Source organism: Nicotiana tomentosiformis, chromosome 5 (genome assembly GCF_000390325.3).
Source record: "Nicotiana tomentosiformis chromosome 5, ASM39032v3, whole genome shotgun sequence".
NCBI lineage: Eukaryota > Viridiplantae > Streptophyta > Magnoliopsida > Solanales > Solanaceae > Nicotiana > Nicotiana tomentosiformis.
The window spans coordinates 83694115-83766203 of NC_090816.1; the positions used below are offsets into that span (position 1 = coordinate 83694115).

At 39.9% G+C, this 72089-nt stretch overlaps 1 protein-coding gene across 1 annotated transcript; it reads left to right on the top strand.

The window, feature by feature from the left end:
* The first annotated feature begins 27596 nt into the window (after positions 1 to 27596).
* Positions 27597 to 33134, top strand: LOC104085335 (DEAD-box ATP-dependent RNA helicase 7-like). The gene is made up of 14 exons (XM_009589344.4): positions 27597 to 28214; positions 29026 to 29160; positions 29263 to 29403; positions 29483 to 29594; positions 29786 to 29856; positions 30096 to 30250; positions 30344 to 30455; positions 30703 to 30804; positions 30886 to 30946; positions 31036 to 31204; positions 31279 to 31375; positions 31453 to 31547; positions 32135 to 32268; positions 32665 to 33134. Exons 1-14 carry the CDS (start codon positions 27711 to 27713, stop codon positions 32853 to 32855), a joined length of 2079 nt encoding a protein of 692 aa, XP_009587639.1. The 5' UTR covers positions 27597 to 27710; the 3' UTR covers positions 32856 to 33134.
* Positions 33135 to 72089: the final 38955 nt, after the last annotated feature.

Genomic DNA, 72089 nt, shown 5'->3' on the forward strand with positions numbered 1-72089 from the left:
TACCCCGAACACGTGTCACTCCACGATTTAGCAATAATTTTGCCTGTTCTCGAGCTAATCATGGCCACGATTTTAGCCGCCTATTTCTTTACTTATACGCCTCATTCTTCTTCTTTTACACTTCATAGTTCTACAAACTCTCTTAACTTCTTTACATTCAAATCTTTATTGCTTTCACTCTTCTTTAATCTTATTCTTCAAAGAACTCTTATTACCTTCTACTGATCATGGCTTCTTTTTCCAAGAACAAAGTTTCTCTCAAAAAAACATCGTCGATGATGACCCCCCTACGGTTAGCACCTTCATTCCCAGAAGACACAACACAGTCAAAGACTTCAAAGAGAAGTTTCCTTCTACAAGTTCTTGTACATGGGTTGTTGGCGTATATCCTTCTTCCATCTGTTCTTCCATCATCCCTGTTGTGAAGAAGTATTGTTATTTCCATGATCTGAACATCATCGATATCGAACTGGTTGAGCGAGTAACCTCTTCTAAGAAGGGTTTCTTGTATGTTTATACGTATCCATTTACTTTGGGTGCATTTCCTTTGAGCGGAGGAATTGACCCCGTGATTCTTGAGTTGTGCCATAAATACCAGATTTCCTTGGCACATATGGGTCCTTCAGTGTGGCGAATAGTGGCCTGTCTACAGCGGTTGTGCCAGGAGACGAAGTAAGAGCTCACTTTGGCTCGCATGATGAACCTTTATGTCCCCAAGATTTTCCGTGTGCGAGTAATAAACTTTAGCAAATGTGGCCACCATACTTTGTTCACCAGCATGGATGATGACAATGACCGTGGATGGATGGACCGGTTCGTTGTTGTTGCCAATAGGGATTTCATCCCGTCCACAACTCCATCTTTCCATAGGTCATGGACTCGTACACATAAGTTCAAAGCCTGTTTTTTCTCTGAAAAAGGTTGTTTCATGTTGTTACTGATCCTTATCTTTTCACTCTATCAGCAACTCAGTGGACACCACCAAGGGTTGAAGGCTTGGATCAGTGGGTTCAGAAGATTCTGGACATTACCACGCTAAAACCCGCCAGTGGAAAGAACTGACCCCCAAGTACAGGTGGAAGGGCAAAAATCATGGTAAGTTGACTCGCGAAACTAATCTTGTCTTCATCTCATTTTTGTGTATAAGAAAATTGGTTAACTTTTTCCATTGAATTCAGGTCTTCCGTAGGGCTCTGTTACCGTCCCCGAGGAGGATGTTTTGGCTGACCCCGTAAAGGCTGGGAGGTTGCTAAAGGAGGCCTTCACCCGACCAGGCGCCATTGGATCCGCTTCTAATGCAATTGCTTCCTCTTGGTGTCCCCGGTCGGAGAGCAAGCAACCAAAAAGGCAGCGCTCTTCCTCGGCCGAGGGAAAAAATGAAAAGGTGAAGAAAGTTGTACCCGAGCCAGCCGCTGTCACTATGGGGATTGATGATACGGGGAAGCAAGTGATGAAGGGGCTTCCCCACAAAGGAGACAACGATCTTAATCAGCTCAACAGAATACTCAATCTGAAGATATTATAACCCCAACCGAGGACGATGCCCAAGTGCTCTAGGGAGAGTATGACTTAGTGGAGAAGGTCAATTCTCCCTTTCCAGTCCTAGTTGTTGCTCCCGGTACTATGAGGCTGAGTACTGGGCCTCTTCCGTCTTTTGTTGGTGAGCAACCTACAACTGGCATTGCCTTTGCCGCAGCTGATTCTTAACCCACAACACCATCAGCTTTATATCCTTCCACACCGGTCATACCTTCGTCACCAGCAACTGCCACATCACCCCCACCGGTCGCGGACACTCGAAAGGATGATATCCCTCCTCCCCAGTCCCTAGATCATGGGAATTATGGGCACAACTATTTCCCCCCCCCCCTATAGATCCCCAGAGGAGGAGGAGTGTCTCCCTCTTGGTATCTACCGAGTGCCATCTATTGTCCCAGCCGGTGGAATTCGCCAACTACCTGAAGCCGCTAGCTTCAGAGAAAGACAAGAAGAAAATACACTCTCTTTCGAGGGAGTGTATGATACATAAATCCATTTACAACGTAGAAGCGGTATGGTAGTCGTTCTCTTTACTATCTGTTTTCTCTTGATTTTTTATGACAGGATTTCTTACTTTGGTTTTTGCTTTGCATGCCAACTTCCTTGCTTCCAAGGTTCTTCAGAAGTTTATCCTCGATAAAGAAAAGCTTACATCCGATCAGGATCAACTGTTGGCCGAGAGGGACCAAGTTGTTGCTCGACTCCTGGCACTAGAAGTACAAGTTGTTGAAGCCGGTGAGTTGGAGGCTTAGTTGCAGCAGAGCGGGCAGGAAGTGATGGCCCTTAGTCAAAACTCCTCTTAATTAAGTGTACAATTTCAAGAAGCCAAGGCTAAATGGTCTAAGATCCAAAATACTGTACTTGCTGCTGCCGAGCGCGAGGCTGTCTTGACTGAGAGATTGAATAACTTGGAGGAAGCCTTAGACTCCAAACCTGAAGAGGCTACTACTGCTGAGAAGAATCATACTTAGATGGAGGAGAAGTCTAAGAGGGTCATGGAACACAATAAGGTTCATATAACCACTATCCGTGACCTTGATCTCAGCCTTAGGGCCACGATATCCAAGCGGGATGGCCTTTCGACCGAGGTTGATCATCTTAAATCGGAACTCCAATGCCAACCGGATTCCCTCACCATTGAGAAAACATACTCTATGTATAGCATGAGGAGAAAAACCTTGAAAGAGGCCAAAGCGGGCATCATTGATTTTGATGCCGAAATCGCCAAGGCCCGAAAGCTAGAGTCAATTGCTCGAAGGCGTCTCTCAGCTCAGCCCGATGCAACTGCCTCTGCTGGTTCCAGTTCCGAGTTCTCGGGAACCGAGGAGGAAATTGGAGAGGATAATGATGAAGGCCAAGATCCCGAGCTGACATCAGATCCTCCTACTTCTCCTGGGGGCGCAGATGCTTCTCTTCCCCCAAGTTCTGGGGGTGCCATAGTTCATTTTTTTGCTTTATTTTCCCTTTGTTGTTTTCTTTTCGTATTTTTGTACTTTTGATGTTGGCACGTTTGTTAAATAAAAGTGCTTTTCGTTTAAGCATTGCACAAAGTTTACTTTTTTGCATCGAATTATGCAAGGCTTCGGGTGCATTTTTCCCCGATAGCATTTGGGTTCCGGGCATAAACTCTTGCGGAACCAACCCTTTACTGTGAGGGTTTCTTAAGAAATGGACCTCATATGTTTACGGTGCTCTTGAAGAGGACGTATCCTATTCATTCCGGCATTAGCATTTGAAGTACTTGATTAACTTTCAAATGATAAAATTAATTCATTATTTGGACAAGAAACAAGATAAAAATAAAAGGACTTTATTTTATTCCTTCTATCTTCAAAAGTACATAAGCATTCGTTTTGCTGAAAATGAAATTTTCATTACTTGTGGCTAATTTGTACAACTTGTTTCTACGGGGTTGGTTGTGCAGTCCCCGGTCCCGATAAAACATTTTTATTCCCAATATTTGTAGTCCCGGTTTCTGTGGCAATCGGGTGGCCATATTCTCATATCATCCCCCCTCCCCCCCCCGGTGTTTGAATGCGAAAAATGCGAATTGGAACACTGGAAGTCTTGCTCTTTTAAGGATTCCACTAGTGAATGGTTGGATAATCTTTGGTCCGATAGAAAGCTTCGTTTCCCATTAGAAACTTTGCTACCAAGCCAAAGATTATCTAATCACCCACAGTGGCTTGTAAGGAAGGAGCGCTCGTGAATGATCGAATAGCCTTTGGTCCGATAACAAGCTTTGTTTCCCATTAGGAACTTTGCTATCGAGCCAAAGACTATCTAACCACCCCCACAATGGTTTGTCATTTCCATGCCTTGTCATTTAAAGGTCATATTTCTGCTGATGGTTTTTCCTTCGTAGTATGCTTTCTGTTCTTTGTTTCTGTGCCACTATCCTTATGTGCGCCAAATCCCTGCATTCTTCAAGTAGCTCTAATTTGACTAGCAACACTTCGTTGTTTGTTTCTTCGTCCGCCCGAAAATATCTCATGGTAGGTTATTCTACTTCCATAGGGATCAGGGCTTCTGCTCCGTATATGAGAGAGAAATGTTTCTATCTCGTGCTTGACTTGGTCTTTGTCCGGTATACCCATAGCACTCCCGTTACTCTTCGGTCCATTTGCCTTTGGCTGCTTCCAATCTCTTTTTAAGGTTTTGAATAACCACCTTGTTTGTCGACTCCGCTTGGACATTTGTGCTCGGATGGTATGGTGAAGACGCGATTCTTTTGATTTTCAAATTCTCAAAGCATTTTGTGACCTTTGTGCCTATGAATTGTGGCTTGTTGTCGCAGGCTATCTCCTTTGGTATTCTGAACCTGCAAATTATGTTCTCCCACAGGAAATCGACCACTTCTCACTCGCCGATTTTCTAGTAAGGGCCTGCTTCAACCCACTTAGAGAAGTAATCAGTTAAAATCAAAAGAAACCTAGCCTTACCAGAAGCCGGTGGCAGCGGACCAACTATTTCCATCCCCCATTTCATAAATGGCCATGAGGATGATACTGAGTGTTGTATTTCTGCCGGTTGGTGCACTAGCGGCGCATGGCGTTGACACTTGTCGTATTTCTGAACGAATGTTTTAGCATCTTGTTCCATCCGGGGCCAGTAGTATCATGCCTTAACTAATTTTAACACCAATGAATTTGCACCTGAATGGTTTCCATAGATTCCTTCGTGAACCTCTCTCATGACATAATTAGCCTCGGAGGCTCCTAAACACTGAGCCAATGGGCCTTGGAATGTCTTTCTGTATAACTATCCTCCTAGAAGCTATAACGAGCTGCTTTGGTGCGGAGTAACTGGGATGCCTTCGAGTCTTCGGGTAGTTTTCCGTGCTCAAGGTAGTCGATGATTTTGTTTCTTCAGTCCCAGACCAAGTTGGTCGCATTTACTTCATAATAACCGACCACATCTAATACCGAATGCATGAGTTGTACGACCGTACCGGAATCTGATCCCTTCATTTACGTGGACGAGCCCAGATTGGCCAGTGTATCTGCTTCTACATTTTCTTCTCTCGGGATGTGGGTGATTGACCATTCCTTGAACCGTGTGAGTAGAGCTTGAACTTTCACCACATATTGTTGCATGAATTCCTCTTTGGTGTCGAAGATCTCGTATACCTGATTTACCACCAGTTGGGAATCGCTTTTGATTTCAATGACCTCAGAGTCTAATCCCCAGGCCAGTTCAAGTCCTGCAATCAAAGCCTCATACTCGGCTTCATTATTAGTCAAGGGAACAATTTTTATGGCTTTCCTCAAGGTTTCTCCCAAGGGCATAATTAATTCTACCCCGAGCTCGGACCCTTTCACGTTGGAAGCTCCGTCCGTGAACAAGGTCCAAACTCCCGATGTCATTTTCGACACCATCACCGCTTCTTTGGTGGCCAAAGGCAACAATCTGGGTCTGAAATCGGCCACAAGGTTGGCCAAAACTTATGATTTGATCGCAGTCCTGGATTTATACTCGATGTCAAATTCACTCATATGGATTTCCCACTCGAACAATCGACCTAACAATTTAGGTTTGTGAAGGATATTCCGCAGGGGAAAATTTGTCACCACGGCTATCGGGTGGCATTGAAAATAAGGCCTAAGCTTTCGAGCGGTGACTACGAGAGCTAAGGTAAATTTTTTTAAATGCGGGTAACGAGTTTTCGCACCTCTTAAAATTTTTCTAACATAATAGATAGGAGATTGCCTACCTTCATTTTCTCGGACTAGAACGGCACTTACCGCTACCTCCGAGACCGCTAAGTAAATCAGTAACCGTTCACCTTCCTCTGGTTTTGATAATAACGGAGGGATCGATAAATATTATTTCAGGTCTTTTAGGGTCTGTTGGCATTCCTGTGTCCATTCAAAGTTCTTCTTCTTCTCAGAAGTGAGAAGAAGTGATGGCATTTTTCCGAAGACCAAAAAATAAACCTGCTTAGAGCGGTCAGTCTTCTAGTTAACCTTTGGACTTCTTTTACATTTTTTAGTTGGTCGGGAATGTCCTCGTTGGCTTTAATTTTATCGGGATTGACTTCAATCCCCCTTTGTGACACCAGAAAATCCAAAATTTTACCAGAGCTGACTCTGAATGCACACTTGTTGGGGTTAAGCTCCATGTTATGCTTCCTTAGGATGTCAAAGGTTTCTTGAAGGTGTTTCAGATGGTCACCTACATTCAAAGACTTAACCAGCATATTATCTATGTAAACTTCCATTGTTTTCCCTATTTGCTTTTCGAACATTTTGTTCACGAGCCTCTGATAAGTGGCTCTAGCATTCTTAAGCTCGAAAGGCATCACATTATAGCAATATGTGCCAAAGTTTGTTATGAACGAAGTCTTTTCCTGATCCTCCGGGTTCATTTTGATTTGGTTGTACCTGGAATAGGCATCGAGAAAACTCATCAACTTGTGCCTGCCCATCACATCAATCATTTGATCAATGTTTGGCAAGGGGAACGAGTCATTTGGGCATGCCTTATTCAGATCTTTATAATCTATGCACATGCAAAATTTATTATTCTTTTTTGGAACTACTACTGTGTTAGCTAGCCAGTCGATATACTTTACCTCCCTGATTGAACCGATATCAAGCAATCGGGTTACCTCTTCTTTGACAAACCTATTTCTGACTTCCACAATAGGGCGCTTCTTTTGCCTTACCGGATGGATATTGGGTCCGGGCTTAACTTGTGTATGGCCACCTCTAGCGGTATACATGTCATATCCGCATGCAACTTGTTAGAGTTCTTCCTTCATGGATTTGGTTGCGTATGTTTCTTTCGATACCTAGAAATACCTTGGTACCTGATAGGATTCTATCGGCTCCTCCCCATTGTCGATTTTGTCGGGAACGGACGTCAGTCCATATAATTGCTATGCCACATGTTCCTTCCCTTTACTGCTAGAAACCGAGATTATGTTCATCTCCCTTGTCATCGGTTGATCTCCTCTTATTTGTTTAATTCCCTCTGGAGTTGGGAATTTTAGAAATTGATGGTATGTTGATGGAATAGCCTTCATCTCGTGTAGCCATGGTCTTCCAAGAATAATATTGTAGCCCATGTCACCGTCTACTACTTCAAACAAAGTAGTCTTCATGATCCCTTCAGCATTTGTGGGCAGCAGGATCTCCCCTCGGGTTGTCACACTTGCTAAGTTGAACCCAACGAGGAGCTTTGTGGCTGCAATGATGTTTCCGGTTAGCTTGGCTTGTTCCAGCACTCTCTATTGAATGATATTGGCTGAACTTCCTGGGTCTACCAAAACACATTTAATTTTAAAATCTAAAACATGAAGATAAAGTACCAGGGCATCGTTGTGCGATAGTAGGAGTCCATCGGCGTCCTCCTCTATGAAGGTGATATCGTCCTCGGCAACTTATATGAGTCTCTTGCTATGAGTCACCAATACCTTTGTCGTTTTTGTTGCTGAAAAGAATATACCATTAATCTCGTTTCCCAAAAAAATCATGTTAATCGTAGTCGAGGAGGATCTTCTCCTATCTTCGAGGGATCTGCGTTATCCCGATTGCAGCCGTAGTTATTTTTAGCCCAGTCGCTTAAGAACTCTCTGAGATGGTTTTTCAGCACCGTCGCCACCTCCTCACGTATATGTCGGCAGTCCCTAGTTTGGTGGTCGTTAGTCCCATAATACTCACACCATAGATTAGGATCCCTCTAACTAGGATCAGATCTCAATGGCCTCGGGAACCGTGATTCCTTAATGTTCCTCATCGCCGATACTCCACCACGTTGACATTGAAATTATACTCGGACAGCATGGGTTAGGTGGAATCCCGGGAGCCCAGTATCTCTTTTTCCAGATTTGTTATTCAAGCCACGGTCAGTTCTCCTATTGCTAGCAAACCTGTCCACCGACTAGAAACCTCTGTCGCATCCTTCGGCCCTTTCGTAGGGCAAAACTCGGCCCTTAGAAGATCGTCGATCTGCGTCAAAATCATCCTTTGACTTATCTTTGTTCTCTTCTCGATCCCGACCCTTGGTTGATGTAGGGAAACCGAGTTGGTCGTCTTCTATTCTTATCTTTAATTCATAGTGGTTGTGGACATCTGCCCATGTAGTTGCCTGGAACTCAAGCAGGATTTCTTTCAGTTTTCGGGAAGTGTCGGAGCTCCTCGGGTTCAACCTCTTAGTAAATGTCTCGGCTTCCTATTCATCTGGCACGGCCAGTAGCAGCATCCTTTCCTTCTGAAACCTGTTCACAAACTCTCATAGCAATTTGGAATCTCCTTGCGCAATTCTGAAAATGTCATCATTTCGGGGTTGTAGCTTCCTGGCCCCGGCATGGGCCTTGATGAAAGAATTTGCATGCATATCAAAGGAATCTATTGAGTGCTTGAGTAAAAGTGAATACCATGTTAAGGCCCCCTTCGTGAGGGTTTCCCCGAACTTCTTCAGCAGGACTGACTCAATCTCGTGCGGAGCTAAGTCATTTCCTATCACCGATGTTGTGTAGGTGGTGATATGCTCTTGAGGATCAGAAGTCCCATCATATTTTGGTACGTCTGGCATTTTGAACCGCTTCAGGATTAAGTCTGGTGTCGCGCTCAGTTTGAACGATAACTGGGTGTATTTCTTTGACTCTGGTCCCTTCAACACTGGCGGTGCGCCCGAAATTCGGTCCATTCGGGTATTTATTTCCCTCAAAAACTACATGAGCTCAGATTTAAAGGGATCATTCCAGTTGTTGTTACCAGATCCGTTGCCACTCCCCCGGCCCCGTCGAAGCCGACCTCACCCCTCAGGGTGTTGTTATCAACCCTTTGCGTTGTTTGATTTGTGGGAGCACCGGGAGAAACTGGACCTCTTCCATTTGCGTTGTTAGAAGTACCCGACAATGCTTGCCTCAATTCTGTCATGGCATGGTCTTTCCGTGAGAGATGGCCCATGATGGCCTTTTGTTGTTCTCTCAATATCCTTACCATTTCTGCAACGTGCTCGTATTCAGCATCATCAGGAGTCGCCTCACGTACATGATGTGGATATTGCTCGCCATGGACAGGCGTGGCTACGTCCTCCTCGTTGCGGGTGTCACTAATCGAGTCTTCGCGCTAAGGCATATTTCCTTATGCCTCAATGTTGTGTGAGATATTGACATCGTTATCTGGCATATTTTACGATTTTTTGCTAAGAAACAAAGAATCAAACATACTAGTAATAGATGCAAGGATCAACTTAATTACGCAACTATCTAGGTTCCACAGTGGGCACCAAACAGTTTATACGTAAAATAATACAGTTGAATTTATAACGTGATTTATAGACAAGCAAATTGATTTGATCCCAAAATGATAAATAAATTAAATAAAATGCAAGACTTAGCATTAAAATCGAGATAAGACAGCAAACAACTTGGTTCCGGGAGCAGGGCTTCCGAAGACAACAATAAGAATATTGATAGACAGAAAATAAGGTATTATTAAGCTTAGAATAATGTGTAGCATAAGTTTGTCAGAATTTTTCCTTGTTTTATAATGGATGTTGAAGTCACTATTTATAACTACACCTAGGGAACAAGGTCCTAGGATCAAACCTCTCTTAAATGACAATACTGGGGGCCACTTATGAATATATAATGATAGGCTATGAATGTCAAAATTCTCTATAACGGATTGTATATTTAATACTGAGGAATATTCATCATTGAATGTCAACGGGTGGAAAATATTCATTTGTCCTCGTTAGCAATGTTCCCTTCGGGATCTGCTCGGTGCCAATCGAAGTTGTTGTCCTCGGTCTTGGCTTCCACTTGCTTCGTCTTCCGTGTGTATCCGGTTTCACGTGTCGCTCTATTATTCAAATATTTAATATGAATCGTTTTCACCCTATATATATATATATATATATATATATATATATATATATATATATATATATATATATATATATATATATATATATATATAATCAATTAATTTTGACCTTGTATATACAATGTAATTTCTAGAGAACCCCTTTTCCAGAGCTATGGATTCATTTGAACCCATAGCTTTTGCCTATACCCTATATTTTTGCTCAAAAAATTATTAAATATGTACGAATAATAAATTTTAAATTCATTAAATTAGATGGGTTGTGGTAGAACTGTGAATCTGAACCCATAATATTAAAATCCTAGATCCGCATTGTTGGGATCGAAAATAATAAGGCGTCATACGGAAGCTAACAATGCAAACCTTGGTGATGACAAATCAGACATAAAAGAAATTATACTAAAGAAAATATATTAATATGATTTGGTCAAGTGACCTACATATATATGGTTTATTAATATAAAAGAGAAACAAACTTATCAAGAATAAATTCTCCCCCTAAAAAAACTCTCTTAATGACTATATTGTGGATGCTATTTTTGTTTAGTGTGTGAAGGAGGGATCCTCAATTTATAGAGTTTCATAACTTTTCCTACAAGAAAGGGATCTGTTAAATATGAAAAATATCTATATTTTCCTTTAAGAAAAAGTAAATATCAATTATTGTTACGCCCCGTTTTATCGCGAAAGCGGGTTTCGACGTGCGACAACTCTTTTAAAGGAGGTATTAAAAGAGGAGAGTTACCACCTAACAATTTTGAGGTGCATTAGGGCATCTATTTGCAAATAATTCTGTTTTAACTAGTCTGTGTTATCAAAGATCGGGTAAGGGCTCAAATTACCTCGAAGAGAAGGTGTCAGGCACTCTTTGAGGTCTATAACTGTGGGTCCCGACCGAAATTATGCTACGTGGGATTATTGGATTATAATTGTCCTATGTGATCATGTAAGTGAAGGAAGACGGGGAATTAAGTGCTCAACAAGTGTAAAGAAGATTTCACATGTAAAGAAATTAGACTATATATAGATGATCAATACAAGTCTTTGGAGGTTACAAGATACAGCCTAATTGCTCTAAGTTCAAAGAAACAAAGGCGCGAGAAACAAACATATAAAAGGGAGGTCCTAAGTTTTTTCGCCTAAATGATCACCCCGTGCAACATAAATAATACTTCGCAATTCCCTTAGAGTAGGGTTGCTTATATTATTCAGCGGGATAGGCTATCATCTCCTGCTACCCAATTACTATGATAAAGTTATTTACCTAAAGCACTTTAGTTCAATTCTAAATCGTGTCCTATGCGTGCACTACCTGTCCCATGCCTATAGTCCATGAGGCTTTGGACCTACTATTTGGGTGGTTCTAGACTTTACTTAGGGTGCTCAAAATGATAAAACTAGGCGCACATTCAAAATAAGCAGGACTGCACATAAAGACAATGAATGGCTCAAGTTAGCCTCCACACATAAGCAACAAAAGCACGCAAACGGATTTCAGATTCTACAATAGGCAATTTTTTAGCATCAAGATATATGGGAGTTGTTTAAAACCCTATAGGCATGGATTCTATGTGACCACGCCGTTTAAGAACACCTCATGGCATTGCTGTTATCTGTATTATCTCTAAGTGATTTACGCAATGGGGCAGTGAAGCCATTTGAAAACTCAGAATTACTCGTGTTTGATCTTATTGACATGCTTTCTAAGCGAGTAGCAGTGTCCTATAGGCAGGTTCTCTAATAGTGGGTATTTAAACGCAGATTTATCATGTTTATTCCTATAGACATGTTATCTAGGCGGCAGTGTGATAGGAACAACAAAAATAGCCAATTAGTTAATCAATTATGGTCCTACAGACATGGTATCTAAATGCGTATTATCAAAGACATATATTAATATGATCTTATAGGCATGCTATCTAATAATCACATTGCAATTGCACAAATTGAGCAAATAGTTATTTATATTTGATTCCTATAGGCATGCCATCTGATAGTGCATAGAAGTAGACATATGAACAAGTAAGGTACTTAAACTCTTACAAACATGCTTCTGGTAATGTGCAGGCATTAGACAGGTTGAGTAGGTGAAGTGTTTGAGTTCCTATAGGCATGATTTCTATTAGTGTGCGGAATTAAAGCACGTCAAACAATTAGCAAACAAAGCAATTAAGCCCTATGGATAGGTTTTCTACCCATTCATGCAAGAATTAGAATACCCCAGCCCCCATTTTCACTAATTTCCCCATCATTCAGTTTTACAAGTTATTACAGACCATATTGAGTGATTACAGGCCCAAATACAAATATAGAATAACCTAGTAACACATCTGGGCTTTCAAATAGGCTTAGAACTTCATGCGGACAGTAGGCCCAAACTCCAGGTGCAGACAGTATACTTCAAACCCCCAATACCAAAGGCAGGCCCAGCACACCAGGCCCAAATGATTCAAGTAAGCTGATGGATGCCAGATTTAACCATACATAACTACTCATAGAATAACTTAAACACCTAGTTCTTACAATTGAAATAGCTGCAGTTTCAACCAATAAACAGAGCCATGCTAAGTTGAAAGACATCAAAGAGACACATGAGCAAGTAATTCCAGTAAAACAAGATTAACAATGACAGGATAGGATATCACAAGCTAGCTAACTACTGCAAATAGGGTCTCAAAATAGAACCAACCTAAAGACTTCATATGACAACCTAGTAGAATCATAGACAAGAAGAAGGTAGAGTACAATCTTCCTATGAGGATTTTACACAGTATACTAGTAGCACGGTTTGGTGAAACGTACTTAGTTGAACATGAAACTTAACATGAGGGACATTAATTATAGCACAAAGATTCTAAAGAACTCATAGTAGGTGAGAGAATATGTTGATTCTAGGTTAACAAAACAAGCAGACATTAGGACTCGTGGAAATATCAACCCTAGGTTAACAAGATATGTAATTATCAAGCTTAGTGCCAGTTAGTCATATGCAAGAAGAGGCTAAACATTGAGGTTTACCCTAGAAAGTCTTGGGCAATACTTAGAAATATAGAATTGAGAAAGTCAAAGAACACATATTAGAGTTACAAAAAACATGTCCTACTTGTCTTAGAGGTTCACGCAGTAATGATATTCAGAAATTGCATGATCATTGAGGAAGTTAATAGGCTACACATGAATGGCCTAGTACAAGCAATGCATACGAACACATTCAGGGCAATGAGTTAGTTCCTCACAAGAGAAAACACAGAAAATAGTGAGACATGCTTAAGAAATCCATAATCCGGGTTACCAAATTAGGCAAGTTCTAGTGTTAAGAAGTTCAAAATCACAAACTAATTTTAAGGAAAATAGGGTTGTAAACAGAGATAGCATGGCGACATATTGGTTCACTAATAGTTCATGAACACAAACAAAATATGAAACTGCGAAGGCCAAAGGACTTCCAGTTACTAATTGACAAACAAGTAAACAAGAAGAACAATTTCAGCAATATCTCAATCGTCAATGGCAAGATAAGCAGTAGAACCCCAGAATCTCAGTGCGTCAGAGTTCCCAAGGGTTTCAGAAGAACCCCGGGCAGTGCTCACACTGAGAAAGTTCCAATAATTTAATTTTGGTGACCTTGGCTTCCAGCCGACCAAAAGATTAAGTTTCAGAGTAGTATAGGACAAGCGAGAGTAAAAGAATAGCAATAGTTTTTCTTGTCTTAGGGAAAACGGGGAAGGGGTTTATATAATGACAGATTAGGACAAACAAATAAGAAAAATAATCAATTAAACCTAAATAAGGAAAGAAAAGATAACATGCAATCCCCAACAGAGCCGGTAAAGGGGTGAAAGAAATTTCAAACCCTAGTTGAGTCCAACGGCCATGAATCAGACCAGAAATGTAGGAATCGTTCATTGTAGAGTATACATAGATGAAACATCGGTCAGATCTTCACAAAATTAGAGCCAATTAGGCCCGTCTTAAAAGGTAGTATTTACCAAAGTTAGGTAAATACTAAGTAACACCACGAACGTATGAGTAGTAGCGGAATAAGGCAAGCGAAGCACGAAAGGATTCCATATTATGGCCGAATTTGGAGAGGATTTAGGGATACAACGGCTAGGGTTTGCGAAGAGAAGAGGGGAGTAGAGAGAGCATAGAGGCGGCTAAACATGGGAAATGGTCTCTAGGGTTAGGGTGAGGGGTTATAAGGAGAAGGGAAGGGTTTATTAGGAGCCGTTAATCATTTGAGATCAACGGCCGAGATTAGAGGGTGCTAGGGTTGGGTAAAGCGGGTCGTTGATGGGGCAGACCTGTTGGGTTGTTTGGTTTTGGGCTTCTGGGGGTCAATTGGGACGGGCTAAATGTTTTGGGCTTCGAAATTGTCCGAAAATTGGCCTATTTTGGGCCAACTCTTGAAACCCCCAAAATTAATTAAAAATAAATTATTAAAACGTCTATAAATGGTAAAAATATTATTTATGCTATAAAAAATACTTGAAAATAATAACTCAACATTGTAAAAATATAAAATACTACTTTGGCATAAATAATATAATAAACGAAATTATTTATAGAATATAGGCCATTATTGCAAAAATATTGATAAAATAGGAAAAATACAAATATAATTATGTAAAAAAATATAAAATATTATAAAATGCATAAGGGTATAGAATGATAAATTTTTATGATTAAATAACCTTAAAAATAATTTAAAGAGATAATTAATAAATATTTGAACAAATTAAATGCGAAAAAAAACAATTTTAAAGATTTAAAAATTATAGAAAATGTTTATATAACCCTTGTAAATTGGGTAATAATGCAAATGATATTTTGAAAGTATATGAAATACTTTTTAAAAATATAAAGGCAAAATTGGGTATCAACAATTATGGTAAACTCTTTTACCTTCCTTCAAGAAAAGGTAAAATCTAATATGGTAAGAAAATCATGACAAAATCCTAACACGCATATGCCATCGCACCCCTGGATTTTCCCCTGGAATGAATACACTAGCGTTGTGGGCGGATACCAACAGATTCGACAGGACATATAGTTAATTGTACCAAAATGACCGACTCAGTTCAAACTACAAGTCCTATCAAGATCTGATTACTTGTAAAATTACTTATGATGGGTTCATCCCATGTGAAAGAAAGACAACTTTCTTTGGCATGTCAAGCCAACTAAATGAATAGTAAGGAAGATTTTACGGCGGATCATTTCTTAGTTTCACAATGTAATATTTGACTTTTGCCATTAACATGACATCATTGATGACATCAATGAAGCAATTCTAAGCACTATAAATAGGTGTTGGCTCTCAGCTGAAAGATACACAAAACGAAGAGAGAGAGAGTGATTTACAGAGTAAGAAGCAAAATATTCTGTAAGGAAAAATATAGAGTTTGAGCGGTATTTGTAGTGAGGTGAAAAAATCAAAAGAGGGTTATTTGTTTTGGGTGTGTAGTGGTATTGGAGTATTTTACTCGATACTACAAATTGTAAAATCCTTGCTATAGTGAAATCAGTTGCTCCTCTCGGGCCGTGATTTTTCCCTTATTCAGAAGGGTTTTCTACATAAAAGTTTCGGTGTCCTTGTCTCTCTTAATATTACCGTTGGTTACTGTATTTTAATAATTCGTATTTATTACAGTCATATACCGTGAATATTATTTCTGTGAGGGTTAATTTTTCCAACAACTTAGGCTAAAGGGCACAACAGAAATGTCACTGGCAATAGAAAAACATGCAAGGAGACAACTCAAAGAAGTGCGAGAACAATAGTAAAGAGAAAGCTTCTACCATAAACGGCCATCGGCTAACATATTCAACTGCCTCATCAATGTGATTGGAGAGAGAAATGAATTTGAAGGAACTTATATTGTTAGAGTTGAATGTCGATGATTTATCCGCGTATTCGGTTGGAATGATCAGTCAAGCAAGCAAGTTAAAAACAGTAAGGCAACCTTTTGGCACATACCAAATCACAGACTTAACTGCTTAGTGATGTATCGAATTTTGAAGTAGAAATTAAGTTAGCTTTAGTAAAATATAACTGAAATGAGTGAAAAACATTTAAGCAATAAGTGAATTTTATGAAATTATTGTTTTTCATTTTCTAGAAGAAAAAAATTAAAAAGAAGCCAAAAGAATACCATGGGAAAATTCCAAGAATATGAACAAATATTGACATTTGACATAATATAAAATTCAAATATTATTGACTGTTATATCTTAAATGAACAACCAAATGTAAGATTAAGAGTTTGTTTATTACGAAGGAAAATATATTTCTTAGTTTATGGTGTTTGAAATTAAGCAACAAATATTATTCCAAGAGTATTTATATATATATATAATCTATGTAAAACACTGTGAGAGTTGGGTGGGTCAAGAACAAGGGCGAGGGGCGAGGCGTAAGGTTGACAAGTGGGCCGGTCCAGGCCCGGGACCGTGGGCCAAACGGGTTAAACAGGCCAGGACCGTTTGGACCGATTTTAGTGGGCCTGGGCCGGTCCTATGCTTTGGGCCCGCCAGGCCCGGGACCATTTGGCCCGTCCGGGACCGGACCAGTTCCTTAGCGGGCCAAACGGTCCCAACGGCTATTTTTATTTTATTTATTTTTTTTTAAAATATAGCCGTTGGGCTGTCAGAAATAGTCGTTGGCTATTTATAAAATAGCCATTTAACCCCCCAACTTTGTTTTAATCCCAAACTTTTTATAATTACACTTTTTTCCTATTTTCAACTATAAATACCCCCTCATTCTTACATTTTTTCTTACAAAATCATCAATCTATCACAATCTCTCTCTAATTTTCTTCTATAATTGCTATTATTGCTTACTTTATTGTTACAATTTGTGAAACAATTGTGAAGTTGGTGAATTGAAGTCTTCAACGATAATCAATTTTCAACAAGTTGTTCGTCAATTCGGTAAACTAAGTGTCTCATTTCACTCTGAGTTCCTTCCGGACCCGAACCAACTAACCTGATATAACATAATATAGCTGAATAAGACGAAAAGAAGTAGAAATGGGGAAAACGAGGCTATAACTCTCGAAACGACCGGCCGGGTCGTTACAAAGATAGAGTGAGATATCTTCGCCTGAAAGCTTTGACCGAGGAGAAAAGTATACCTACTCCTATTCAGGTTGACCCTAGTACCGGTTCAAATCAATTTCAACTGGGAATTAACACTGTTACCGGTAGTATTTTATATTATGATCCAAAAAAAGATCGGGAAGAATTGGCAAAAATATAACTGTTATATGTCTACCCTATAGTTTCCTTTCTGACCCTAACTTTGTGCATTATATTAGAAATATTTTTAATCCTACTTATAAAGGTTTTTCTCGCACAACCGTAAAAAGCGATATTTATAAATATAAACATGAATATGAACAATATTTGCGCTATTTATTTACTCATATAAATTATCGTGTTGCTATTACAACTGATATTGGTAGAAGTGGTAACGACTGTGATTACCTTACTATTACCAGTCATTGGATTGATGAGGATTGGATAATGCAAAAGTGCATTATTTCTTATAGAATAATTAATTCACGTCACACAGAGCAGTTTATTGCTAGCACAGTTACAAATATTTGTAGATATTTTTGCATTAGTGATAAAATAATGTCAATTTCAATGGATAATGCTACTAGTAACACAAATGCTATAGCCTTGCTTACCACTACGCTAGATCCTGCATTTAGTGATATTTTTCATGTTAGATGTATTTGTCATATTTACCATTTAATTGTAGGTGATGGTATGAAAATTTTAAATATTGAAATTGAAAAGGTTAAAATGGCTCTTAACTGGCTTTTTTATTCAAACCGTAGAAGTAGACTTAGAGAATATTTTAAAAGATGCGATGAATTTGGCCTAAGAGAAAGAAAGGTTCCTAAACCTTGTCCAACTAGATGGAATTACATGTATGAAAGTTTGGTTGTTGCATATGAATATAGAAACCCCATAAACTCAACATTTAATGCACATGTAAGTGATGATGATGAGCACCTTACAAATGGGGATTGGGCTAATGTTAAAATACTTGTAGATTTTTTAGAAAAATTTCATATTGCTACAAATGAATTTTCTGGGTAATATTATCCTACTATTTCTAACTGTTTAGTTTATATTGCAGAACTTGCAAATTTGTTTGCTCATTTTTCAGAGGGTGGGGAAATTTATAAACTTGCTATTGATTCTATGAGAAAAAAGTTTTAAAAATATTTTTCCCTATTCCCCCTATTTATGGTGTTTCTGCTTTGTTAAATCCTTGTATGAAATTAGGAGGTCCTCATTTTTGGTATGAAACTGTTTATAATGGTTTAGCACTTAAAGATAGGAATTGTCTCAACTTCCGGAAACAATAGCCTCAATTAGAATAAATGCTCAAACTATTTTTAATACTTATCAAGTTGCATTAAATCATGCTAGACCAAATGTTCCAACTCATTCTTCTTCTCATTCTCAATCATCTAAAAGAACTGCGAGAGTAAGAGCACTTAGTGCTTGGGCGGGGTTTAGGGGTTCTCAAGGTTCTAGTAGTAGTGATTTTTCACAACTAAATGAGCTTGAAGTTTATTTGTCGCAGGGAATTGAGGAAGTGAATCCTGACGGTTCCTTTAATCTTTTGGAATGGTGGAAGGACAAATAAAAACACTTTCTGGTTCTTTCAAGGATGGCCCGAGACATTTTAACTATTCAAGCTTCAACAATGGCATCAGAGAGCGCTTTCAGTCAAGCAAGACTTTAACTCGGGGATTATAGAGCGTCTATGAGGGAGAGCTTGGAAAAATTAGTACTTTTCAGAGATTGGATCCGGTCGGAAAGAAGAAATTTTGGACTTGCTGAATCACAACCAGATGAAGACGAAGCTTACGAAGAAATGCTGGCTGAACTTGCGGAGGATATTGCTTCGCCCGGAAGTGGCGATGACCAAGCTACTTTTTCGCCACCACCAACGGAAATTCCTCCGGACCTTGATAGATTTATGAAGTTTGTAAGAGATACCATGTAACTTGTATGAACAAAAATTAATATGTATTATGTAACTTATATTTTGGCATATCTTGATTAGTTTCTTTTTCTTCTCAATGGTGGTATTAGCACATTGTTGTGCTGAAAGATATTACAATATTTTTTAATGCTATAATAAAATTACAAGGCATTGCTTTGAATATTTCTTTACAATATTTTCGTCTTTAGACTTTAAATTTGAAGTAAAAAATATTTAAAAATTTAAGTCACAATTTTATAATAAATTTTATAAGGCATTGCCTTAGATATTATTTTTAACATCCTTTTGTCTCTAATTTCTATTTAATTTTTTTTAAATCCGTTGGGCCCATTTAGCCCGCGGACCGGGACCGGTCCTTACAAAAAGACCGTTTAGCCCGGGACTGTTTGGTCCGTTTAATTTGGGACCGGTCTGGGATCGAGATCGGGACCGTTTGGACCGACTCACTTAGCCCATTTAGGCCCAGGACCGGCCCACTTGCCACCCTTAGCGAGGGGTGAAATGGAGGTGGGGCGAGGTGCGGGAGCAGGGTGATAGGGTTGAGGTTTGGGATGGGGGTGCGGGTGGAGAGAATTCAATCAGTGCGGAATGCCACTTACGAAACTTATTTTTCCTACTCCCAAAGTAATTTTTTGAATTTTTAAATAAGTTATTTTCCTAAGATTTCTCATAATATTTTGACCAACCAAACATGAAAATTTATATTTTTGGGGAAATATTTTCCTCCGCACTAACATGCAATCATAAACCAGTAACAAATGAGCCTAATAATCGAACAAAAATAAATCATCAATTAAAAAATGTAAAATAGCCTTAGACATTTCTACTTGCATAGGTTTGATATCTCGGTCCCCCTTACTTCACCAGGTTTCATTCAGACACCCGAACTTGTTCAAAACTCGTGTATTAAACCCCTCTGACCATTGACCGAATTTATATGATATTTATTTATTGAGCCAGATAATTATATGGTTACACACTCTTAAAAGCAAGTGCATCAATTATTTTAATGAAACAACTTATTAAAAAGTCATAAGAAAAAAAAAGGGAAAAAGATTTGAAATATACCAAACACCTCAATCCCTTCCCCATCTACTTCTTCTTTCCCTAACCCCTTCTCATCTTCCGCACCCACATTCCCCCCTCTTCCTATCTTCTTCCCCAGTTCCTTTCCTTCCTTCTACCCCTCTCAGCTTTATTAGGTTTTATGATTTTGATATTAAACAAAATTATCAAGATTGAAATGCTTCACTAGCTCACTTTTAAATACCCTCCTCCCCTTCCTTATCCTTCATTTCTAGTGTAGTCCATCTGTTAGCGCCTATGTTCGAAACAGTAAAAATAATAACAAAAATGTTACGTAATAGATTAATTATTTCGAGCCCACAAAATTTATTTTGTGTTCTTAAGCAATTTAATCCTCTCTCAGTACTCGAGATGATGGATTATTTTCTCCCATGATAGAACGGATGGATATATAGGCAAAACCTCTATATTTATAGGCAATGAAAGAGTGAAATAGACAGGTACAACATAAAAAGTGCCTTTTCAGGAAAAAATGAGGTAACTATATATTATAGAAACAGTCATAAAAAAAGGAAAAATACTAATTCAAAATATTAATCAATTAATTTGATCATTCAATCGAAACTAAAGCTCAGCCTAGCGACGATGATGACGCGAGGGATTACCTTCTTCCCAATTTTTTTAAGGTAGTAACAAGCCCAATGTCTTTTCGCTCTTTATTCAGTATGGGATAACATCCTTTTTCTATTTCTCATTTACACCTTAAAAATCCAATACCACCATATTTTCTAAGAATAAGGTTCTTATAATCTGCCACCCTGAAATATTTTTCGATCAATTTTAATGAGTTTCTGAAGGAGCAAATAATTTTTTTATATTTTAGTAAGTTTTATTGGGTTTTGGGTGAGAGAGAAGGCGTGAAAGAGATAGAACAAAATTCAAATCTATTTTATCTATATTTTGAGAGTTGTTAGCCAAAACATAATCTCGGATCTGTTTAGAGGGAGGTTTTGAGAAAATAAGGAAGAGAAATGGGTTAAGGAATAAAATAGGGGTCAAAGGAATAATATTTGTGTATGATGTGGATTCTGGCATCAGCAAAATTAAGATTGGAAGAGGGTTGGTTTTTATTTTCGAGTGGTTTGGGATTGATTTGATATAGTGATTCTCAATTTAGACGCTTTAAGTTGGAAAAGTTGACTAAGGTTTTACTTTTGAATAAACGACATCAGATTCGTGTTTTGAAGGTTTCAATAGGTTCGTATGACAGTTTTGGACTTGAACATACGATCGGATTTGAATTAGGATGTTCATAGAAGGATTTGGTACTATTTGTCCAAAGTTGGCAATTTGAAGGTTTATGGATTTTATAAGTTTAACCATGAGTTGACTTTGAGGCTATCAGGTTTGGATTATTACTCCGAGACTTGGAATACGTCTGTTTTATCATTTGAAACTTGTGTGCAAAGTTTGGTTTCATTCGAGTTGATTTGGTAGGATTCGAAGGCGTTCTGCCAAGTTTGAAAGTTAATAGAATGATCTTGATCTTCGATTCTGGGTTTTGATGTTATTTGCGATGTTTCAAGCCTTTGGATAACATTGGATGATATTTTTGACTTGTTTGTTTGATGGACGGGTTTTCGCGAGCCTCGAGTGAGATTAAGGGTGGTTACAGACCATTTTGGTGATATTTGGAGTTGCTGATTTTCAGCATGTGACTGTGTTCTTCGAGTTCGCGGTCAAACCTATGCATTTGCAATGAGTGTTATGGGGTGCTGGTCTGTTTCGCTTCGCATTCACGAGAGGAAATTGCGTTTGTGTAGCCGTGGTTCCAAGTGAATCGCGTTCGCGTGTGGATATCATGTTCACGTATAGCTAGATCTGGCAGGGGAGATTTTGCCTTCGCATTCATGGTGGTGTAGCTCGCATTCGCTAAGTAGGAGTTCTATTAGCTATCGCGAACGCGAGGGCCAGGACTCGTGTGGGAAGGAGGATTTTGGTCAGAAGCAGCTTTGTGTTTCGCCAACGCGATACTTCTTTCACGTTCGCGAAGGGTACTGCAGGGCAGTGTATTTAAGTTGTCATTTTTGGGACTAGAGCTCATTTTATCATATTTTGAGATTTAGAGCTCGGATTGAGGTGATATTTAGGCGATTTTCACTCATTTGGATTGGGTAAATGTTCTTGACTTGGATTTGATTATTATTCATGATTATACTTTTGATCTTGGTATTTAATTGGTGATTCTAGCGAAAAATTGAGGGGTTTTGGCAAAAAAAAATTAAAGTGAAAAATGGAGTTTTGAACCCAAATTTGGAGTTAATTTTGGATGAAACTTGTATATTTGGACTCGTATTGGAATATGTGTTCGGGATTTATGAGTTTTGTCAGATTCCGGGGTGTAGGACTCAAGTTGACTTTGTGTATTTATATAAAAAAAAAAATGAAGCTTTATTGTTTAGGGTTATTTCTTATGGCTTTGTTTGATATAATTGAGTTGTTTTTTGCTAGATTCCAGTCATTCGAAGGTTGATTCGCACGGGGAAGTCATTTTTTGAGTATTGATTTGGCTTGTTTGAGGTAAGCGTCTTGCCTAACTATGGTTGATGGGATTTTTCTTAATATTCGTATTGTTTGCTACATTTGGGGGTGATGAATATACAAGGTGACGAGCGTATATACATGTGCCATGGGTATTCATGCTCGGGGTAGATTCTAGATTACTCTATGCCTTGTTTGGTTGTGTGTTCTACCTGATTCTATGTGTTACTCAATTGATTAATTACGTGAGTAAAATAAGTCGTGCTAGAGTAATGTTGAGGCTATTGGTACCTTATCTTGAACATGATGAGAAAGTTTTGAGATTTATGCTATGTTTGCCTCGAAGGTAGATATATGTATATTATGAACACACATTTGTACTTGTTCTTGTGTTGTGCCTTGTTTTGGGACATGTGGACTTTGTGGCACATATATGATCCTTTGTATGATCACTTGAACTTGGTTGCTACAGTTGATTTAGCCGTAGTCATGCCTTATATGTTGAACACTCATCCACATTTTATTATTTTCATGTCCTTGTGCATCTTGTTGATAAAATTATGGGCTTATATCTTTGATAAAAATTTGGCATATTACTTTGTGATGATTATGGCACATGTAGACATTTTGGGCGGATTCATTAGGTATTGGCACGAGATATTTGCCATGCAATTATAATTATTATTATTATACGCATGGGGCGAAATAACGCGGCGCGTCTCGGGCTTGCCCGTGTGGCGAAATAAGGGTGGTGATATGCGCATGTGGCAAAATAAGGGTGACATTTATTGATATTGCACATGCAGCAAAATAATGGCGACATTATTGATGATGTTATGTGATTGTTTTGAGGATGATTCTCTTGATTGTGGTGGTACGAGAGTGACTTTCTTGATTGTGCAAGTGAATTCTTACGCTTTATCGTGCATTTTACAGGTTTTCTTTTGTTACAACTAACATGCTATCCTATGCTCCTGTTATATTTGATATTTGATTGTCAAGATGAATTTACCTATATGGAGTTAATATCTCATGTTTTGTTGAGTAGTCGGTAGCGTATCGGATTGACGTGATAAGTAAGTTGTCATCATGTATTTATATTGACTTCTTGAAAGGTTCTCTTGAACGTGTTATTTGGCAATTGATACGAAATTGGATCATGTTGGGCACATATTTACAGTCATGTATGAGTATTGAGCACACACATTATATGATACATACCCCTTTGTGAGTGTGACAAGTGCAAGTTATATTTGTTGAACATGTCTAATTGGTAGAGTTTGTTTATTACCTTCTATCGTAGTTGTGCGCCTTTACTATAGATATTCTTATTTCTGTAATTGCCTTTTTAGAATATTTTCTCTGTATTATATGTGTTATTGAGTTGCACAGGTTTTGCAATGTGAGTATTTTTTGACTTAAAAACCCCGTCACTACTTCTTCGAAGTTAGTCAAGATACATACTGAGTACATAAGGTAGGTTATACTCATACTACATTTCTGCACCTTACATGTAGATTCTGGAGCTGAGTAGTTGTGGAAGACGAAGCCATGCATTTGAGACGTACCATCGTACCAACTTCAGGGCTATCTTTTGTTCATGATAGCTTAGGACTATATTTCTGTTTATGTAAACTTAAAACAAATATTGCAAACATTCTTCATAACTGCTTTGTGAATCTAATCTTAATGACTCATGGATTGTATTATCAGTCCTTGGGATATTTGTATTGAATTTTGTTGTCGCCATTATTATTAATATTAATAATTTCTCATTATAGTTATAGCCTATGATGTTTGACTTGCCTAACGAGTTAAGTTAGGTACAATCACGATTTAGTGGGATTTTGGATCACGACAAGTAGGGGTGGACGTTCGGTACAATATTTATGAATTATGGTTCGGTACTTCGGTATTCGGTATATCAATTATGCATACCAAATACCGTACCAAAGTAGTTCAATACGGTTCGGTATTTTCTTGTTTGGTTCGGTACGATTCGGTACGGTTTCGGTATCACACCTGTTGTATGAGAACTTGTAGGGACATTTTGTGATTACACTACTAGAATCTAAGATAAGTAACCTGCAACACATGCAGTTTACACAAACTGTGAATATTCACTTCCCTGCACATTGAGGAGTTTGCGCGTTAGTTCAAAAGGCATATAAACAGTTCCATGTTGGTCATCTCAATAGATCATTCCATGTAAATGTCAAGACTACAAACTTATTCCAAAAAGTTGATCAATAATTATTTCCAGTAACATCACTGGCTACATTTTACGAGCCTAAAATAAATATTACAATGAAAAGAAGAATTTGAAGGTGGGATCTGAAATTTAGCCAAAAAACAAACTTCCATGCTGCTTCTTTTTTGGTATACAAACTGCATGATATAAACTGCATAGATGATCACATTTTAGTTATACTGTTTTGCTATATTTACACATATGATATAACAGATTGACCAAAATCTTCCATGCTGCTTCTTTTTTGTACAGTTCAATCACACAACAGCAGTCTATACCATATGCAGAAACCATAGAACTCCCACTTAAATAAATAATTTAATGAACAAGATCAATTAAAAACAAATAGAACACTTGGTACTAAAATAAAATCAATTAAGAACAGAAAACAGAACACTTAACCAATTAACCCAATTAGTTTTACCTTACAAAAAAACAGAACACTTAAGTCTAAACATAGTCCAAGACTCCAAGTCGACTCCTCTGTTAGACTGTTACAGTGCAACAGTGCAAAATACCACAAGGCAACAACAACAAGGCAGTCTAATAAAAGCAAAATAACATAGATTGTCTCAATTCACTGAATTCTAACTTAAATAAGAACTTTTGGAAGACGCTCAAGACAAGACATGACATGCTTCCTTAAACCATATGTGTCATCCATGTTTGGATGAACATTGAAGACTCGACCACAGTGCTTGCACTCTACTTTGTAAACTTCTTCGTTACCTTCTACCACCTCAAAGTGTTCCCAAACATGTGAGCGCACTTTAGTAGCGTGGGGCATGATTGAACTTGAACCTAACAAAACATAAAATAAAATCATAAGTTATAATATAATTTTTTGATGATAAAAGAACAAAACTACAAAAGTATATCATTATCACCAAACAAATAGAGTATTTAACTTACCAATCAAGTTATAACTATATATCAACAATGCTAGTAGTGCTTCCATTATTTTTCATATCTAAAGATAATTCGACCAAATATGTCATACAACATAAACAAGTGTAATATATTCTTAGATTTTGCTTCAATTCACCATAAACTTCATAACAATCCCTTGTTATTGTTCTACGAGAAGGAAGATGAAATAGTGGTTGAGTTATTCTCATAAACATCATAAAGCCTTCCTTTTCTACAAAGCTAAATGGTAGTTCATCAATAACTATCATCTCAATTAAAGCCCTCCTAATCACTTCTTGATCGAATTTCCAAAGCGATCCTCCATTATTTTTGGCAAGATTGAAAGTTTATCCTTTGTCTGGGTATTCTTTACATCTATTCAAATGGTTTCTCAATCTTGTTGTTTCATTTTTAGATGAATTAGCAGCATAAGCTTGCTTACAATATTTACACCTTGCTTTACCGATCCTATTTTCCTGAAATTTATCAAAATATTTTCAAACTTCGGATCTAGGTTCTATGACTTTTCTTTTCTTAGAATCTTGAGTATCAATTGTGTTGGCGTTGTTATCATGAGTAATAGGTAAGCTTTCAGTTGAACCAACATCACTTACTCTACTTTCATCCGCCATCTATACAAAATTAAAACAAATATAAACACAAATTGTTAAAACCAAAACACTAAATAGAACACTACAAGCAAAATACTACAAAGGCGAATGGTCGTGTAATGAGCAGAGAACAGCCTAGTACAAGGGCAGATCACACACCATAAGAAAAAACTATTTGGAGTAAATGACCAAATTGAATCTATGACATTCCTTTTATAGTGACAACTCATTCAGTAAGCTTTAAAGGAGAAGGGAAAACGTCATAAAACATAAACTTGGCATTATCATTGACATACTTGAAAGCAAATGTCAAACAAGAAGATAGAAACATAGTGACAATGAATGATTTTTCTCCTTCACAATGAAAATTTCTAAACAGTTTAACATCCTAATCAGGAAAATTCTAATTTGATTGCCAATTCCAGTTTAATCAATGACATGTATCAATACATACCAAGGTTGTAAGCAACAAGAACAAAGAAATTGAAACAAACGGCTCAGTTAAAAAGCAACTTAACTCAGAAATGTGATTATAGCTCGCATGAATGAAGATCAACAATGAAGAATAGAGAAGTTATGAACTTGAATGAAGGTCAACAATGAGCAAACAAGCAATCGCCGAGGAGAGGAGTCGCCATCGTCGAGGTCGTGAAGCTATTGTAGTCGTGAGTCGTAACTCGTGAATCCGCAACAACTAAGCAAACTAGCAAAGTTGAAAATTTTGACCTAGGTTAGAAAATAGAAAGGGAAACTGGGAAATGGTTTTTTTTTTGATATTGCCCGTAGCGTAGCTTTTCCTTTTCTTGTCTGCCTCTAAGCCGGATTAGGGAATTAGGGAATTAGGGGTTTTGGACTTTTAGGGTGTGACTTAAGGTTATTGGGCTAAAAAATAAAAATAAAGTTGGGCTTGGACTAAAATATTTCGGTAATACCGAAATATCAAAAATCCAATATCGTATAACGTATCGAACTCCCGAAATACCGTAATTTTTGTACCAAAAAAAATCAAAATACCGAAAAAATTAAAATTGAAATATTAAATTAATTTAATTCGGTTCGGAATTCGATTTTTCGGATTTATGTCGGCCACAAGTGAAAGATAATTAGATAGGCTGTACAATGCAAAAATATTAACGAGGTGTCATCATTTACTAAACCGCGGATCCAAAATGAACATAGGTTGAAATTTTTGTTCCAACACTTTGATCAAGAAAGAAAAAATATCTTCCGCTCGAAAATTATCCCCGAGTAAGTCCATTAAATCGGACGGTAAGCATTCAATCTCACGTACATCCATCCAACGGCCCTCAACCCTTCCACTCCTATAAAACCTCAAACCCTAAACCTTTCCTCCTCCTCTTTCCTCTCCTGCTTCTGCACTTAACTGCCACAAGCGTTTTCAGCAGGAGAGCATCCCCCTTCACACCCATACAAACAAAGTCACCAACCCATTATCTATCATGCCTGCACTTGCTGTAACTGAAACAATGGTCTCCGAAGTATCCCAGAAGAAAATGAAGAAGACCCCCAAAACTCCCGCCGACACCCATGATTTAGAAACTCCTACTGATAAGAAAAGCAAAGAAAAAAAATCGAAAAAGACCAAGATTGATTCTGGGTCTGATTCAGAGGAGCTGAAGAAGAGCAAAAAGAAAGAGAAAAAGCGAAAAACTTTGGACTTTGATGATGAGGAAGAGCAGAAGAGTGAAACGAGCTCCGAGATATGCGAGCCGATAGATGAGAAAAATAGGAAGAGGAATAAGAAGGCTAAATTGGAGGAGGAAGAATTGGTTGTTGAGAAGAAAGTGGAGGATCCTAATGTGTTGTCTAATTTTAGGATTTCAAAGCCTTTAAGAGAGGCTTTGAATGCTAAAGGAATAGAAGCACTTTTCCCTATTCAAGCTATGACTTTTGATGATATTCTTGATGGGTCGGATTTGGTTGGACGAGCTCGTACTGGTCAGGTATAAATTCAGCTCTTTATTGTATCAATTCATGCATATTTACTTGCCCTGTGAATATTTAAGGTGTTGTTATTTGCTGGTTTAGTTGGTGGTTGTTGTTGTTATTGTAATTGTCGGTTTAGTTTGCGTTATTAGGCATAATTAATTTAGAACATAACCAATGTTTATAAATTCATGAGAAACTGGGATTTTATAACTATCCAGCACTATCTCTGGCCCTGGGGTTGCTGGTTGTTTTTGTGGCTTTCATTCTTGTGTTATCCACGAAATATATATACCTAGGCGTAGCTGGTTTTTCCTGTTATTTTCATCCTATAATATAAGGACTAAAATGGTTACTGAGCTTGGTTAGAGACTTATCAACATCACTTGCCATGTTTTGTATGGTTTTATTTCGCACTTTTATTTCCTACCAACAGATACCATATTTCTTACTGTAATGTCTACTAGGAAGAGGCATAGAGTCCACTATAAAGGTTCTTTGGTCTATCTGTCGCTAGAGATGTATGGGTTTCCCTTGAGGGAAGTTTATTTTTGGATTGTGTTTATTGTTTATGCACATGATACCCTTTTGATGAGAAGTTTGTGTGTCAATTGTGAGTTGCCTGTTTCCTATTACAAATTATTCGTTCATCAAGAATTTAAGCTAAATGGAAAGAGTGAACTTTAGTCCGCATGTTATGAACGTTAATGGTAAATTGATTTTCCTATTGCTTTCACAGCTGCTAGAAATTTTATGATAGTGCTTTTGACTATTTTGGTTAGCAAGATTGTAAAGCAGAAAATGACTTGACTTTTTCTATATTTGCAGGGTAAAACACTGGCATTTGTTTTGCCCATATTGGAGTCCCTAACAAATGGTCCTACTAAAGCATTGCGAAAAACAGGATATGGGAAGGCTCCAAGTGTCCTGGTGCTTTTACCTACTAGGGAATTGGCACTTCAGGTATATATTATCAGCCTTCTCTAGGTGGTTGCTTCGTTGAGTATAAACAAATTGGGGTCTCATTTTCTCACAAATAGCATCGCATTAATCTGTTAATTGTAGGTGTTTGCGGACTTTGAAGTTTATGGCCGGGCTATGGGGCTCGCTTCATGCTGTTTGTATGGAAATTCTCCCATGGGAGCACAACAGGTTCAACTAAAAAGAGGAGTTGATATTGTAGTGGGTACTCCTGGAAGAATTAAGGTAGTGTTTGCTGGTTTACAGGTTGAATTTCATCCACTATTGTGGAGTGAAAATTAACTCCTTCAAATATTTGCTGCAGGACCACATTGAAAGGGGAAATCTTGATTTCAGGTCTTTAAAGTTCCGTGTTCTTGATGAAGTCGATGAAATGTTAAAAATTGGTTTTGTAGATGATGTCGAACTTATTTTAGGTATGCTATGAGCAGCAGTTTATTGCTATCTGGTTCCACTTCTCCATATCTGTATCATGCTTGTTACCCATGTTAGGATGAAATTCTTTGACAGCTGAAATTTGCCAGTGCATTACTGTTCTGTTGAGGAATTTTCTATTTGGTTATTGACACTGTTATGCTTTTCTGTATGTTTTGTTCCTTATCCAAAGGCAAGGTCGAAGATGCAAGCCAAGTTCAAACAATTCTTTTCAGTGCCACTTTGCCAGACTGGGTGAAGCATGTACGTTCATTATATCTTTTGTTTTTGAAATCATAGTACAGTATCCATTACTGGGGAATATTTCATGCCCTTTCATTTATATATCAGTTAAATTGTTCTCTGTCCCAAGCCCTGGTAAACAGACCACCTTGAAATTGGGGATTAGAGGGGTGGTGGCATGTACAACTGCTGTGCTCTGAGCTTACACTTCTCACTCTCTCTAATAATCTTCTCTTACTGAAACATGTTTTTGGTGTCAGATTGCTTCTAAGTTTCTGAAACCTGATAAGAAAACGGTTGACCTTGTTGGTAATGAGAAAATGAAGGCCAGTAAAAATGTGAGGCATATTATTATTCCATGCTCTAGTTCTGCAAGATCTCAGCTGATTCCCGATATCATTCGGTGCTACAGCAGGTAGGTCGCATCTCATTTTCCCGTATCTTCCATTTAAAGCATGATATTGAACCTCTGAAATGATTATAAATCTTTTGTTCCATGAAAACTTAGTGGAGGCCGCACTATAATTTTTACTGAGACAAGGGGGTATGCTTCAGAGCTAGCTGGCTTGTTGCCTGGGGCAAGTGCTTTGCATGGGGAGATACAGCAGTCACAGCGTGAGGTAATAATTTTGCTGATATACATGCTTCATTTTAGTATGCTCTCCCCCCCCCCCCCCCCTTCTTTTTGGATTCCCCCTTCTGTTTTGAGGGATGGCAATTCCTTTGAATTAACCACCTTACAATGTTGATTATACGAATATATGAAATACACAGTATTTGTCACCAACCTTTCAGACTCATTGATAATTATGGTGTGAGTGTCTCCTTTGACAACCTTCCAGACTCATTTTTGTATTTTGTTCTCAGGTTACACTTAAAGGATTCAGATCAGGAAAATTCATGACATTAGTGGCCACAAATGTGGCAGCCCGTGGATTGGATATTGACAATGTTCAGTTAATCATCCAGGTTTGTTACTGCATTCATGTTCCATACTTGATTCTTAAACTTTATTGGTATTTGAATGCTGAATGTGATATTTCTGTTCAGTGTGAAGCCACTAGTGATGTTGAAGCATATATTCATCGATCTGGAAGGACAGGACGGGCAGGTGAGCTTCTGATGTTGTGAATTGTTTTTTTAGCTTACATAAATTAGGGGAGCATACGTACTAGCTTTATTTTTTCTGTCACATTCCAGGAAATACTGGTGTTGCTGTACTTCTGTATGATCCAAGGAAGTCCAACATCTCTAGAATTGAAAGAGAATCTGGTGTGAAGTTTGAGCATTTATCTGCTCCACAGCCAGCTGATGTTGCTAAAGCAGCTGGGAAAGAAGCTGCTGATATAATTGCTGAAATCTCCGATAGGTATGTTTTTTCGTTTGTGCCTGGTGAATTTTAAATGTATCATTTCATTTATTTATTTTTCCAACTCTCTGTAGTGTCATACCCGCATTTAAGGCTGCTGCGGAGGAGCTTCTGAATACCTCTGACCTATCACCAGCAGAGTTGCTTGCGAAAGCTCTTGCCAAGGCTGCTGTATGTTTCTGTTGTCTTTATTTATTCTTTCTGGAGGCAAACCTGATCTTAGACTAACTTGTGACTTGCTTTTACAGGGCTATTCTGAGATCAAGACTCGGTCGCTTCTTACTTCTATGGAGAACTGTGTTACTCTGCTTCTTGAGTGTGGGAGGCCCATATTCTCACCTTCGTAAGTATTCAAAGTTTAAAATATATTGTTTCTCGACTTACAACTATTTTGTAGGCAGGCTTTGAATGTCATATTTTCGTAATTATCTATTTTTTATGCACTTCAATGCCTCAGATTTTGTGATCTTGTTGCTGAGTGTGACTATCATTTTTAGTCTTATGCATATGCACAAGAAAACTTAAATCACATCTTTTTAACCGCAAACAAGGATGTTGGCAGGGGAACCGTGAATGTTCATACTTCCACATCAGTGTTTCTACCCATTTATATGAAAATGAATGTTGATAACGGAATTTCTAATTGTCCACTAAATGGGTTCATGAATGAGAAAGTTTCTCATTGTCCGCAATTGGAAGTAGTGAATTACATCACATGTTTACTGCATCTTGCATGAGAGATTTCGTTGTGCTAAGCAGTGCTCTTAAATTAACATGAAACCTAAGTTTGTTAAAGGATTTAGCTTATGACCTGCATTTGTTTCTTTTTTCACGAGACATGATGAAGCTGGTTGCTAGAGCAGAGCTTGTTAGCTGGTCTCATATTCAGTCCAATGATTCTAATCTTTTTTACTGTCAAATCATTGGTAGCTTTGTCTATAGTGTCTTGAGGAGGTTCCTGCCTGAGGAGAAGGTTGAATCAATCAATGGTCTTACTTTGACGGCCGATGGAAAGGGGGCAGTTTTTGATGTATCTGCTGAGGACTTGGACGACTTTCTTGCAGGTATATTTCTCCATTTTCCTGTAGCTGGGCCCCTACCCATGGACATATATAATCACCCAACTATTGTAATACAGAATTATTCTAAGTTAATTTCAGTCATTAGACATTTTTCTTTTTGGAGTGGTCTTTAACTTTTGACCCAAGCTTTCCCCCATGGGCAGAGCTTCAAGGTTGAAAGTTATAAGTGTTGCCTATGGGGCAAGCGAGGGCAACACTTGTTAAACTTGAAGTTTTGTTCATGGGGTAAGCGGGGACAAAAATTCGAGACCATCCACTTTGAGGGCTATTTGTGTACTTCACCCCTCCTTTGATTAATAGGGGACCATAGCTGTTGTAGCTTTTCTAACCTCTTCTTCTTTGCTTTCTCTTTTCCTGCGGGGTTGATGGGTTTTGCAGGCCAAAAAACTGCACATGGTGTAAATTTGGAGGTAGTGGAAGCATTGCCTCAGTTGCAAGAGAGAGAGAAGCCAAGAGGTGGAAGATTTGGAGGTGGTGGTCGCGGTGGCTTCTCTAACAGAAGAGGCGGAGGTGGCTTTTCTGGAGGAAGAGGGGGAAGAGGTAATGGGAACTTTGGTCGCAGATGGTAAGGAGTGCTGACACAATTCTTTTGACAGCTGACAATACAAGATTTTGTCCGGTTGCATTCAAAATTTTGGTATAGCGAAGAAAATGTATCAGATTTCATTAAGCTTTCTTGCTATGTATTAATTAAATTTATATAGGTTTCCCCTCCCTCTACCTCCGCTTCATTCAGCTTTTCCTTAGTTGGCCTTTCTTGTAGGGAAAAAGAGTTGTAGTATTCTGGTTTTACGATATGTTTGGTTAGACATTTCAAGTTATTGGATGACCATTTAGTTTTGCGTGTATTTGGTTTTGTTATTACCTGCAGAAAGCAGATGCAATTCAAATTTTTGGATGAAAGTTCATTTATGATACACAGAATTTAGATTTTATTTATGTCCAAACAGAAGGAAATCAGGTGGACGGTATAAAATTGGGATGTTTGATTCTACCACCAGTCTCGTTTTCTTGCATTGGTAGAATCAAGTTGGTAGGGAAGGAAAAACAATGAGAATGGAGTCGGACCAACTTGCCATAATTGATGGTGTATAATAGATGTTCACAAAAGCAAAAACCCAGTCATCAATTTGTTAAAACAACAACAAATCTAACAAGTTTTCTGTTATTTTATCTCAATTTTAACGCAAAGTCTTGCATTTAATTTAATTTATTTATTATTTTGGGATCAAATCAATTCGCTTGTTTATAAACCACGCTATAAATTCAACTGTACCGTTTTGCGGGTAAATAGTTTGGCGCCCATCATGGGGCTTAGACAGTTGCATAATTGGATTGATCCTTGCATCTATTACTAATTTGTTTATTTTTTTGTTTCTTAGCAAAAATCGTAAAAAATGGCAGCTAACGACGTCAACATCACACACAACGTTGAGGCACAAAAAAACTTGTCTCAACATGAGGATTCGATCAGTGATACCTACAACGAGGAGCACGTAGCAACGCCAGTTCATGGCGGGCGATATCCACGACACGTACGGGAGCCGACTCCTGATGATGCTGAGGACGAGCACGTTGCGAAAACAGTGAGGATCTTGAGAGAACAACAAAAGGCCATCATGGGCCATCTCTCACGGCAAGACCAGGCCGTGACAAAATTAAGGCAAGCGTTGTCGGGTGCTTCCAGCAACGCGAATGGAAGAGACCCAGTTCCTCCCGGTGCGCCCACGAATCAAATATCGCAAAGGGTTGACAACAACACCTCGAGGGGTGAGGTCGACTTCGACGAGGCCGGGGGTACCGACAACGGATCTGGTAACAACAACAGTAATGATCCCTTCAAAACCGAACTCATGCGGTTTATGAGGAAAATAAACGACCCAATGAACCAAATTCCTGGTGCACCGCCAGTGTTGAAGGGACCAGACTCAAAGAAATACACCAGTTTCCGTTCAAACCAAGCGCGACACCAGAGTTAATTCCAAAGTGGTTCAAAATTCCAGATGTACCAAAACATGATGGAACTTCGGACCCTCAGGAGCACATCACCACCTACACAACGGGGGTGAAAGGAAATGACTTGGCATCACACGAGATTGAGTCGGTCCTGCTGAAGAAGTTTGGAGAAACCCTCACGAAGGGGCCCCTAACGTGGTACTCACTCTTACCCGAACACTTAATAGATTCCTTTGGGATGCTCGCAGACTCTTACATCAAGGCCCATGTCGGGGTTAGGAAGGTACAAGCCCGAAAGGCAGACATATTTTGAATTGCGCAAGGAAAGTCTGAATTGCTGCGTGAGTTCGTGACTAGGTTTCAGAAAGAAAGGATGCTGCTACTGGTCGTGCCAGATGAATGGGCAGCTAAGGTATTTACTAAGGGGCTAAACCCGAGGAGCTACGACACCTCCCGAAGCTGAAAGAAAGCATGCTCGAGTTCCAGGAAATGACATGGGTGGATGTCCATAACCGTTACGAGTCAAAGATAAGAATAGAAGATGATCATCTCGCGTTCTCGGCATCAAATGAGGGCCGGGATTGAGAAAAGAAAAGGGATAAATCGAAGGATAATTTTGATGCAGATCTGCTTTCACGCCCCAAAACATGGGGAGGCATGGCTGGCACTCGGTACCGTATTGGCCCGAGCGAACCACTCTGCCAGTCATGGTCATTCAACGAAAACTTGAACATACCTAGTCTGACTTGGCTGAATTGATTCTTTCTGTAACTATCACGGGACAACATAGCCCCAACTCGCACTGTGTAACTGTAAGTGGGCAAATGTTGTATCAGCGAGCCTACTCAAAACATGAATACACATAGACCGTCAAAGACTCTAACATGCTATACATACTGAACATGTGTCTACAAAGCCTCTAAGGGTATCTGACATCAAAATATGGTCAGGACATGACACTAACCTACCCATAAGTGTATATATACATAGGACAGTCTGATAACCTCTAGACCAGGGGGAACTTTGGATGAAATGGAACTTTGCCATTGCTCAACTGGATATCAACTCCGTCTATGATAAGAGCTCGTAAAACTGGATACCCGAACCTGCAAGCATGAATGCAGTGCCCCCACGATGGGACATTAGTACAAAAAAAATGTACTAAGTATGTAAGGCAGATAACATATGAATAACTTAATTGAAACTGAACTGACATGTATATATAATATACTAAAATAAATCTGGAGGGTCGATGAGATCTGGGAATCATACTTACCTTATTCTGAGTTGTAACATATCTACAATTGAATTATCCAACTTACCTTACAAAGGATGTAGACTGAAAAGGGAAGGCTTCGTTGGCCGAGAACATCTAATGTCGTATATACATCTAATTCGTCTCATGATATACCTGAACTTGTTCCCATATGCTATATGTACTGGAAACCATCATATTATGGAACTTCATCTATAACATTATTCTAGCCATCATACCTTATATTGGAATACTTACCTCAGACAGATCAAACATCTCTAGAGCTACATTGAAACATAAAAGTGGCACTTACGCGTTTCATAAGAGACCGTCCGTAAGGCTCACTCATAAACATGAATAACCAGTGGCTCATACGCATAACATAGTAGACCATCCGTACAACTCATAATATTGAGGTCTGGCTATGCGTGCAACTGAGACTGTCCATAACCAACCTTCATTATGCACCTATGTATTCATAGACCATCCATAGGGCTTCACTGTATACCTCATAATATCTAGTCCAATCCTCAAGATAACTTAACCTTGGACTGAGTAGAACCCACGAAACCTAGCTCATCTTCATCCGAAATTAGTCCCCCAACACAGTTACAAGAAGGAGAAAGGAAAACTAGAAAGCTCTCCGGGTTTTCAGCACTAGAATCACTTCATATCACTTGAAATGACCTAGGGTTTGTGTGGGAATTTTAGGGGAGGAGTTGCAGGGTTTCAATATGAAGTTCTTAGTATAAAATATGAGTGAAAGAAATGGTTTAATTCAGCCCTTAAAAGTCCCCTTGGCCACCCCTTTTTAAGGATTTATTTGGTCCCTTCATTTAAACAAGTAGGTGACAAACCTACTTGTCACCTACCAGTCTGTGCGGTCTTGCAAAAATGCAAGTATCTCTCTACTCCGACATCGTATTAATGAGCAGTTTAATGCGTTAAAAACTATACTCGTAGATATTCAATTTGGTAGGTGGATCATTCTGTAATTCCATGTATATTGGTAGAAAAGCTCTTCAACATTTGGCCTAATGTTCAGCTTATTTATGAATATAACTTTCGACGACTTTCGTCGACTTTCGTTTCACAACTCGCTTGACCTCAAAACATAACACACGCCTATCATACGACCAAATTACCTCATAACATCATATTCTTATCATGTTAAGAACCCTAGTCTTATCCCAAAAGTACCGGTTATAACATTCCCAACTTGTCGACTTTCAACGAAACTTATTTCTTCGATTCGTTTAACTTCTAAACCTTCCAACCCTCTTGGTACTTGATGTTCATGATCTTAAATATTTGTAACCTCCAAGGTAACATGATTAACTTACTTTATATACTTTCAAAGTGCATGTCATTTTCGAGCTTACATCAATTGACTTACGACATACTTTTACATACGAAAATATGGGTTGTAACATCTGCGATCTTCTAAGAGCCGGTTTTTGCCCTGCAAAAAGGGTCGAAGGATGCGTCAGAGGGTTCCAATCGGCGGATAGGTTCGTGCCTGATAGAAGAGATGACCGCGTCCGGAATAGTAGGTCATCGCTAGATAAAGAGGTATCAACCTCCAAGGGTTCCACCTATCCTAGGCTGTCAAAGTATAATTTCAATATCAGCATAGTGGAGCTGGTATCGGTAATGAGGAACATCAAAGAAGTACGGTTCCCGAGGCCGATGAGATCTGATCCTATGAGGGATCCTAATATATGGTGCGAGTATCATGGGACTAACGACCACCAGACTGGGGACTACCGACATCTACGCGATGAGGTGGTGACATGGTTAAAGAGCTGACATTTAAGGGAATTCTTAAGAGACCGGGCCAAGAACAATTATGGCCTCGGCCGAGACAACGCAGAGCCCTCGAAGATAGGTGAAGACCTTCCCCAGCAAACCATCAACATGATTTTTTGGGGGAATGAGATTAACAGTGTAACCTTTTCGGTGGCAAAAAAGACAAAAGGTGTCGGTGACTCATAGCAAGAGGCTTCGGGAAGTCGCCGAGGACGACATCACCTTCACAGAAGAGGACGTTGATTGACTTCTATTTCCACACAACGATGCCTTAGTAATTTCTCTTAATGTTCTAGATTTTAAAATTAAACATGTTTTGGTGGACCCAGGAAGTTCGGCCAACATCATTCAATGGAGAGTGTTAGAACAAGCCAAGTTAACCAGAAGCATTATTCCGGCAACAAAACTTCTTGTTGGGTTCAACTTAGCGAGTGTGAAAACCCGAGGGGAGAAATTGCTGCCCACAAAAATTGAAGGGGTCATGAAGACTACCTTGTTTGAAGTAGTAGACGGCGACATGGGCTACAACATAATTCTTGGCAGACCATGGCTACACGAGATGAAGGTCGTACCATCAACATATCACCAGCTTCTAAAATTCCCAACTCCAGAGGGAATTAAACAAATAAGAGGTCAGCCAACAGCAAGAGAGATGAACACGATCTCGGTCTCCAGCAGTAAAGGGAAGGAACTCGCGGCATAACAATTATAGGAACCGACACCCAAACCAAATTAAGATAACAAAGGGGAGGAGTCGTCGGAATCCCACCAGGTGCCAAGGTATTTCTAGGTACAGGAAGAAACAGACACGACCAAGTCCACGATGGAGGAACTCGAACAAGTAGCATTGTTCGAAAAGTTTCTAGAGAGGAAGTTCCACTTGGGACAAGACTAAACCCTGAGCTCAGGTCAAGATTTATTGAATTTCTTAAAACTAACATCAATTATTTTGCATGGTCACACACAGATATGACATGTATCCCGTTAGAGGTGTCCATGCATAAGTTAAGCTTGGACCCAAGTATCCCGCCAGTAAGACAAAAGAAACGCCCAATTGCCGAGGTCAGAAGCAGGTTTGTTAAAGAAGAGGTAGCTTAATTGCTCGGTATCGGTTCAATCCGGGAGGTAAAGTATCCCGACTGGCTAGCTAACATAGTAGTAGTTCCGAAAAAGAATAATAAATTCCGTATGTGCATAGATTATAAGGATCTAAATAAGGTGTGCCCAAAAGACTCGTTCCCATTGCCAAACATTGATCAGATGATTGATGCAATAAACAGACATGAGCTGATGAGTTTCCTCGATGCCTATTCTGGGTACAACTAAATTAAGATGAACCCGGAGGATACGAAAAAAACTTCATTCATAACGAACTTTGGAACATATTGCTACAATGTGATTCCCTTCGGGCTTAAGAACGCCGGAGTCAGTTATCAAAGGCTCGTGAACAACATGTTCGAAAAGAAAATAGGGAAAACAATGGAAGTTTACATAGATGATATGCTGGTTAAGTCTTTGAACGCAGATGACCATTTGAAACACCTCCAGGAAATCTTTGACATCCTAAGGAAGAACAACATGAAGCTTAACCCCGATAAATGTGCGTTGAGAGTCAGATTCGATAAATTTTTGGGTTTTCTGGTGTCACAAAGGGGAATGGAAGTCAATACCGACAATATTAAGGCCATCGAGGACATTCCAGACCAGCTGACAAATGTGAAAGAAGTCCACAGACTAACTGAAAGACTGGCCGCTCTAAGCAGGTTCATTTCTCGGTCTTCAGAAAAATGCCATCACTTCTTCTCACTTTTGAAGAAGAAGAACAACTTCGAGTGGACTCTGGAATGCCAACAGTCTCTAAAAGACCTAAAATGGTATCTATCAATCCCTCTGTTACTATCAAAATCGGAGGAAGGCGAATAATTGCTAATATACTTAACGATCTCGGACGTAGCGATAAGTGACATTTTAGTCTGGGAAGATAAAGGTACGCAATATTCTATCTATTACATTAGCAAAATTTTATCGGGAGCGGAGAATCGTTATCCGCACCTCAAAAAACTAGCCTTAGCTCTCGTTGTCGCCACTCGAAAGCTTGGACCTTATTTTCAGTGCCACCCGATTGCTGTGGTGACAACCTTTACCCTGCGAAATGTCCTATACAAACCTGAATTGCCAGGTCGAATGGCCAAATGGGCAGTTGTAATTAGTGAATTCGATATCAAATATAAACCCAGGACTGCGATCAAATCACTAGTTTTGGCCGACTTCGTGGTCGATTTTAGTCCCAGGCTGCTGCCTTTGGCCACAAAGAAAGCGGTGATAGTGTCGGAAATGACATCAGGAGTTTGGACCTTATTCACGGACGGAGCTTCCAACGTGAAAGGGTCCGGGCTCGGGGTGGTTTTAGTCATGCCCTCGGGAGAAGTCCTGAGGCAGGCCATAAAAGCTATTCCCTTAACTAACAATGAAGCCGAGTATGAGGCTTTGATTGTAGGAATTGAACTGGCCCGGGAACTAGACTCCGAGGTCATTGAAATCAAATGTGATTCCCAACTAGTGGTAAATCAAGTATATGGAATCTTCGACACCAAGGAGGAATGCGTGCAACAATATGTGGTGAAAGTTCAAACTCTACTCGCACGATTTGGGGAATGGTCAATTACTCACATCCCAAGAGAAGAAAAATAAAAGCATATGCATTGGCCAATCTGGGCTCGTCCACGAAAATGAAAGGATCAGATTTCGGTACAGTCGTACAACTTATGCACTCGGTACTAGATGTGGACGAGTATTATAAAGTAAATACAACCAACTTGGTGTGGGACTGGAGAAATGAAATCATCGACTACATTGAGCATGGAAATATGCTCGAAGACCCGAAGGCATCCCGGGCACTCAGCACCAAAGCAGCTCGTTTCAGCTTCTAGGGAGGACAGTTATACAGAAGGTCATTCCAAGGCTCGTTGGCCCGATGCTTAGGCGCATTCGAAGCTAATTACGTCATGAGAGAGGTCCACGAAGGAATTTGTGGAAATCATTCAGGTGCATACTCGTGGTGTTAAAATTAGTTAGGGAAGGATACTACTGGCCCCAGATGGAACAAGACGCTAAGGCATTCATTCAGAAATGCGACAAATATCAACGCCATGCGCCGTTAGTACACCAACCGGTAGAGCTACTACACTCGGTATTATCCCCATGGCCATTAGACATAGTTGGTCTGCTGCCACCGACTCACGGTAAGGTAAGGTTTCTTTTGATTTTAACTAATTACTTCACTAAGTAGGTTGAAGCAGGTCCTACCAGAAATTTGACGAGCACGAAGTGGTCGATTTCCTATAGGAGAACATAATCTGCCGGGTTGGAATACCGAAGGGGATTGCCTGTGACAACGAGCCACAATTCATAGTCTCAAAGGTCACAAAATTCCTTGAAGACTTGAATATTAAAAGAATCACACCTTTGCCTTACCACCCGAGCGCAAATGGGCAGGCGGAATCAACTAATAAGGTGATTATTCAAAACCTCAAAAAGAGGTTGAAGCATCCAAAGGCAAGTGGGCCGAAGAGTTACCAGGAGTATTGTGGGCGTATCGGACGACGACTAAGTCAAGCACGGGGGAGACACCTTTCTATCTCGTATACGGAGCATATGCTCTGATCCCGGTAGAAGTAGGAGAACCGACCTTGCGATACTTTCGTGCGGATGAAAAAATAAAAAATGAAGCATTGCTAGTCAAATTGGAGCTGCTTGATGAATGGAGGGACTTAGCTCACATAAGAATGGTGGCCCAGAAACAAATAATGGAAATGTACTATAATCGAAGGGCCAATCTCCTCTATTTCAAAGTGGGAGACTTGGTTTTAAGAAAGGTGACTCAAAACACCCGGGAGCTTAATGTAGGAAAGCTGGGTCCGATTTGGGAAGGCCCCTACCGGGTTTCAACTGTCACCGAAAAATGATCATATGAACTACAAAAAACCAAGACGGATTCAAATTTCCGAGCAACTGGACCGTGACTCACTTCAAAAGGTAATATTGCTGATAAGCACTGCTTATACTGAAAGTATGTGCTACAGTCTTTTTCCCTTCGTCCAGTTTTTATGTACTACAATCTTTTTCCCTTCGTCAAGTTTTTGTCCCAATTGGATTTTTCTGGCAATATTTTTAACGAGGCAGCAACGGAAAGCATATTACGAAGGAAACACCATCAGTAGAAATATGACCTTTAAATGATAAGGCATCGAAACGACAAACCACTGCGAGATGGTTAAATAGTCTTTGGCTCGGTGGCAAATTCTTAATGGGAAGCAAAACTTGCCACCGGACCAAAGGCTATTCAACCATTTACAAGTGTTTTCCCTATAAGCCACTAGGGGCGGATGTTGGTTAGATAATCTCTGGCTCGATAGCAAAGTTCATAACGGGAAATGAAGCTTCCTATCGGACCAAAGATTACCCAACCATTGACTAGTGAATTCCTCAAAGGAGCAAGACTTCCAGTGTTCCAATTTGCATTCTTCGCATTCGAACACTTGGGGGAAGGGGGGGTGGGTGGGGAGGGGGTGATATGAGAATACAACTACCTGATTGCCACAGAAACCAGGACTACGGAATCTGGGAATAAAAATATCTCATCGGGACCGGGGACTGCATAGCCAACCCTGTAGAAACAAGTTATACAAATTAGCCTTATGTAATGATAATTTCTTTCCTTTCAGCAAAATGAATGCTTATGTACTTTTGAAGATAGAAGGAATAAAATAAAGTCCTTTTATTTTTATCTTGTTTCTTGCCCAAACGATGAATTGATTTTATCATTTGAAAGTTAATCAAGTACTTCAAATGCTAGTTCGGAATAAACAGGAGATGTCCTCTTCAAGAGCACCATAAACATAAGAGGGCCCTCTCTTATGAAACTCTCACAGTAAAGGTTTGGTTCCTGAAGAATTTATGCCCGAAACCCCAAATGCTATCGGAGAAACATGCATCTGAAGCTTTGCATAATTCGACGCAAAAAAGTAAACTTTGCGCAATGCTTAAACAAAAAGCACTCTTATTTATCAAACGTGCCAAGCAGCACAAGTACAAAAATACAAAAGGAAAACAACAAAGGAAAATAAAGCAAAAATCAAAACTATATCGCCCCAGAACTCGGGATAAAAAAAGCATCAACGCCCCCAGGAGAAGTAGGTGGATCTTCCGGTAGCTCGAGATCTTGGCCTTCATCATTATTCTCCTCAAGTTCCTCCTCGGTTCCCGAGAACTCGGAATGGAACCAGAAGAGTTAGTGGCATCAGGCTGAGCCGGGAGGTATCTTCGAGCAGTTGACTCCAACTCTCGGGCCTTGGCAATTTCATCGTCAATATCAATGACGCCCATTTTGGCCTCTCCAAGGTTTTTCTTCTCATGCTATACATAGTATATGTTTTTTCAATGATGAGGTCTGATTTGAGCCTATCGACCTTTGTCAGATGGCCATCCCGCTCAGATCTTGTGGCACTAAGGCTAAGATCAAGATCACAGATAGTGGTTATGTGACCCTTATTATGATCCATGATCCTTTTATACCTATCCTCCATCTGGGCATGCTTTTCCTCGGCAACGGTGGCCTCTGCAGTCTTGGAATTCAAGGCTGCCTCCAAGTTATTCACTCGCTGAATAGAGGCAATCTTACGATCGGTAGCAGCAAGCATGGCATCTTGGACTTCAGACCACTTAGCCTTAGCTTCTTGGAATTGAACTTATAATTGAGAAGCTTCTTGGCTAAGTGCTACTACCTCCTGCTTGCTAAGTTGTAGCCGGTCCTCGAGATCACTCGCTTCAGCGGCCTTCACTTCTAATACAGGGAGGCGCGCGATGAGTTTATCCCTCTCGGTCAAGAGTAGATCCTGATCGAACTTAAGCCCTTCTTTATCGGGGATCAACTTTTGAAGGCTATCAAAATCAAGGAAGTTGGCTTGCGAAGCAAAAACCCAAGTTAAAAACTCTGTCATAGCAAGTCAAAAAGAAACAAACAGTAAAGAGAATAAGTATGTTACCACTACTGATTGTGCATGGCATTATTTAACAAACACTATCCCGAAAAAGAGTGTATTTTCTTCTTATCCTTTTCTGAAGCCAGCGGCTTCAGATAATTGGCGAGTTCTACCGACTGGGACAGTAGATGGCACTTAGTAGATACCGAGAGGGAGATACTCCTCCTCCTCTAGGGATATGCAGAAGGGGGCGAGTAGTTGTGCCCCAAATTCCCATGACCTGGGGATTGGGGAGGAGGGACATCCTCTTCTCGGGCATCTGCGACCGATGGGAGTGATGTAGTAGTTACTGGTGATGAAGGTATGCCCGCATAGACGGAGATGAAGCTGATGCTGTTGTGGGTGGAGAAGCAGTCGCGACAGAGGTAGTGTTGTTTGTTGGTTGCTCACCAACCAAAGATGGAAGAGGCCTGGTACTCAGCCTCATTGTACCGGGAGCAACAATATAGGACCGAAAAGGGATAATTGGCATTCTCCACCAAGTCAAAGTCTCCCAGAGCCCTTGGGCATCGTCCTCGGTTGTGGCTATAAGCTCTTCAGATTGAGCATTTTGTTGAGCTGATGAAGGTCGTTGTCTCCTTTGTAAGGAAGCCCCTTAATCACTGGCTTCCCCATCATCATCGATAACCACAGTGATTGCGGCTGGCTAAGGTGCAATTTTCTTCACATTCTTATTCTTTCCCCCAACCGAAGAAGAACGCCGCCTTTTTGGTTGCTTGTTCTCCGGCCGGGGACTCCGAGAGGAGGCACTTATACTGGATGCAGATCCGATGGCGTATGTTTGTTTGAGAGTCTCCTTCAACAACCTCGCAGCCTCTACGAAATCTACCAAAACATCCTTCTCAGGGATAACAGAGCCCTGCGGAAGACCTGAATCTAACAAAAAGTGAGGTTATCCAGTTTTTCTTATGCACAAAATTGAAATGATGGAAGAATAAATTTTATGAGTCAGCTTACCATGATTCTTGGCCATTCATCTGTACTTAGGGGCCAATTCTTTCCACTGATGGGTCATAGGCGTAGTGATGTCCAGAATCTTCTGAACCCACCGATCCAGGCCTTCAACCCTCGGTGGTGTCTACCAAGTTGCTGAAATAATGAAAGGAGAAGGATCAACAAAGACTTGAAACAACCTTTTCTCATAAAAAAGAAATAGACTTTGAACTTACGTGTACGGGTCCAGGATTCGGGGAAAGGCAGAGTTGTAGCCGGGATAATGTCCCAGGTGGCAATGACGACAAACCGCTCCATTCATCCACGGTCGTTGTCGTCATCCATGCTAGTGAGTAAATCATGGTGGCAACGTTTGCTGAAATTTATTACTCCCTCGCGGAAAACCTTGGGGGAGTAAAGGTTCATCATATGAGCGAGAGTAAGGTCCTCTTTCCTTTCCTGGCACAACCGCCGCAGACAGGTCACCGTTCGCCACACCGAAGGACCCACCTTGCCAAACAAACCTGGTATCGCTGGCACGACTCCAAAATCATGGGGTCAAGTCCCCCGCTCAAATAAAACACACCCAAAGTAAATGGGTACGTGTAAACATACATGAAGCCCTTCTTAGTAAAGGTTACTCGCTCCACCAGATCGGGAGCAATGATGTTCAGGTCATGGCAGTCACAGTCTTCCTTCACAGCAGGAATGCTAGTAGGGCAGATAGAAGAGGGGTATTCGCCAACAGTCCAAGTGTGAGAACTTGAAGAGGGGAACTTTTCTTCGAAGTCCATGCCTGTGTTGAGTTGTTTAGGGATGATGGTGCTCACCGTGGGAGGGTCAGCATCAACATCGATTTCTTTTTCTTTGCTCTTCTTCGGCCCCCCACCAAAGAGAAGACCGAATTTCTTGGAAGGGTTAGTAAAAGAAGCCATGATCGGCAGAAGATGATGAGAGTACTTTGAAGAAGATGAAAGAAAGATGAAAGCATGGAAGAATTGAATGCAAAGAAGTTGAGAGAGTTTGTAAAACTGTTAAGTGTAAAAGAAGAAGAATGAGGTGTATAAGTAAAGAAATAGGCGACTAAAATCGTGGCGAAAATATTACTAAATCGGCGAAAATATTACTAAATCGTGGAGTAACACGTGTTTGGGGTATTAAATGCGAAGAGACGCGCATCTTATCAAGTGCCAAAAACTTTTCAGAAGGGTTCAGAAAATTTCTCTCCAAGAAAGGAATCTTCACCAACTTCCCGGCGACACAAAGATGTGTCATCGGAAAGCAAGAGGACTATTTGTATAGGGTAAAATAGGTTCACATTAAATACTCAAATGACAAAGTAACACATAAAATCGGGGACAGACGAAAGACGAAGCAAGTAGAAACTAAGACCGAGGACAACAACTTCGGTTAGCATCGGGTAGACCCCGAAGGGAACATTATCAATGAAGACAAACAAATATTTGCCACCAGATTTTCATTGAAGAATATTCCTCAGTATTAAATACACATCCGTTACAGAAAATTTTGGCATTCATAGCATGCCGTTACATACTGATCAATGGCTCCCATTATTGTTATTTATGAGGGGCGTGATCTTAGGTCTTTATTCCCTAGGTATAGCTATAAATAGTGACTTCAACAACCATTGTAAGACACAAAAATTCTGACAAACTTATGCTACACGCTATTCCAAGCTAAATAATACTTTATTTTCTGTCTAACAATATTCTTATTATTACCTTCGGAAGCCTTGCTTCCGAAACCAAGATGTCTATCATTTTATCTCGATTTCAACGCTAAGTCTTGCATTTTATTTAATTTATTTATCATTTTAAGATCAGGTCGATTCGCTTATCTATAAACCACGCTATAAATTCAACTGTACCGTTTTACGGGTAAACAATATACTAATACATAATTTGCTTTTTACCATTCCTTCAAAAATAAAGAAAGATCTGATTTTCAAGGAAACACACTTTGGTTAATATTCCCATGGTCTTGCCTATTCTTTTTCATATATTTGTAGCAGTCCCATTTTCTCCATTTAGTAATCAAGCAAAAGAGAACTTTTTCTTGCTTAAGGCCATACATACATAAATAACTGAAGTATCTATCGGACACTGTCACGGATAACATCATCCAGAGAAATTAATGAACTATCTTACCTATTAATTATAAAGATGATCAATAATTAGTAGGGTAAAAGCGTGCTTCAATGCATATGGTCTTGACCTCACCACGCAACAGTTCCTTTCAGCAATCATTAACTTCCAACATCAGAATGATACCTAATTCCTTCCACGGAAAAAATGTTACTGTAAAAGAATGGTCCCTAGTACCTCTATCTTTATTATCTGTCACTTAGGGTGTGTTTGGTAGGAAGGATAATGTTTTCCATGAAAATATTTTCATGAAAAATGAGTGATTTTATCACTTATTTTTTTTATTTGGTTGGTGAGTGAAAAACTTTTCTCGAAAAATATTTTTTAGTATTTGGTTAGAGAGTATAAAATATATTTAGAAAAATAATTTTTTATGCTACTCTCCTCAACCCACCTTCCCCAAAATCCTCATGTTTCCTATACTCCTTCCTTCCGCCTTTCGGGACTCTATTTTCTTCACGAATTTAAATATTCTTTTTAAAATTCACACCAACTCAAAAGAACTAATGTGCTACTTTACTTTTTTTTACACAAAAACAACGTTGGAATTTGAGCTCGATAACTAAAAAGTAAATACATTTTTTTGTTGAAAAAGAAAGTATCTTTTCTACAACATGAAAAACATTACTCATTTTGTTGAATGAAAGTGTAATGACCCGACCGGTCGTTTTGAGCTCTAGCACGTTTCTCGGCGGTTTGAGGCCTTGAGTAGTTTCACTTCATGTTTATGACTTGTATGCGTAGTCGGAATCGAATTTTGGGAAGTTCAGAGTTGATTCATATGGAAGATTCTAATTTCGGAAGTTTTAAGTTGGGAGAATTGACCAAGGTTTGACTTTTGAGTAAACGACCTCGCAATCGATCTTCGTTTGAGGTTTCGAGCTTTGAAATAGGTTTGTATCGTGATTTGTGACATGCACACAAAGTTTGGCGTCATTCCAGAATGTTTAAGTATGAATCAAACGCTTTCGTCGAAGTTTGAATGTTTGAAAGTTTAAAGAAGGTTTCGATCGTCGATTCATGGTGTTGATATTGTTTGGTGTGATTTGAGGCCTCAAGTAGGTTCGTGTTATATTTTGGGAGTGGTTTGTATGATTGGACGGGGTCTCGGGGGCCTCGGGTGTGTTTCAGATGTGTTTGGATGGTGTCGCGCTCTGATGTTTCAACGTCGTTTCTTTAGGCATAAAGGGAACTATATTGTGCAAACAACATTTGATTTGTGATTAGATTAAAACATTAGATACGTATTGCAATTACGGATCTATAGCAACAAGAATAGTCAAATTTCGATATCGTATGAGAAAGTTATACCCATTTCCGTGTCAGACAAAGTTTTTGGTTTCTGGTGCGAAGCTTTGTTCTTCGCGAACATGAGAGAGGTTCCGCGAATGCGAAGAAGGATTTTTGGGTTGACCGGTCAATGCAACAAATTTCTCTTCGCGAATGCGAAGGTCTCCCACGAAGGCAATGAAAAAAAATCATCTCGACAGTGTTTTAAACCGAGAAGTTTAGTATTTTGGGCATATCTTGAGTTCTAGAGCTCCGTTTGAGGTGCTTTTCGCGGTGTTGTTCTCGTCCCAATAAGGGGGTAAATATATGACCTTTATTTTGATGTTTATCCATTATTATTGCTGTTGGTTATTATTTTTATCCGTGTTTAGATTGTAGAAATTAGGATTTTGAGCCCCAAATTTGAAAAATGGTAAATCCTTGATTTGAGGGTCGATTCAGGGATGAAATTGGATATTTTTCTGGATATAGACCATATGAGTTATGGAAAATATTTATTTTCAATAATTTTTGGAATCCAGACATGTGGGCCCGAGGGTTGACTTTATTGACTTTTCGAGCGGAGTTGGGAATTGTTATAATAAATTAATTATGATGTTGGAGTATATTTTTATTGATTTTTCATGATTGTTTGACTAGTTCGGATCGATGCGCATTTGTTTTGAGGTGTTACAGAGGCGTTGGAGCCGGTTATGGAACTTCAGAGCGAGGTAAGTCTCCTGTCTAATCTTATGAGGGAGAAATTACTCCGTAGGTGTTATATTCTTATGTGCTACATATTTTGGGAGCTACACACGTATGAGGTGACGAGTGTCCGTGCGTATGCTAGAACATATTTTGCGTACGCTGATTATGTCTGAGTTATCTTTGCTCGTTTAAATTCCTTTATTTCACGTTACGACTTGAGACTAGACTTGCATAGGGTGATAGATTCGCTATTGTAGAGATATGACGAGCTACTTGATAATCCACGGAATAATTTGTGCTTCCCTTATGAATTTATCATGTAGTGCGTGTATTCATTGCAAGGTTTTTCTTAAAATTCATAACTCACACGTTTATTCGTTAGTGGGGTCAGGGATCCGTTAAAGCTTCTTATTCTAATGGGATCGGGCCGTTCATCTCGGTAGGATTATGTATCACATTCTTATGGGAGCAGGACGTTCGTCTCGGTAGTATAATAGATGCATCTATAGATCGTGCCGTTTGACCCTCAACAGTGCACACATTATGATGGGATCAGGCCGTTCGCTGTGACATTTTTAAAAACACTCTTATGGACCGGACCATTCACCTCGACAGCGTCGTGCGTAATATTTGATATGAAATCAGCGTATTCGTATTTCTTTTTTCCTGATTTGTGTTGTGACGACCTATCTGGTGAGGTCCATTTTATATATACTCCGGTTGATGAGGTAACTGCTATTTGAAAGCTTGAGTTTACCGTTCAGAGGAGGATTGTACCTCGTATTTATATTGGTTTATACCATTTATTCACTTTTCCTCATAGTTGTTTACTTCTTACTATACATGATTTATTGGACCACTAGTAAGTGTCGATGTCGCATCACTACTTCTCCGGGGCTTGGCTAGATACTTACTAGGTACGCATTGATTTACGTACTCATACTATACTTTTGCACTTATTGTGCATGTTTACATTTCTGGTGGTCTCTTGGGCGCAGAGGCGCAACTATGTCGGGAATTTAACATGAGTTGCATTCTATATTACGGTCCGCAGCATACAGAGTCTCTATCAGCGCTATTTATATTCTCCTGTCTAACTTGTATTCTAGACAAATGTTGTATTTTATTATATTTTCTAGATGATGCTCATGCACCTGTGACACCGGGTTTTGGGGGGGGGAGGGGGTTCATACTGGATGTTTAGTATGATAGTTCATGTAATTATTATCATTTCACCCTGAAATCTTCATTTTATACTATTTTATTAATGGGAATTATGATTTCAAGTAATAAAAATGAGTAAATCAATCACCGTTGGCTTGCCTGACGGCGACGTTAGGCGCCATCACGACCTATAGTGGATTTTGGGTCGTGATAGCTTGGTATCAGAGCTCTAGGTTCACTTGGGTATAATGAGTCATGAGCGAGTCTAGTAGAGTCTTGCGGATCGGTACAAAGACGTCTGTAATTATCTTCAAGAGGCTACAAGGCTGTTAGGAGAACTTCCCTTCTTGATTCCTCATCGTGTGATTTGATTCCATTAAAGCTTGTGCCTTAATTTCCTTCCTACTCAATCTTAAACGGTGTGGAGCACTTGTTACCAATTGGGCACCGAGGAGTTGTAGTGGTACTGCAGTCATGGTGAAAGATGTTTCTCCCTGCGTATTTGGGCAGACTATTATCTCCGCTTTGCGAAAGTGTGTTCTATCGTTTCAGCCCAGTACCTGTATTTCCTATGGTTTTGGGGCTATGCACAGATTATTGTGATGTTCATGCATTGTTATCACACAGTGTTAGTGTAATGGTAGGGTGCTTCTTCATGTGTCAAGGTAGTGAATGACTCGAAAGGAGGATTTTTCAGTTCCTCGACATTAAATTCCAGGGGAGGAAAGGCAATTGGACTATGATGTTCAGGCTCTGGTTGATGGAGTAACGAGACTTGATATTTCTGAGCGTGGTGGAATTTTTATTTGTGGTGTGGCGTCGTCATCCTTGTTGGAATGCATTAAGTCCTATGGGTGTTAGGGCCTCCTTTGATTTGCCTTTGGGGCAGAGTGTTGTAGAACAGTGCCTAAGTAGCGGTTATCAGATATGGCAATGTATATTGACTTTAGAGTCGAATCGGTGCTTCTAATGTTGATGACTCGAGGGAAATTATCTTTGAGGAGGCTTAGAGTTGGTAGCAATTTATTAGTTCAGGTGCTACAGAGAAAGATTTTGATTTGAGGCAGTGTTTGGGTAGCGAAGGATGAGGAAGGACATGGTGGGAGGTGTCTCGCGGTGGTTGAATTGCTAGCAGATCAAGTATGAAAAGCATAGGTTGAGAAGTTTCTTAAAAGAGACGGTTTAACCGAAGTGGGAGTGACAGAGTAGCATATGGATTCTGTGGTAGGATAGCCATGTGCCTTGAGAAAAGTTTAGACTAATTTTGGAATCGTGGTGGACAGTGACTAGGTCCACGGATTCCATTTGGGATGTTGTCTACTGTGCTGAGGAAGGTTGAATATGACGGAAATGAGTTTACTTGGAATAAAGAGGGGTGTAAAAGCTTGATTTTCGTTATGGGATACGACGCGACTTCGAGTTTGGAAATGTATTGTCAGACTTTCAATTGATGTCTGTGGGGGATGAACAGACTTTTATAGATGGTGGGCGAGCATGGGATTAGGAGGGTTTACTGATTTTGTGGTAGTTGTAACCAGTGCAGCGTTGGAATTCCATGGGTGGGCTATCTCCTGTGAGCAAGTTAGCAGTTGCGTGATTTTGATAAAGTTTCTACGAGGAGTTCTACTTACTACCCGGCAGAAGGTCAAATATGCGATCGTGGCCGATAATTCGGAATGTTCATGAGAAGTTTAACAAGAGATTATGAGAAATGTAGCTGGTTAACGGTGCGAGATCATGGTAATTGCGAAGAAGGAATCTTTGTGGGCTATAGATTTATGTGATTGTAGCTTAAAGCTAAGTGGGGGAGCCCACCGCCTACGATTAGATCACGTGGTTGTCTGCTTGTGTGGTTTCTGGTTATCGGTGCATTGGTGGATTAATTATGACTAAGAAAAGAAAATATTAGGGGTAATTCGAGCAAAGAACTTGAAGAATGTGTGCTATATTTCGCCTTATCGATTCATGTGCAGGTTTTGGGAAGACTCAAAGTTTATGCTTCTTGTGGATGTGATGTGCAAGGAAAAGAATTCATCCGTTTGTTTCTTTGGGAGTGTTCATGTGCTAAAAGAGCGTTGGAGTTTGATTATACTCGGGACCAGGTCAGAGTGGATGACTCCCAATAGTGGTTCTAATAGGTTCAAGGATGTAAGCATGATGTTTAAGGATTTTGGGTCCGTTGTATGGTTAAGGATCGAGTTTTTACAGTGGGTATTGAGACAATGTGATCTCGTGATTTGGGTCACTCGGGATGAGTGTTGATCGAGTTTCGTTATATTTTTGAATGGAGCTATTATTATTTCTAAGGCATGTCAAGAGTAAATTGGAGGAAGTTGGGTAGGTTGGTAATGGTTTGAATAAGCATGATTGTGACAATGATCAGTTCCTTCGGTGCGTTAAGTTATACAGGTGGTTCGTGGTTGTACGTGCGAGCTTTACAATTACCATAATTTGATTGATTTGGGAGGTATTTGATTCTAATGGCTTTGTTATTTGTAAATGGATCTCGGAAGAGTTATGACGGTTTAGACCACGACTCGAGGTTTGTATTTTCTGCGGTTATGGGAATTCAGTGTGTTGCAATGGTTCTTTTGAAATGAGTTAAGTGAAATGGATTCTAGCCAATGAAGTGTTTATTCTACTAGTAGTTCAGGGGTTAAGATGAATTTTTGTCCTCCCGCATAGCAGCGCGATAGGTGCAGTGAGCAACATAGGAATTGGAAGTTGAAGATCAAGGTTGCGGTTCAGTATTGACAAGAATGTCATGAGCTCGTATGAGCATGGAAGAATTTAGATGTTTAGAGTTAGCTGGCATTTTCTTTAGTGTCACCTGAGAACGGTGTCCTGTGTAAGAGGCTTTGTGTATTGATTTGCAGACTCTTGGTTGGCTTTACAGAATTAGTACGGTTGGTGGTGTAGAGGTGCAGACTTTGCTACCTGGTACGGAAGGTCGTGGGAGCATATCCCACAGGAAAATTGTATAAGTGTGACATATTAGTCACTTGATTGTTAAAGATTGAAACCAAGCATGGAGATTGTGGTATTATCGTTAATGTGAGAGTTTATGCCAGGAAGACGCTCTATTCCTGTGGTTATGAACTGTGGGAGTTTGTTCCGGATTGGGACGACTGCTCGTGTGTGTCATGAATAGGGCCATTGTGGATCCTTGAAAGGTTGTTGGCCCATATGGGATGATCAGAATTGGCTTGGGGTCCGTTGGTGGGTATAATGTGAATGTGTGCTTTACATCATGTCGGATGTGTTCATTCGGCATAACATTGCTTGCGGAGGAGTCTTCGGGTGTTGGATGTTATTCCAATCATCAGCTATTCCATGTAATACTCTATTGTGCCATGTGGGTTATAAGATGTCTTGATTATTCGCACATGTGTTGTGATCCCGTGTAGTGTTATATGAGCAGAATGGATCTCGAGATGCATGTCATTTATCACATCTTAGTTGTGCTTGGGTTTTGTAGTGTATGGCGCTATCCGTCTCCCCAGGGTTATATTTTTGCCCTTGGCGTGCTTGTGGTCGATATTCGAGTATTTCGTAGGAATAAGCATTATGGCTCGATGGGCACTTCCTTATTTTTTGTTATGTGTGGATTGGGTGGCACGCTGCCACGTGTATGTTGTTTGGATAGGGTTGCATGCTGCAACGGTATCATGTTTGGATCGGGTTGCACGCCACAATGATGTCATGCTTGGATCAAGATGCATGCCTCAACAGTGAGATGTTAAGTACGGTTCCCTATACTTATTTTGTTTTTCATTCTCTGAGAAAAGTTCATAGCATCTTTTCGGTTGTTTTATTAGTTATGCGGGCCGGGTAGTTCTTTTCCAGAGTTTGTTCATCCTTATGTGTCATATTCGAGTTATAGCTTGTTGGTGTTGTATGAGATTTTAGACGGTGTGTGAGGTGGCTTATTGCCCGAGCAACTTGTACTGGGTGAGACAAGGTTATTGGACCTGAGGTCATTGCGATCAGATTTATGTAGGGTATATTAAAGAGAAATATCGTTATTCAATTCAGAATGGGGTAATGATTCTTGTCAGGTGGAGAGACCCCCATGATTTATTTATTTGGGAGGTGGTAATGAGTTTCTACGTATCTCTTTTGTCGTGGCAGCATTGCGGGAGTTGAAACAAGGCTTATCTGTGTCATGAGGTGTATTGCGGGCATCAGATTAGTGGAATTTCAGCTATTGTGGTCAAAGGATGTTATTATGGGCAGACAACTTATGTGGTGCATGGTGTGATTTCAGCATAGGTGCATGCTCAGGTTTTGGTACAGTGTGTAGGGATTGATGCAGTGTTCGTATGTTAGAATCGGGTCTCGTGGGGAATTTCGGATGTTGGAATTTGGTTCTAAGGCTTGTTAGCTAAGGTTATAGGGAGGATCTTCAGTCTGGCTCGAGCTAATGTGCCATGGGTTGTGGTGGCACGGGCAGGTGCACGAGGTGTTAAACAGTAATTTTGGACAACTCCAGAATGGTCCTTGGCACGTTCGAGGACGAATGTAGGTTTAAGTGGGGGAGAATGTAACGACCCGACCTGTCATTTTGAGCTCTAGCACGTCGCTCAGTAGTTTGAGGCCTCGAGTAGCTTCACTTCATATTTTATGACTTGTACGCTTAGTCAGAATTAAATTTCGAGAAGTTCAGAGTTGATTCGGATGAAAAATTCTAATTTTGGAAGCTTTAAGTTGGGAAAATTGACTAAGGTTTGACTTTTGATTAACGACCTTGGAATCGGGATTTGAAGGTTTCAATAGGTTCGTATGGTGATTTCAGACTTGGGCGTGTGTTCGGATTGAGTATCGGGTGGTCCGGGAGCATTTCGGCACTTATTATGGAAAGTTGGCATTTTGAAGGTTTTAGAATTTCATAAGTTTGGGCTGAAGTGGATTTTGATGTTATCGTTGTCCGTTTGAGGTTCTGAACCTTGGAATAGGTTCGTATCGTGATTTGTGACTTGCACACAAAGTTTGGCGTCATTCCAGAATGTTTAAGTATGAATTAGACGCGTTCGTCGAAGTTTGAATGTTTGAAAGTTTAAAGAAGGTTTCCATCGTTGGTTCATGGTTTTAATGTTGTTTGGTGTGGTTTGAGGCCTTGAGTAGGTCCGTGTTATGTTTTGGGACTGGTTTGTGTGATTGGACGGGGTTCCGGGGGCCTCGGGTATGTTTCAGATGTGTTTGGATGGTGTCGCGCTTTTATTTGATATTTCAGCGTCGTTTCTTTGGGCATAAAGGTCACTATATTGATAAAATGACCTTTTATTTGTGATTAGATTAAACCATTAGATCCGTATCATAATTACGGAGCCATAGCAAAAAGAATCATCGAATTCCGATGTCGTATGAGAGAGTTATGCCCATTTCCGTGCCGAACAAAAGTTTTGGTTTCTGGTGCGAAGCTTTGTTCTTTGCGAACGCAAGAGAGATTCCGCGAATGCGAAGCAGGATTTCTGGGTTGACCAGTCAACGCAAAAAATTGCTCTTCGCGAACGCGAAGGTCTCCCGCGAAGGCGATGAAGAAAAATCATCTGGACAGTGTTTTAAATCGAGATTTTAGTAATTTGGGTATATCTTGAGTTCTAGAGTTCCGTTTGAGGTGATTTTTGCGGAGTTGTTCTCGTCTAAACAAGGAGGTAAATATCTAACCTTTAGTTTGATGTTTATCCATTATTTTTTCCGTTGGTTATTATTTTTATCCGTGTTTGGATTGTATAAATTGGGATTTTGAGTCCCAAAATTGAGAAATGGTAAATCCTTGATTTGAGGGTCAATTCAGGGACAAAATTGGATGATTGTATGGATATAGACCATATGAGTTATGGGTAATATTTATTTGCAATAATATTCGAAATTCGGGCACGTGGGCCCGAGGGTTGATTTTATTGACTTTTCGAGTGGAGTTGAGAGTTGTTATAAATAAATTAATTATGATGTTAGGAGTATATTTTTATTATTTTTTCATGATTTTTGACTTGTTCGGATCGATGGGCATTTGGTTTGAGGTGTTAGAGAGACGTTGGAGCCGGTTATGGAACTTTAGAGCGAGATAAGTCTCATGTCTAATCTTGTGAGGGAAAAATTACCCCGTAGGTATTATATTTTTATGTGCTACATGTTGTGGGAGCTACGCACGTATGAGGTGACGAGTGTCTGTGCGTATGCTAGAATTTCTAATTATGTCCGGGTAGACTTAGGTTCACGCCATGATATAATTGTACTATTTGAGTTATCTTTGCACGTTTAAATTCCTTTATTTCGCATTACGACTTAAGACTAGACTTGCATAGGGTCATAGACTCGCTATTGTAGAGATGTGAAGAGCTACTTGATAATCCGCAGAATAATTTGTGCTTCCTTTATGAATTTCTCCTGTATTGTGCGTATTCATCGCAAGGTTTTCCTTAAAATTCATAACTCACACGTTTATTCGTTAGTGGGGTCAGGGATCCGTTAAAGCTTTTTATTCTAATGGGATCGGGTCGATCGTCTCGGCAGGATTATGTACCACACTCTTATGAGAGCGGGCCGTTCGCCTCGACAGTATAATAGATACATCTATGGTTCGTGCAGTTCGACCATCGATAATGCACACATTATAATAGGATCAGACCGTTCGCCGTGACATTTCTATAAAACATTCTTATGGACCGGGCCGTTCGCCTCGACAACGTCGTGTGTAATATTTGATAAGAAATCAGCGTATCCGTGTGTTTTTTCCTGATTTGAGTTGTGACAACCTATCTGGTGAGGTCCATTTTATATATACCCCGATTGAGGAGGTAACTGCTAATTGAGAACTTGAGTTTACCGTTTAGATGAGGATTGTACCTCGTATTTATATTTCTTTATATCGTTTATTTACTCTTCCTCATACTTGTTTACTTCTTACTATACATGATTAATTGGACCACTAGTAAGTGTCGATGTCAACCCCTCGTCATTACTTCTCCGGGGCTAGGCTAGATACTTGCTGGGTACACGTTGATTTACGTACTCATACTACACTTCTGCACTTATTGTGCATGTTTACATTTCTGGTGGTCTCTTGGGCATAAAGGCGCAGCTATTGCGGGGACTTTACGGTGAGCTGCATTCTATATTACGGTCCGCATCATACAGAGTCTTCATCAGCATTATTTGTATTCTCCTATCTAACTTGTATTCCAGAGAGATGTTGTATTTTATTATATTTTCTAGTTGATGCTCATGCACTTGTGACACCGGATTTTGGGGGGTTCCTACTGGATGTTTAGTATGGTAGTTCACGTAATTATTATCATTTCACCTTGAAATCTTCATTTTATACTATTTAATTAATGGAAATTATGATTTCAAGTAATAAAAATGAGTAATTAAGTTGATCAATCACCGTTGGCTATTCTGACGGCGGTGTTAGGCGCCATCATGACCTATAGTGGATTTTGGGTCGTGACATAAAGAAAATACTTTTTCTGCATCATGAAAAGAAAATACTTATACTTTTTTTACATCATGAAAAAAAAGTACTCGTTTTGTTATAATGAAAGTAAATATTTTTTCTACATCAGAAAAAGAAAATACTTAGTTTGTTGAAATGACAGAAGATACTTTTTCTACATCATGAAAAGAAAGTACCCGTTCTGTTGAAATAAAAGAAAATATTTTTTCTACATCATGAAAAGAATGTACCCGTTTGTTGAAAAAAAATACTTTTTTCTATTTCAGGAAAAGAAATACTTAGTTTGTTGAAATGAATGAAAATATTTATTTTTTCTACATCATAAAAAGAATATACTCGTTTTGTTGAAATGAAAGAAAATACTTCCACATCATAAAAAAAGTACTCATTTTATTGAAATGAAAGAAAAACTTGTTCTACGTCATAAAAAGAATATACTCATTTTGTTGAAATAAAAAAAATACTCTATCTACATCATGAAAAGAAAGTACTCATAATAATATTTCTATTTAGGGTGGGTGGTGGAGGTTGTGGTGGGTGGGGTGTTGGGGGGGGGCATAGGAGTTGGATGGGTGGGGTAGGGGTGGTTTGGGTGTGGGATAGTGTCATGACCCAAAAATTATATATTCCGTGATGGTGCCTATCGCGATACTAGGCAAGCCGACAACTCACAAATAACAGACATCTTTAATTTAAACATACTAAAATAGGATTAAGTAAATAAAATCTCATAATAACTGGAAGAAAATACCGCAACTCATTAAAGAATTTTCTAAAATTCTGGTGTCACTGAGTACATGAGCATCTATACAATAACATAGTATGACTGCTAAAAACACTGTCTAGGAAGATAGAACAGTATAAATAAACTAAAAGAAAAAACAAAGGAGGAGAGTCAACGTCTGCGGACGCCAAGGCAGCTACCTCGATAGTCTCCAAACTGAATAAGCTCCAACACTAGCAACCTCCGTGCCCAGAAGTACCTAGATCTGCATAGGAAGTGTAGAGTGTAGTATGAGTACAACCGACCCAATGAACTCAATAATTATAAATAAACATGGCAAGGTAAGAGAAGCATACATTACTAATGATACTAGCTATCACCTGTGTATTTCTGTCTTTTAAACCGGTACAGAACAATATTGAAAACTAACTTATCAAGTTTTGTGAGAAAACATCCGTGTGTGCATGTGTACAGTTTCTCAAATACTCTGATCAGACAATATCATGGCATGTAGAGGTGATAAGGAGTTAAATAAGATATATGATCAAGGAAATGCAAAATCCACACAACACTGGCCGGATTCTCTCAACATTCCATATATGTTCAGAACCACTGATCAGTATTCTCAATAACCGCGTGTACACCATCAAGAGATAAACATGAAAGGGTGACCCTAGGTGGATGGATTCGTATCCACACACTGCATGGACAACTCACGTGCTGCACAAACAACTCACGTGCTAATAATAGAACCTGCACGGACAACTCATGTGCTGCACGAAAAACTCACATGCCAATAACATTAATATATGGATCCGCATGGACAACTCACGTACTGCACGGACAACTCACGTGCCAATAACGCAATCTGCCCGATATGGTCATAGGCCTCCCGTCCAAACATATCATACATGAGCAATTAAACAAGTATACATGAATGAATAACAATTCTCATTCTGCTGGACTGGTATAAATGGCATGCTAACATGTAGGCATGTGCAAAGTGTGCTATCATAGCTCAAATCGGAAATTTCATCACTGAAAAGCATTTGTCAAGTTCGTTCAGGGATTAAACCTCTATGTAGCCTCAGCATGGCTCAAATAGATCACACAAACTATTACAAACATGAGAAATATCATAGCTTAAAGATTAACAATCAATTCTAGGATTATAAGAGCCCGAGCACAACCCGAACATGAATAAATGACCCCGGTGCCCGCACATGGGTTCATCCCCACGCATGTGCGCACCCAATAGCACGTAACTATCACAACAATTCAGGCAACTAGTGCCTCAACCGAGCTTAGTAAGATACTTACCTCAAGCAAATCAAATCACTCCGCTAGCAAGCCCTTCCCATGCGTATCGACCTCTAGAAGGATCGAATCTAGCCAAAAATAACGTAATACCATCAACAAAAGCAATAGGAATCAATTCCATATGATAAAGCTAAGTTCTTAAGCAAAGGTCAAAAAGTCAACTCAAAATGTGAACCCCGGGCCCATGTCTCGGAATCCGACAAAATTAACAAAATTCGAATATCATTCAACCACGAGTCCAACCATACCAAAATTACTCAATTCCAATCAAAACTCGACCTTCAAATCCTCAAATTAAAGCCTATGAAGTTTCTACAATTTTCCCCAATTGTTCCAACCCAAAATACTAATTAAATGATGAAATCAATGATATATTCATGTATATTAACCAAATCCGAGTTAGAATCACTTACCCCAATCATTCCCTTGAAAATTTCTCCAAGAATCGCCTTAATTTGAGCTCCCAAAGTCCAATTATGAAAATTTACTCTAACCCTCGTTTTTGAAAACTTATATTCTGCACAGGTGCTCTTCTTCGCGATCGCGATCGCGAAGCACAAAATCCAAGCTGCCAAAATTAACCCTACGCAAAGGCAAAAAAACAAGCGCGAACACGATGCACAGGGACTCAACTCTACGTGATCGCAATCCTCCTCACGCGATCACGATGCACAAACATCTGACTTCCAGCCACACCTCCTTCCTTCTTCGCGAACGCGGTACAACCCTCGCGTTTGCGTAGTACCACTAACCATAACTCCGTGATCGCAGACCTAATATCGCGACCGCATAGAACAAATTCCCAACTGCCCAAATAAGCCTTCGTGATCGCGAACCTTCCCACACGATCGTGTCTAAGGAAACAAGACCTGCAACATCAACAATCTTCTAAGTTCAAATTCCAACCCGTTAAGCATCCAAAATCCACCCAAGGCCCCCAGGACCTCAACCAAACATACCAACAAGTCCTAAAATATCATATGAACTCAGTCGAGGCCTCAAATCACATCAAACAACATCAAAAACACGAATCGTACCCCAATTCAAGCCTAATAAAACTAATGAATTTCTAACTTCAAAACTAATGCCGAACCACACCAAACCAACTCTGATTAAGCTCAAATTTTGCATACAAGTCATAATTGACAGAACGGGCCTATTCCAACTCCCGGAACCAAAATCCGAGCCCAGTAACCATAAAGTCAACTCTCGGTCAAACTTCTCAAATCTCCAAACTTTTATTTTTTCCAACTTTCGCCAATTCAAGCCAAAATCATATACGAACCTCCAAATCAATATCCGGACACGCTCCTAAGTACAAAATCCCCAAACGGAGCTATCAGAACTATCAAAACTCCATTCCGGATTTATTCACACATAAGTCAATATCCAGTTAACTCTTTCAACATATGCATCCAACCGTGGGACTAAGTGTCCCAATTCATTTCAAAATATCCACGGAACCAAACCAACTACCTCGGCAAGTCACATAACAACAAATGATCGTAGAATAAGCAATAAATGGGGGAACATGGCTGTAATACTCAAAATGACTGGTCGAGTCATTACATCTCCCTTCTTAAACAAATGTTCGTCCTCGAACGAGTTTAGAATCATACCTGGAGTCTAAAATAGGCGTGGATATCTGCTCTGCATATCCCGCTCGGTCTCCCAAGTAGCCTTCTCGAATGGCTGGCCTCTCCACTGCACCTTCACTGAACCTATGTTCTTAGACCTCAACTTTCGAACCTACCAATCCAAAATGGCCACCGGCTCCCCAGCATAAGTCAAATCACCATCTAACTGAACCGTGTTAAAATCCAAAACATGAAACGGATCGCCGACATATTTCCGGAGCATGGAAACATGAAATACTGGATGAACACTCGACATACTAGGCGGCAATGCAAGCTTGTAAGCCACCTCTCCAATCCTCTCAAGCACCTCAAAAGGCCCAATATACCGAGGACTCAACTTGCCCTTATTCTCGAACCTCATAACATCCTTCATGGGTGAAACTCTGAGAAGTACCTTCTCCTACCGTGTAAGCAACATCACGAACCTTCCGATCGGCGTAGCTCTTCTGTCTAGATTGTGCCGTGCGAAGTCGGTCCTGAATCAACTTAACATTGTCTAAAGCATCCTAAACCAAGTCAGTGCCCAATAGCCTAGCCTCACCCGGCTCAAACCAACCCACCGAAGACCTACACCATCTCCCATACAAAGCCTCATACGGATCTATCTGGATGCTCGATTGGTAGCTATTGTTGTAGGCAAACTCTGCAAGCGGCAGAAACTGAACCCAAGAACCCCCAAAATCTTTGACACAAGTGCGTAGCATATCCTCCAGTATCTGAATAGTATGCTCGGACTGTCCGTTTTTCTGGGGGTGGAATGTTGTACTTAACTCAACCCATGTGCCTAACTCTAGCTTTACTGCCCTCTAGAACTGTGACACGAACTAGGTGCCCCGATCTGAAATGATGGACACCGGCACACCGTGGAGGCGAATAATCTCACGGATGTGGATCTCAACCAACCACTTCGAAGAATAAGTAGTCCCAAATAGAATGAAATGCACGGACTTGGTTATCTGATCCTTAATTACCCAAATAGCATCAAGCTTCCTCGAAGTCCATGGGAACCCAACTATAAAATCTATGGTGATACGCTCTCATTTCCACTCCAAAATCTCAAGCCTCTAAAGTACCATCCATAAATGCTGTGCATGCTCCTCCTGGCTACGTGAGTACACCAGGATATCATCAATAAATACTATGACAAAAGAATAAAGATATGGCTAGAATACACTGTTCATCAGATGCATGAATGCTGCTGGGGCATTGGTCAGCCCAAAAGACATCACAAGGAACTCATAGTGACCATAGTGGGTCCTGAATGCTGTTTTCAGAATATCTGAGTCCCGAATCTTCAACTGGTGATATCGAGACCTCAAATAAATCTTAGAGAACACCCTCACTCCCTGAAGCTGGTCAAATAAGTCATCAATGTGTGGCAAAGGGTACTTGTTCTTGATTGTAAATTTGTTCAACTGCCTATAGTCGATGCACATCCGCATAGTACTATCCTTCTTCTTCACAAACAGAACCGGTGCACCCCAAGGCGACACACTAGGCCTAATAAACCCCTTATCAAAAAGCTCATGAAGCTGCTCTTTCAATTCCTTTAACTCTCCTGGTGCCATACGATACGGAGGAATAGAAATGTGCTGAATGCCAGGCGCCATGTCAATAACAAAATCAATATCATTGTCGGGTGGCATGCCCGACAGGTCTGCAGGAACCACATCCGGAAAGTTTCGCACTACCAGAACAGAATCAATAGTAGGAGTATCAGCACTAACATCTCTCACAAAAGCCAAATATGACAAGCACCCCTTCCCAACTATCCGTTAGGCCTTAAAATAAGAAATCCCCCTACTGGGAACATAATCTAGAGAACCTCTCCACTCGATCCTTGGCAACCCAGTATCGCCAATGTCACGACCTAAGCGTGATAATCCAGAATAGCATGACATGGTGACAACCAATCCATACCCAAAATCACGTCGAAATCAACCATACTAAGTAATAAGAGATCAATTCTAGTCTCCAATCCTCCAATGGTCACTACACACGATCGATACACACGGTCCACAACAATAGTATCGCCCACCGACGTAGAAACATGAACAGGTGAAACTAAGGACTCACAGGGCATATCCAAATAATGAGTAAAATAGGATGATACATAGGAATAAGTAGAACCAAGGTCAAATAATGTGGAAGCATCTTTGTGGCATACTGAAACAATACCTGTGATCACTGCATCTGAAGCAACGGCCTCTGGCCTGGTAGGAATACCATAGAATCGAGCCTGACCACCACCTGACCGGCCTCCCCCTCTAGGGCAACCTCTAGCTGTCGAAGTCCCAACCCGAGCTGGTTGAGCGGGTGGTGTAGCTGCTGGTGCTGGTATCATCAGATGAGAACTCTGTTGTGGAACCCTACTTAACAGTCTAGGGCAATCCCTCTTGAGATGACTCAAGTCCCCGCACTCGAAACAAGCCCTCATATGATGGAGTTGCTGCTCCTGATAACCCGAGGAATTGCCTGTACAAGCGTGGGAAGATGAATCATGGTAAGAACTCTACATTGGTAATGCACTGAATGATGACTGACTCGAACGAGCACTGTAAGAACCATGGCTAACAGATGCACCACGATGAACCGGGCGAGCCATCTGAATGGGCCTATAATGATGACCCCTGCTGTGGTGGGACTGCCCTCTAGAAGAAAAACCGCTGAAACCACCCGAACCACGAAGCCTCTTGGCCTTCCTCTTCTCATACTCCTGACTACGGACCAACTCTAGCCGCCGAGCAATATCAACCACCTCATTAAACCTAGAACCTAATGCATTCTCTCGAGTCATAACAAAATGTAGCCCATAGATGAGGCCATCAAGGAACCTTCTAATCCTCTCTCTCTCTGTGGGAACCAATCAGATCGCGTAATGAGATAACTCTAAAAATCTCATCTCGTACTAGGTCACAGATATACCCTCATGGAGAAGCTGCTCAAACTGCCTACACAACTCCTCCATACAGGTCGGTGGCACAAACTTCTCCAAGAAGAGAACAGAGAACTCGTGCCATAAAAGTGGTGCAACATTGGCTGGCCTGCTCCGCTCATAGGCCTCCCACCATTTAAAGGTTTCCCCCGTAATCTAAAAAGTAATAAATGAGACCCCAGTAGTCTCTAGAATACCCGCCATGCAAAGAATCCGTTGGCACCTATCCAAGAAGTCCTGAGCATCCTTTGACACAGCCCCACTGAATACTGGAGGCTTGAGCCTCCCAAACCTCTCTAGTCTTTTCTACTCCTCATCACTTATAATGGGACCGAACCTAAGCCTAAGCAACTACAACCAGTTGTCCTGGTAGTACCCCCGGTGTTTGAAGTCCTTGCACCACCTGCTCTAGAGTACGTGTAGCGGGAGTCTAAGCACGTCCCCTAGCCTGAGAAGTGGGCCTGAACTTAACTGCCTGAGCAAGGCTAGTGCAAACAGTCAATATCTGGGCCAAAGCCTCCTGAAGGCCTGGAATCACAATGGACATAACTGGTGCCTGAGCTGGTCCCACCGGATCAACCATATCGGTAATCTGCTCCTGAGCTGGAGCAATTGGTGGGTCTACAGGTGCTGCTCTAGCTGCTATACGAGCTGTAGTTCGGCCTCTACTGCAGCCCCTACCTCTCGTGGCCCTAGCTGGTGGTACTGGTGGATGTCTGCCCATTCCGGTAGCACATGTCCTCACAATTTATGAGAGAATAGAATAACAGAAGTTTAGTTTTCGGAATAAACAAATTCGCATGATAAGAATACAAGAAAATGAAGTTTTTCTAATGGTTCGGCAGCCTCTCGAAGATAAGTACAGACGTCTCCGTACCGATCCGCAAGACTCCACTAAACCTGCCCATGACTTGTGAGACCTATGTAACCTAGGCTTTGATACCAACTTATCACAATCCAAAAATCACATGTGTTGTGATGGCGCCTATCGCGATACTAGGCAAGCCGACAACTCACAAATAACAAGCATCTTTAATTTAAACATACTAAAATAGGCTTAAGTAAATAAAATCTCATAATAACTGGAAGAAAACACCACAACTCATTACAGAATTTTCCAAAATTCGGGTGTCACTGAGTACGTGAACATAGATACAATAACATGGTCTGATTGCTGAAAACACTGTCTAGGAAGATAGAATAATATAAATAACTAAAAGGAAAAAAATGAGGAGAGTCAAGGTCTGCGGACGCCAAGGCAACTACCTCAATAGTCTCCGAATTGAATAAGCTCCAACATTAGCAACCTCTATGCCCAGAAGTACCTGTATCTGCACATGAAGTGCAGAGTATAGTATGAGTACAACTGAACCAATATACTCAATAAGTATCGTAAATAAACACGACAAGGTAAGAGAAGAATAAATTATTAATGATACTAGCTATCACCTGTGTATTTCCATCTTTTAAACCGGTACAGAACAATATTGAAAACTAACATATCAATTTCGTTAGAAAATATTCGTGTGTGCATGTGTATAGTTTCTCAAATACTCTGCTCAGACATTATAATAGCATGTAGAAGTGATAAGTAGTTAAATCAGATAAATGATCAAGGAAATGCAAAATCCACACAACACTGGCCGGATTCTCTCAACTTTCCATATCCGTTGCGAACCACTGATCAATATTCTCAATAACCGCGTGTACACCATCAAGAGAGAAATGTAAGAGGGTGACCCCAGAGGGATGGATCCGTATCCACACGCTACACAGACAACTCACGTGCTAATAATATAACCTGCATGGATAACTCACGTGATCCACGGACAACTCACGTGCCAATAACATCAATATATGGATCCGCACGGACAACTCACATGATGCACGGAGAACTCACATGCCAATAACACAATCCGCCCGGTATGGTCACATGCCTCCAGTACAAACATATCATACACGAGAAATTAAACAAGTATACATGTATGTGATGAATGAATAACAATTCTTATGCTCCTGTACTGGTATAAATGACGTGCTAACGTGTAGGCATGTGCAAAGTGTGCTATCATAACTCAAATCGGAAATTTCATCACTGAAAAGCATTTATTAAGTTCGTTCAGGGATTAAACCTCTATGTAGACTCAACATGGCTCAAATAGATCACACAAACTGTCACAAGAATGAGAAATATCATAGCTTAAAGCTTAACGGTCAATTCTAGGCCTATAAGAGCCCGAGCACAACCCGAACATGAATAAATGACCCCGGTGCCCGCACATGGGTTCATCCCTATGCATGTGCACACCCAATAGCACGTAGCTATCACAACAATTCAGGCAACTAGTGCCTCAACCAAGTTTAAATAAGATACTTACCTCAAGCAAATCAAATCACTCTGCTAGCAAGCCCTTCCCACGTGTATCGACCTCCGGAAGGATCGAATCTAGCAAAAATTAACGTAATACCATCAACAAAAGCTATAGGAATCAATTCCATATGATAAAGCTAAGTTCTTAAGCAAAAGTCAAAAAGTCAACTCAAAAAGTGAACCCCGGGCTCACGTCTTGGAATCCAACAAAATTAAAGAAATCCGAATACCCGTTCAACCATGGGTCCAACCATACTAAAATTACTCAAATCCGATCACAACTCGACCTTCAAATCCTCAAATTAAAGCCTATAATATTTCTACAGGTTTCCAAAATTTTCCAACCCAAAGCACTAATTAAATGATGAAATCAATGATATATTCATGTATATTAACCAAACCCGAGTTAGAATCACTTACCCCAATCAGTCCCTTGAAAATCCCTCCAAGAATCGCCTCAATCCGAGCTCCCAAAGTCCAATTATGAAAATTTACTCTAACCCTTATTTTTGACAACTTATATTCTGCCCAGGTGCTCTTCTTCGCGATCGCGGAAATTGCTTCGTGATCGTGAAGCACAAAATCCAAGCTGCCAAAAGTAACCCTACGCGAACGCAGAAAAACAAGTGCGAACTCTATGCACATGGACATAACTCTATGCGATCGAAATCCTCCTCACGCTATCGCGATGCATAAATGCGTGGCTTCCAACCACCCCTCCTTCCTTCTCCGCGAACATGGTACAACCCTCGCGTTCGCGTAGTACCACTGACCATAGCTCTGCGATCGCAGATGTAATGACTTCGTCGGTCGTTTTGAGCATTTGCATTCCGTTAAGCTATTTGAAGTCTTGAGCAGCATCACATAATATATTATGACTTGTATGAATCGTCAGTTTTGGTTTTTAGGTTATTCAGAATTGGTTTGGAAGAATGATTCTCAACTAAGAGTTGATCAAGTTTAACTTTTGAGTATTTGATCCTAGATCAGAGTTTTGATAGTTCCGTTTGGTCCGGATGGTGATTTTGGACTCGGGCGTCTGCCCGGATTTGCATTTGGATACTTCTAGAAGGTTTCGATACTAATTGGCAAAAGTTAGAAATTTGAATGTTTAGAAGGTTCATAAGTTTGACCGGGAGTTGACTTTCATGATATCAGATTCGGATTGTAGTTCCGAGAATTGGAATAGCTTCGTTATGTCATTTGGGACTTGTGTGCAAAAATTGAGTTCATTCCGAGTTGATTCAATATGGTTCGGCACGAGTTTTGGAAGTTGAAAGTTTAGAAGTTCATTAAGTTTGATTTGAGACGCGATTCGTAATTTTGATATTCTTACGCTTGATTTGAGGCGTCGAGTAGGTCCATTTTATGTTATGGTACTTGTTGATATGCTCGGACGGGGTCCCGAGAGGCCCCGTGTGTTTCAGATTGGTTTCAGATCATTTTGGGCTTGTTGGCATTGGCTGAGGCTGCTGGATCTGGTGTGTCCGCATCTGCGGAGGTCTTGTTACAGATGCGGCCCCGCAGGTGCAGTGTATTTATCACGGAAGTGGGAAAAGGCTGGGTGAGGAAGGATCGCAAAAGCGGCGCTTTGGGGCGCATCTGTGGAAGCGCATGAGTGAGTGTCTGCAGCACTGAAGCAAAAAGGGCGCAAGAGCGAATATGAGCTCACACCTACGATGGCGCAGAAGCGGAAGAGTGTTCCACAAGTGCGAAGGGTCGGCTGTTAAGTGAAGTCCACAAAAGCGGAACTTGTGTCGCAAAAACGACGCTGTAGAAGCGACTATTCTCTTCGCATATGCGAAAATTCGAGGACAAACTCTATTTAATTCAAGGTTTTGGTTCTTCTATCATATTTGGAGCTATGGAGCTCGGATTGAGACGGTTTTTGAGGAAATTTTTACCATATAGATTGGAGTAAGCATTCTCTACTCAGTTTTAATTATATTTCAAGAATCTATCCTCATTGTTGGCATTTGGGAGAAACTGGGGATTCTTGTCTAAGATTTCATAAAGTGAATTTTCTAGTTTTGAACATCGATTCAGATTCAGATTTGAGTGAAACTAGTATGGTTGAACTCGTAATTGACTGAGTTGTCAGATTTTGTGAATTTTGTCGGGTTTCGAGGTGCGAGCCCGAGTTTGACTTTTTGGTTGAGTTTAGGGATTTGATTAAAGATTCGACCTTTATCGATTAAGTTTGTTTCATTTGGCATTATTTGATGTATTTGAGTTGATTTTGGCTAGTTGCGAGCCGTTCAGAGGCTAATACGCGCGAGATGGAATTTCTAGAATATTGTTTGGCTTGCTCGGTATTGGATTTAGCTTGTTTGAGGTAAGAATCCTATCTAAACTTAGTTGAGGCACTAGTTGGCTAAATTATTTGTGATAGCTACGTGCCATGGGTGTGCATATGTGTGGTGTTTGAACCCATGTGCAAGCACCCGAGTATTTATCCATGCTCGGGGTAGTGCTTAGGCTATGATATGCCTAAACTTGACTGTTAAGCTTTAAGCTATAATGTTTCTCATATTTGTATCATTGTTGTGAACTATTTGAGCCATGATTGAGGTTATGAAGAGGCTAATTCTCTGAATAAACTTGGTATTGCTATTTCTGTGATAACTTACCGATTTGAGCTATGATAGCACACATTGCACATTCCTACACTTTAGCATGTAATTATACCAGTCCAGGAGCATGAAATCTGATATTTATGCATCATATACATGTGTTCTTGTATACTTTCTTCCGTGTGATATGATTTGGACTGGATGCCTGTGACCACGCCGGGCATATTGTGATATTGGCACGTGAGTTGTCCGTGCAATACGTGAGTTGTCCGTGCCGATCTAGATATTGATATTATAGTAAGTGAGTTGTCTGTACAATACGTGAGTTGTCCGTGCGGTTGATATTATTAGCACGCGAGTTGTCCGTGCATCACGTGAGTTGTCCGTGCAGCATGTGGATACAAATCCATCTCCCTAGGGTCACCCTCTCATGTTTCTCTCTTGATGGTGTACACGCGGATTGTGAGCAACCGACGAGTTTCTGGTTGATGTGAGCTTTGGGAGAGCTGGTTACTATATTTGGATCGGGTTGTGCGCCGTAACAAACTGATATTTGGTTATGGAATTTCATATTTACTTAATATTTTCTTGACTGTTTACCTGATTTACTTGTATATCTTCCTTATATGTTGGATTGTTGGCAGAATACTATAAAATAAAGAATTGTGAGTATCAAAGTGGTTTTACCTAAGATTTTGCTGATTTGATCATATATTTATTCTATACTTGTTGAAATTATGAACTGCACCGGTGTTAGTGAGTACCATCTATAGTTCTTGATTCTTTTACCTCGCCGAGGTTAGTTAGGATACTTATTGAGTACATGAGGTCAGTTGTACTCATACTACGCTTCTGCACCTTGCGTGCAGATCTTGGAGTTGATGTTGTTGTGTACGGCCATTGATGAGGTACCTGCATTCCAGTTATGACTATCACTTATCCTTGGTAGCTTTAGATTCGGATTCTGTTCATTTACATTTCAAACAGATGTTGTAATTATTTCAATTCAGTTTTGTAAAAAAATTTAAATCTTAGAAACTCATGATTTGTACTATCAGTCCTTGGGATTTTTGTATAAAAGTTCAATTATTTCATCATTTATGTTTTCATAGATCTCCTTGAGTTGGATTATTGATAAATTGGCTTACCTAGCGGGTTGGGTTAGATGCCATCACAACTAGTTGGATTTTGGGTCGTGACAACAGACCTAAACTCGCGACTGCATAGAACAAATTCCCCAGCTGCCCAAATAAGCCTTCGCGATCGCGAACCTTCCCACGCGATCGCATATAAGAAACCAGACCTGCAACATCAGCAATCTTCTAAGTCCAAATTCCAACCCGTTAACCATCCGAAATCGTCCCCAGGACCTCAACCAAACACACCAACAAGTCCTAAAACATCATACGAATTTAGTCGAGGCCTCAACTCACATCAAACAACATCAAAAACACGAATCGCACCCCAATTCAAGCCTAATGAAACTAGTGAATTTTTAACTTCAAAACTAATGCCGAACCACACCAAACCAACTCCGATTAACCTCAAATTTTGCATACAAGTCATAATTGACACAACAGACTTATTCCATCTTCCGGAACCAAAATTTGAGCCCGGTAACTACAAAGTCAACTCTCGGTCAAACTTCTCAACTCTCCAAACTTTTATTTTTTCCAACTTTCGTCAATTCAAGCCAAAATCATATACGGACCTCCAAATCAATATCCCGACATGCTCCTAAGTCTAAAATCACAATACGGAGCTATCAAAACCATCAAAACTCTATTCCAGAGTTATTCACACATAAGTTAACATCCGATCAACTCTTTCAACTTAAGCATCCAACCTTGGGACTAAGTGTCCCAATTCATTCCGAAACATCCCCGAGACCAAACCAACTACCCCAACAAGTCATATAACAACAAATGAGCGTAGAATAAGCAATAAATGGGGAAACAGAGCTGTAATACTCAAAACGACCGACTAGATCGTTACATATGGATGGGGTTGGTGGGGGGGTGGGTTTGTGGGGATGGAGAATAGGGTGGAGAAGGTTGAAAAAGTGTTTTGGAAAATCTTTTTCCTTCTTTTGATAGGGAAAATATTTTTTACCAATTGGAGGAAAATGAGTTCACGAGAAAAATATTTTTCAAAATATTTAATCCAACCAAACATGAGAAAATTGAAAAATATTTTCCGAAAAATATTTTCCTTCATACTAAGCTTACCCTTAATCATAAAAATTTCGTTCAATATTTATCGATCTAAAAAATTAAGAAGACATTAATTCTTTTTAAATCATATCTGTACTATTTACCTTTTTAAAATGACATAGTATCATGATTAATTACTCATTAAAATAATAGATAAAAATTATTTAATCCTTATAATCAACACTATTAAATATTTTCTTAATAAGTATGCCAAAATCTTAAGCAATTAATAAAAATATCGAATGAGGTATAGTATTGACACAGTTGGAGTTTGAATGCTTTAAGTATGGCTGTCCAACGGGACGGGACGGGACAAAATTAACGGGACGGGACGACATTTAGCCGGGACGGTGGCGGAACGGGACAAAATGGGACGGGACAAACGGGATGAAACGGTAGGCCCATCCCGTCCCGCTAACAAACGGGACGGGACGGGACGGACGGTAGGCCCATCCCATCCCGCTAACAAACGAGATGGGACGGGACGGGACGGGTTCGCGGGCCTTAAGTGCCATTTTAAAAAAAAATTATTTAAGTATTGAGTTTGACAACGGATATTCTTTGGCAATGACTAAGTTTTTAAAGTTTGCAACATTTAGTTTTTTGACTTATTCAATAAATTTAAAAATTAAACGAAAATTAGGAAACTAAGTAAAGAATTATAAAATATTAAAACAAAAGACTTGTAATAAAATATTCTAGCAATTATAAATATATAATTAAAAATATGGCATGCACATCTAACATGAAAAATTACCGGATTAATTGGACAAAATCTAGTTCTTAAACTAGTTGCTGCAGTTGTGTTAGCAGAAGCATTATCTAAGGTGATAGTTAAAACTTTATCAATGAGTCCATAAAAATCAAGTATTTGTAGAACAGTAGTTGCAATATATGCTCCAGTGTGTTTTGAATCAACAAATTTATAACCAATAATACGTTTTTGCATGTTCAAGTGATGATCAACCCAATGACATGTAACAGTTAAATAATCACAACCATTAGGACTACGACCTATATCAGATGTGATGGACACTTTACAATCTAAGTGAAAAAATACACAACGAATATACTGAAGATATTCGGTTTGAAATTTAAAAACATCATTTCTAACTGTAGTCTTAGGAAAACCTTGAAAAGAAGGATTATAAGTTTCTTGTATATAATGAACAAAAGCAGGGTGAGAAGGAAAGGTAAAAGGTAAGCCACATACAGCTACCATTTTTGCTAAGTTCTCACGATCTCTATCTTTGTTATATGGGCGTAAAATC

Coding starts and splice junctions, on each gene's coding strand:
- LOC104085335 (XM_009589344.4), top strand. CDS start 27,711: ATGCCTGCACTTGCTGTAACTGAAACAATGGTCTCCGAAGTATCCCAG. Junction 29,161..29,262: donor CTAGGGAATTGGCACTTCAG/GTATATATTATC, acceptor TGTTAATTGTAG/GTGTTTGCGGACTTTGAAGT. Junction 30,456..30,702: donor TACAGCAGTCACAGCGTGAG/GTAATAATTTTG, acceptor TTTTGTTCTCAG/GTTACACTTAAAGGATTCAG.